This window comes from Mytilus galloprovincialis, chromosome 7, assembly GCF_965363235.1.
Source record: "Mytilus galloprovincialis chromosome 7, xbMytGall1.hap1.1, whole genome shotgun sequence".
Classification (NCBI taxonomy): domain Eukaryota; kingdom Metazoa; phylum Mollusca; class Bivalvia; order Mytilida; family Mytilidae; genus Mytilus; species Mytilus galloprovincialis.
In genome coordinates this window covers 49115312-49187400 of record NC_134844.1, presented here as the reverse complement: position 1 = coordinate 49187400, position 72089 = coordinate 49115312, and the positions used below count along the sequence as shown (strand labels likewise).

Below are 72089 nucleotides of genomic sequence, written 5' to 3'. Positions count from 1 at the left end.
AATCTAGAAGTAAAAGTGAGCCGAAGTGGTATCATAACTTTATCAAATGAAGTTTTATTACTTTTTATCGCGACAAAATTGAAGATAGCGATGAAATGTAAATTCAAGTACTAGTGCGACATATAAATTCAGCTGCAAAAATTTCTTATCATCTTCATCTAATTTCACCTTGATAGATGCACGCTTGATAAAGCTAGTTTGTTTAGCGAAATATTACGTTTATTTTTATCATTCTGTAAAATGACCTGAAAACGTCTGTGTAATAAATAAAATAATAAATTGTGTAAAAACAAAAAAAAAATTGCGAAAGCAAATTTACAGATCTAACATTGTTGGGTTGATGTTTAGACGAGTTGTATACACATTATGTACACAGCCATGTATCACCATCATATATATATCATGTACTGTAGTACACCGCTAGATTAAAACTGACGAAGAAAGGTAACACACGGCCACTGAAAGCTTTATTTTAGTAGACCCCAGGTGGTCGTGTGGTTTAGCGGGACGGCTGCAGTGCAGGCGATTTGGTGTCACGATATCACAGTAGCATGGGTTCGAATCCCGGCGAGGGAAGAACGAAAAAATTTGCAAAAGCAAATTTACAGATCTAACATTGTTGGGTTTATGTTTAGACGAGTTGTATATGTATTATGTACACAGCCATGCATCACCATCATTGATGGTGATCCAATGGATAAATCTGTTGTAGAGTTGTCACTGACTCAGACGTACTTATAAATATAAATATTTTCTGTGACTGTATCTTTCATTAATTTGTAGGATGATCCTTTACTATAGATAATTGAGCTGATCTGTAACAATTACATCTCCATGCCTTATATATCATGTACTGTAGTACGCCGCTAGATTAAAACTGACGAGGAAAGGTAACACACGGCCACTGATAGCTTTATTTTAGTAGAGCCCAGGTGGTCGTGTGGTCTAGCGGGTCGGCCGAAGTGCAGGCGAGTTGGTGTCACGATATCACAGTAGCATGGGTTCGAATCCCGGCGAGGGAAGAACAAAAAATTTGCGAAAGAAAATTTACAGATCTAACATTGTTGGGTTGATTTTTAGACGAGTTGTATATATATATATATATATATATATATATATATATACACGAGTTGTATATACATTATTTACACAGCCATGTATCACCATCATTGATGGCGATCCGATGGATACATCTGTTGTAGAGTTGTCACTGACTCAGACGTACTTATAAATTTAATTATTTTCTGTGACTGTATATTACATTAATTTGTAGGATCCTTTACCATAGATAATTTAGCTGATCTGTAACAATAACATCTTCATGCCTTATATATCATGTACTGTAGTGCGCCGCTAGATTAAAACTGACGAGGAAAGGTAACACACGGCCAGCGAAAGCTCTATTATTATTGTAGAGCCCAGGTGGGCGTGTGGTCTAGCGGGACGGCTGCAGTGCAGGCGATTTGGTGTCACGATATCACAGTAGCATGGGTTCAAATCCCGGCAGGGAAGAACCAAAAATTTGCGAAAGCGAATTTACAGATCTAACATTGTTGGGTTGATGTTTAGACGAGTTGTATATACATTATGTACACAGCCATGTATCACCATCATTGATGGCGATCCAATGGATAAATCAGTTGTAGAGTTGTCACTGACTCAGACGTACTTATAAATATAATTATTTTCTGTGACTGTATCTTACATTAATTTGTAGGATGATCCTTTACTATAGATAATTGAGCTGATCTGTAACAATTACATCTCCATGCCTTATATATCATGTACTGTAGTACGCCGCTAGATTAAAACTGACGAGGAAAGGTAACACACGGCCACTGAAAGCTTTATTTTAGTAGAGCCCAGGTGGTCGTGTGGTCTAGCGGGACGGCTGCAATGCAGGCGATTTGGTGTCACGATTTCACAGTAGTATGGGTTCGAATCCCGGCGAGGGAAGAACAAAAAATTTGCAAAAGCAAATTTACAAATCTAACATTGTTGGGTTTATGTTTAGACGAGTTGTATATACATTATGTACACAGCCATGTATCACTATCATTGATGGCGTTCCGATGGATAAATCTGTTGTAGAGTTGTCACTGACTCAGACGTATTTATAAATATAAATATTTTCTGTGACTGTATCTTTCATTAATTTGTAAGATCCTTTACTATAGATAATTGAGCTGATCTGTAACAATTATATCTCCATGCCTTATATATCATGTACTGTAGTAAGCCGCTAGATTAAAACTGACGAGGAAAGGTAACACACGGCCACTGAAAGCTTTATTTTAGTAGAGCCTAGGTGGTCGTGTGGTCTAACGGGTCGGCCGCAGTGCAGGCGATTTGGTGTCACGATATCACAGTAGCATGGGTTCGAATCCCGATGAGGGAAGAACAAAAAATTTGCGAAAGAAAATTTACAGATCTAACATTGTTGGGTTGATGTTTAGACGAGTTGTATAAATATATATATAAACGAGTTGTATATACATTATGTACACAGCCATGTATCGATCACCATCATTGATGGCGATCCGATGGATACATCTGTTGTAGAGTTGTCACTGACTCAGACGTACTTATAAATATAATTATTTTCTGTGACTGTATATTACATTAATTTGTAGGATACTTTACCATAGATAATTTAGCTGATCTGTAACAATAACATCTTCATGCCTTATATATCATGTACTGTAGTACGCCGCTAGATTAAAACTGACGAGGAAAGGTAACACATGGCCAGCGAAAGCTCTATTATTATTGTAGAGCCCAGGTGGTCGTGTGGTCTAACGGGATGGCTGCAGTGCAGGCGATTTGGTGTCACGATATCACAGTAGCATGGGTTCGAATCCCGGCGAGGGAAGAACCAAAAATTTGCGAAAGCGAATTTACAGATCTGACATTGTTGGGTTGATGTTTAGACGAGTTGTATATACATTATGTACACAGCCATGTATCACCATCATTGATGGCGATCCGATGGATACATCTGTTGTAGAGTTGTCACTGACTCAGACGTACTTATAAATATAATTATTTTCTGTGACTGTATCTTACATTAATTTGAAGGATCCTCTAGTATAGATAATTGAGCTGATCTGTAACAATTACATCTCCATGCCTTATACATCATGTACTGTAGTACGCCGCTAGATTAAAACTGACGAGGAAAGGTAACACACGGCCAGCGAAAGCTTTATTTTAGTAGAGCCCATGTGCTCGTGTGGTCTAGCGGGACGGCTGCAGTGCAGGCGATTTGGTGTCACGTTATCACAGTAGCATGGGTTCGAATCCCGGCGAGGGAAGAACAAAAAATTTGCGAAAGCAAATTTACAAATCTGACATGGTTGGTTTGATGTTTAGACGAGTTGTATATACATTATGTACACAGCCATGTATCACCATCATTGATGGCGATCCAAAAGATAAATCTGTTGTAGAGTTGTCACTGACTCAGACGTACTTATAAATATAATTATTTTCTGTGACTGTATCTTACATTTATTTGTAGGATGATCCTTTACTATAGATAATTTAGCTGATCTGTAACAATTACATCTCCATGCCTTATATATCATATACTGTAGTAAGCCGCTAGATTAAAACTGACGAGGAAAGGTAACACACGGCCACTGAAAGCTTTATTTTAGTAGAGCCCAGGTGGTCGTGTGGTCAAGCGGGTCGGCCGCAATGCAGGCGATTTGGTGTCACAATATCACAGTAGCATGGGTTCGAATCCCGGCGAGGGAAGAACAAAAAATTTGCGAAAGAAAATTTACAGATCTAACATTGTGGGGTTGATGTTTAGACGAGTTGTATATATATATATATATATATATATATATATATATATATATATATATGAGTTGTATATACATTATGTACACAGCCATGTATCACCATCATTGATGGCGATTCGATGGATACATCTGTTGTAGAGTTGTCACTGACTCAGACGTACTTATAAATATAATTATTTTCTGTGACTGTATATTACATTAATTTGTAGGATCCTTTACCATAGATAATTAAGCTGATCTGTAACAATAACATCTTCATGCCTTATATATCATGTACTGTAGTACGCCGCTAGATTAAAACTGACGAGGAAAGGTAACACACGGCCAGCGAAAGCTCTATTATTATTGTAGAGCCCAGGTGGTCGTGTGGTCTAGCGGGACGGCTGCAGTGCAGGCGATTTGGTGTCACGATATCACAGTAGCATGGGTTCGAATCCTGGCGAGGGAAGAACCAAAAATTTGCGAAAGCAAATTTACAGATCTAACATTGTTGGGTTGATGTTGAGACGAGTTGTATATACATTATGTACACAGCCATGTATCACTATCATTGATGGCGATCCGATGGATACATCTGTTGTAGAGTTGTCACTGACTCAGACGTACTTATAAATATAATTATTTTTTGTGACTGTATATTACATTAATTTGTAGGATCCTTTACCATAGATAATTAAGCTGATCTGTAACAATAACATCTTCATGCCTTATATATCATGTACTGTAGTACGCCGCTAGATTAAAACTGACGAGGAAAGGTAACACACGGCCAGCGAAAGCTCTATTATTATTGTAGAGCCCAGGTGGTCGTGTGGTCTAGCGGGTCGGCACAATGCAGGCGAATGGTATCACGATATCACAGTAGCATGGGTTCGAATCCCGGCGAGGGAAGAACAAAAAATTTGCGAAAGAAAATTTACAGATCTAACATTGTGGGGTTGATGTTTAGACGAGTTGTATATATATATATATATATATATATACGAGTTGTATATACATTATGTACACGGCCATGTATCACCATCATTGATGGCGATCCGATGGATACATCTGTTGTAGAGTTGTCACTGACTCAGACGTACTTATAAATTTAATTATTTTCTGTGACTGTATATTACATTAATTTGTAGGATCCTTTACCATAGATAATTAAGCTGATCTGTAACAATAACATCTTCATGCCTTATATATCATGTACTGTAGTACGCCGCTAGATTAAAACTGACGAGGAAAGGTAACACACGGCCAGCGAAAGCTCTATTGTTATTGTAGAGCCCAGGTGGTCGTGTGGTCTAGCGGGACGGCTGCAGTGCAGGCGATTTGGTATCACGATATCACAGTAGCATGGGTTCGAATCCCGGCGAGGGAAGAACCAAAAATTTGCGAAAGCAAATTTACAGATCTAACATTGTTGGGTTGATGTTTAGACGAGTTGTATATACATTATGTACACAGCCATGTATCACCATCATTGATGGCGATCCGATGGATACATCTGTTGTAGAGTTGTCACTGACTCAGACGTACTTATAAATATAATTATTTTTTGTGACTGTATATTACATTAATTTGTAGGATCCTATACCATAGATAATTTAGCTGATCTGTAACAATAACATCTTCATGCCTTATATATCATGTACTGTAGTACGCCGCTAGATTAAAACTGACGAGGAAAGGTAACACACGGCTACTGAAAGCTTTATTTTAGTAAAGCCCAGGTGGTCGTATGGTATAGCGGGACGGCTGCAGTGCAGGCGCTTTGGTGTCACGATATCACAGTAGCATGGGTTCGAATCCCGGCGAGGGAAGAACCAAAAATTTGCGAAAACAAATTTACAGATCTGACATGGTTGGTTTGATGTTTAGACGAGTTGTATATACATTATGTACACAGCCATGTATCACCATCATTGATGGCGATCCGATGGATAAATCTGTTGTAGAGTTGTCACTGACTCAGACGTACTTATAAATATAATTATTTTTTGTGACTGTATATTACATTAATTTGTAGGATCCTATACCATAGATAATTTAGCTGATCTGTAACAATAACATCTTCATGCCTTATATATCATGTACTGTAGTACGCCGCTAGATTAAAACTGACGAGGAAAGGTAACACACGGCCAGCGAAAGCTCTATTATTATTGTAGAGCCCAGGTGGTCGTGTGGTCTAGCGGGACGGCTGCAGTGCAGGCGATTTGGTGTCACGATATCACAGTAGCATGGGTTCGAATCCTGGCGAGGGAAGAACCAAAAATTTGCGAAAGCAAATTTACAGATCTAACATTGTTGGGTTGATGTTGAGACGAGTTGTATATACATTATGTACACAGCCATTTATCACTATCATTGATGGCGATCCGATGGATACATCTGTTGTAGAGTTGTCACTGACTCAGACGTACTTATAAATATAATTATTTTTTGTAACTGTATATTACATTAATTTGTAGGATCCTTTACCATAGATAATTAAGCTGATCTGTAACAATAACATCTTCATGCCTTATATATCATGTACTGTAGTACGCCGCTAGATTAAAACTGACAAGGAAAGGTAACACACGGCCAGCGAAAGCTCTATTATTATTGTAGAGCCCAGGTGGTCGTGTGGTCTAGCGGGTCGGCACAATGCAGGCGAATGGTATCACGATATCACAGTAGCATGGGTTCGAATCCCGGCGAGGGAAGAACAAAAAATTTGCGAAAGAAAATTTACAGATCTAACATTGTGGGGTTGATGTTTAGACGAGTTGTATATATATATATATATATATATATACGAGTTGTATATACATTAGGTACACGGCCATGTATCACCATCATTGATGGCGATCCGATGGATACATCTGTTGTAGAGTTGTCACTGACTCAGACGTACTTATAAATTTAATTATTTTCTGTGACTGTATATTACATTAATTTGTAGGATCCTTTACCATAGATAATTAAGCTGATCTGTAACAATAACATCTTCATGCCTTATATATCATGTACTGTAGTACGCCGCTAGATTAAAACTGACGAGGAAAGGTAACACACGGCCAGCGAAAGCTCTATTATTATTGTAGAGCCCAGGTGGTCGTGTGGTCTAGCGGGACGGCTGCAGTGCAGGCGATTTGGTATCACGATATCACAGTAGCATGGGTTCGAATCCCGGCGAGGGAAGAACCAAAAATTTGCGAAAGCAAATTTACAGATCTAACATTGTTGGGTTGATGTTTAGACGAGTTGTATATACATTATGTACACAGCCATGTATCACCATCATTGATGGCGATCCGATGGATACATCTGTTGTAGAGTTGTCACTGACTCAGACGTACTTATAAATATAATTATTTTTTGTGACTGTATATTACATTAATTTGTAGGATCCTATACCATAGATAATTTAGCTGATCTGTAACAATAACATCTTCATGCCTTATATATCATGTACTGTAGTACGCCGCTAGATTAAAACTGACGAGGAAAGGTAACACACGGCCAGCGAAAGCTCTATTATTATTGTAGAGCCCAGGTGGTCGTGTGGTCTAGCGGGACGGCTGCAGTGCAGGCGATTTGGTATCACGATATCACAGTAGCATGGGTTCGAATCCCGGCGAGGGAAAAACCAAAAATTTGCGAAAGCAAATTTACAGATCTAACATTGTTGGGTTGATGTTTAGACGAGTTGTATATACATTATGTACACAGCCATGTATCACCATCATTGATGGCGATCCGATGGATACATCTGTTGTAGAGTTGTCACTGACTCAGACGTACTTATAAATATAATTATTTTTTGTGACTGTATATTACATTATTTTGTAGGATCCTATACCATAGATAATTTAGCTGATCTGTAACAATAACATCTTCATGCCTTATATATCATGTACTGTAGTACGCCGCTAGATTAAAACTGACGAGGAAAGGTAACACACGGCCAGCAAAAGCTCTATTATTATTGTAGAGCCCAGGTGGTCGTGTGGTCTAGCGGGACGGCTGCAGTGCAGGCGATTTGGTATCACGATATCACAGTAGCATGGGTTCGAATCCCGGCGAGGGAAGAACCAAAAATTTGCGAAAGCAAATTTACAGATCTAACATTGTTGGGTTGATGTTTAGACGAGTTGTATATACATTATGTACACAGCCATGTATCACCATCATTGATGGCGATCCGATGGATACATCTGTTGTAGAGTTGTCACTGACTCAGACGTACTTATAAATATAATTATTTTTTGTGACTGTATATTACATTAATTTGTAGGATCCTATACCATAGATAATTTAGCTGATCTGTAACAATAACATCTTCATGCCTTATATATCATGTACTGTAGTACGCCGCTAGATTAAAACTGACGAGGAAAGGTAACACACGGCTACTGAAAGCTTTATTTTAGTAAAGCCCAGGTGGTCGTATGGTATAGCGGGACGGCTGCAGTGCAGGCGCTTTGGTGTCACGATATCACAGTAGCATGGGTTCGAATCCCGGCGAGGGAAGAACCAAAAATTTGCGAAAACAAATTTACAGATCTGACATGGTTGGTTTGATGTTTAGACGAGTTGTATATACATTATGTACACAGCCATGTATCACCATCATTGATGGCGATCCGATGGATAAATCTGTTGTAGAGTTGTCACTGACTCAGACGTACTGATAAATATAATTATTTTCTGTGACTGTATCTTACATTAATTTGTAGGATGATCCTTTACTATAGATAATTGAGCTGATCTGTAACAATTACATCTCCATGCCTTATATATCATGTACTGTAGTACGCCGCTAGATTAAAACTGACGAGGAAAGGTAACACACGGCCACTGAAAGCTTTATTTTAGTAGAGCCCAGGTGGTCGTCTGGTCTAGCGGGACGGCTGCAATGCAGGCGATTTGGTGTCACGATTTCACAGTAGCATGGGTTCGAATCCCGGCGATGGAAGAACAAAAAATTTGCAAAAGCAAATTTACAGATCTTACATTGTTGGGTTTATGTTTAGACGAGTTGTATATACATTATGTACACAGCCATGTTTCACAATCATTGATGGCGTTCCGATGGATAAATCTGTTGTAGAGTTGTCACTGACTCAGACGTACTTATAAATATAAATATTTTCTGTGACTGTATCTTTCATTAATTTGTAAGATCCTTTACTATAGATAATTAAGCTGATCTGTAACAATTATATCTCCATGCCTTATATATCATGTACTGTAGTAAGCCGCTAGATTAAAACTGACGAGGAAAGGTAACACACGGCCACTGAAAGCTTTATTTTAGTAGAGCCCAGGTGGTCGTGTGGTCTAGCGGGTCGGCACAATGCAGGCGAATGGTATCACGATATCACAGTAGCATGGGTTCGAATCCCGGCGAGGGAAGAACAAAAAATTTGCGAAAGAAAATTTACAGATCTAACATTGTGGGGTTGATGTTTAGACGAGTTGTATATATATAAATATATATATATATGAGTTGTATATACATTATGTACACAGCCATGTATCACCATCATTGATGGCGATTCGATGGATACATCTGTTGTAGAGTTGTCACTGACTCAGACGTACTTATAAATATAATTATTTTCTGTGACTGTATATTACATTAATTTGTAGGATCCTTTACCATAGATAATTAAGCTGATCTGTAACAATAACATCTTCATGCCTTATATATCATGTACTGTAGTACGCCGCTAGATTAAAACTGACGAGGAAAGGTAACACACGGCCAGCGAAAGCTCTATTATTATTGTAGAGCCCAGGTGGTCGTGTGGTCTAGCGGGACGGCTGCAGTGCAGGCGATTTGGTGTCACGATATCACAGTAGCATGGGTTCGAATCCTGGCGAGGGAAGAACCAAAAATTTGCGAAAGCAAATTTACAGATCTAACATTGTTGGGTTGATGTTTAGACGAGTTGTATATACATTATGTACACAGCCATGTATCACTATCATTGATGGCGATCCGATGGATACATCTGTTGTAGAGTTGTCACTGACTCAGACGTACTTATAAATATAATTATTTTTTGTGACTGTATATTACATTAATTTGTAGGATCCTTTACCATAGATAATTAAGCTGATCTGTAACAATAAGATCTTCATGCCTTATATATCATGTACTGTAGTACGCCGCTAGATTAAAACTGACGAGGAAAGGTAACACACGGCCAGCGAAAGCTCTATTATTATTGTAGAGCCCAGGTGGTCGTGTGGTCTAGCGGGTCGGCACAATGCAGGCGAATGGTATCACGATATCACAGTAGCATAGGTTCGAATCCCGGCGAGGGGAGAACAAAAAATTTGCGAAAGAAAATTTACAGATCTAACATTGTGGGGTTGATATTTAGACGAGTTGTATATATATATATATATATATATATATACGAGTTGTATATACATTATGTACACGGCCATGTATCACCATCATTGATGGCGATCCGATGGATACATCTGTTGTAGAGTTGTCACTGACTCAGACGTACTTATAAATTTAATTATTTTCTGTGACTGTATATTACATTAATTTGTAGGATCCTTTACCATAGATAATTAAGCTGATCTGTAACAATAACATTTTCATGCCTTATATATCATGTACTGTAGTACGCCGCTAGATTAAAACTGACGAGGAAAGGTAACACACGGCCAGCGAAAGCTCTATTATTATTGTAGAGCCCAGGTGGTCGTGTGGTCTAGCGGGACGGCTGCAGTGCAGGCGATTTGGTATCACGATATCACAGTAGCATGGGTTCGAATCCCGGCGAGGGAAGAACCAAAAATTTGCGAAAGCAAATTTACAGATCTAACATTGTTGGGTTGATGTTTAGACGAGTTGTATATACATTATGTACACAGCCATGTATCACCATCATTGATGGCGATCCGATGGATACATCTGTTGTAGAGTTGTCACTGACTCAGACGTACTTATAAATATAATTATTTTTTGTGACTGTATATTACATTAATTTGTAGGATCCTATACCATAGATAATTTAGCTGATCTGTAACAATAACATCTTCATGCCTTATATATCATGTACTGTAGTACGCCGCTAGATTAAAACTGACGAGGAAAGGTAACACACGGCCAGCGAAAGCTCTATTATTATTGTAGAGCCCAGGTGGTCGTGTGGTCTAGCGGGACGGCTGCAGTGCAGGCGATTTGGTATCACGATATCACAGTAGCATGGGTTCGAATCCCGGCGAGGGAAGAACCAAAAATTTGCGAAAGCAAATTTACAGATCTAACATTGTTGGGTTGATGTTTAGACGAGTTGTATATACATTATGTACACAGCCATGTATCACCATCATTGATGGCGATCCGATGGATACATCTGTTGTAGAGTTGTCACTGACTCAGACGTACTTATAAATATAATTATTTTTTGTGACTGTATATTACATTATTTTGTAGGATCCTATACCATAGATAATTTAGCTGATCTGTAACAATAACATCTTCATGCCTTATATATCATGTACTGTAGTACGCCGCTAGATTAAAACTGACGAGGAAAGGTAACACACGGCCAGCAAAAGCTCTATTATTATTGTAGAGCCCAGGTGGTCGTGTGGTCTAGCGGGACGGCTGCAGTGCAGGCGATTTGGTATCACGATATCACAGTAGCATGGGTTCGAATCCCGGCGAGGGAAGAACCAAAAATTTGCGAAAGCAAATTTACAGATCTAACATTGTTGGGTTGATGTTTAGACGAGTTGTATATACATTATGTACACAGCCATGTATCACCATCATTGATGGCGATCCGATGGATACATCTGTTGTAGAGTTGTCACTGACTCAGACGTACTTATAAATATAATTATTTTTTGTGACTGTATATTACATTAATTTGTAGGATCCTATACCATAGATAATTTAGCTGATCTGTAACAATAACATCTTCATGCCTTATATATCATGTACTGTAGTACGCCGCTAGATTAAAACTGACGAGGAAAGGTAACACACGGCTACTGAAAGCTTTATTTTAGTAAAGCCCAGGTGGTCGTATGGTATAGCGGGACGGCTGCAGTGCAGGCGCTTTGGTGTCACGATATCACAGTAGCATGGGTTCGAATCCCGGCGAGGGAAGAACCAAAAATTTGCGAAAACAAATTTACAGATCTGACATGGTTGGTTTGATGTTTAGACGAGTTGTATATACATTATGTACACAGCCATGTATCACCATCATTGATGGCGATCCGATGGATAAATCTGTTGTAGAGTTGTCACTGACTCAGACGTACTGATAAATATAATTATTTTCTGTGACTGTATCTTACATTAATTTGTAGGATGATCCTTTACTATAGATAATTGAGCTGATCTGTAACAATTACATCTCCATGCCTTATATATCATGTACTGTAGTACGCCGCTAGATTAAAACTGACGAGGAAAGGTAACACACGGCCACTGAAAGCTTTATTTTAGTAGAGCCCAGGTGGTCGTCTGGTCTAGCGGGACGGCTGCAATGCAGGCGATTTGGTGTCACGATTTCACAGTAGCATGGGTTCGAATCCCGGCGATGGAAGAACAAAAAATTTGCAAAAGCAAATTTACAGATCTTACATTGTTGGGTTTATGTTTAGACGAGTTGTATATACATTATGTACACAGCCATGTTTCACAATCATTGATGGCGTTCCGATGGATAAATCTGTTGTAGAGTTGTCACTGACTCAGACGTACTTATAAATATAAATATTTTCTGTGACTGTATCTTTCATTAATTTGTAAGATCCTTTACTATAGATAATTAAGCTGATCTGTAACAATTATATCTCCATGCCTTATATATCATGTACTGTAGTAAGCCGCTAGATTAAAACTGACGAGGAAAGGTAACACACGGCCACTGAAAGCTTTATTTTAGTAGAGCCCAGGTGGTCGTGTGGTCTAGCGGGTCGGCACAATGCAGGCGAATGGTATCACGATATCACAGTAGCATGGGTTCGAATCCCGGCGAGGGAAGAACAAAAAATTTGCGAAAGAAAATTTACAGATCTAACATTGTGGGGTTGATGTTTAGACGAGTTGTATATATATAAATATATATATATATGAGTTGTATATACATTATGTACACAGCCATGTATCACCATCATTGATGGCGATTCGATGGATACATCTGTTGTAGAGTTGTCACTGACTCAGACGTACTTATAAATATAATTATTTTCTGTGACTGTATATTACATTAATTTGTAGGATCCTTTACCATAGATAATTAAGCTGATCTGTAACAATAACATCTTCATGCCTTATATATCATGTACTGTAGTACGCCGCTAGATTAAAACTGACGAGGAAAGGTAACACACGGCCAGCGAAAGCTCTATTATTATTGTAGAGCCCAGGTGGTCGTGTGGTCTAGCGGGACGGCTGCAGTGCAGGCGATTTGGTGTCACGATATCACAGTAGCATGGGTTCGAATCCTGGCGAGGGAAGAACCAAAAATTTGCGAAAGCAAATTTACAGATCTAACATTGTTGGGTTGATGTTTAGACGAGTTGTATATACATTATGTACACAGCCATGTATCACTATCATTGATGGCGATCCGATGGATACATCTGTTGTAGAGTTGTCACTGACTCAGACGTACTTATAAATATAATTATTTTTTGTGACTGTATATTACATTAATTTGTAGGATCCTTTACCATAGATAATTAAGCTGATCTGTAACAATAAGATCTTCATGCCTTATATATCATGTACTGTAGTACGCCGCTAGATTAAAACTGACGAGGAAAGGTAACACACGGCCAGCGAAAGCTCTATTATTATTGTAGAGCCCAGGTGGTCGTGTGGTCTAGCGGGTCGGCACAATGCAGGCGAATGGTATCACGATATCACAGTAGCATAGGTTCGAATCCCGGCGAGGGGAGAACAAAAAATTTGCGAAAGAAAATTTACAGATCTAACATTGTGGGGTTGATATTTAGACGAGTTGTATATATATATATATATATATATATATACGAGTTGTATATACATTATGTACACGGCCATGTATCACCATCATTGATGGCGATCCGATGGATACATCTGTTGTAGAGTTGTCACTGACTCAGACGTACTTATAAATTTAATTATTTTCTGTGACTGTATATTACATTAATTTGTAGGATCCTTTACCATAGATAATTAAGCTGATCTGTAACAATAACATTTTCATGCCTTATATATCATGTACTGTAGTACGCCGCTAGATTAAAACTGACGAGGAAAGGTAACACACGGCCAGCGAAAGCTCTATTATTATTGTAGAGCCCAGGTGGTCGTGTGGTCTAGCGGGACGGCTGCAGTGCAGGCGATTTGGTATCACGATATCACAGTAGCATGGGTTCGAATCCCGGCGAGGGAAGAACCAAAAATTTGCGAAAGCAAATTTACAGATCTAACATTGTTGGGTTGATGTTTAGACGAGTTGTATATACATTATGTACACAGCCATGTATCACCATCATTGATGGCGATCCGATGGATACATCTGTTGTAGAGTTGTCACTGACTCAGACGTACTTATAAATATAATTATTTTTTGTGACTGTATATTACATTAATTTGTAGGATCCTATACCATAGATAATTTAGCTGATCTGTAACAATAACATCTTCATGCCTTATATATCATGTACTGTAGTACGCCGCTAGATTAAAACTGACGAGGAAAGGTAACACACGGCCAGCGAAAGCTCTATTATTATTGTAGAGCCCAGGTGGTCGTGTGGTCTAGCGGGACGGCTGCAGTGCAGGCGATTTGGTATCACGATATCACAGTAGCATGGGTTCGAATCCCGGCGAGGGAAGAACCAAAAATTTGCGAAAGCAAATTTACAGATCTAACATTGTTGGGTTGATGTTTAGACGAGTTGTATATACATTATGTACACAGCCATGTATCACCATCATTGATGGCGATCCGATGGATACATCTGTTGTAGAGTTGTCACTGACTCAGACGTACTTATAAATATAATTATTTTTTGTGACTGTATATTACATTAATTTGTAGGATCCTATACCATAGATAATTTAGCTGATCTGTAACAATAACATCTTCATGCCTTATATATCATGTACTGTAGTACGCCGCTAGATTAAAACTGACGAGGAAAGGTAACACACGGCCAGCGAAAGCTCTATTATTATTGTAGAGCCCAGGTGGTCGTGTGGTCTAGCGGGACGGCTGCAGTGCAGGCGATTTGGTATCACGATATCACAGTAGCATGGGTTCGAATCCCGGCGAGGGAAGAACCAAAAATTTGCGAAAGCAAATTTACAGATCTAACATTGTTGGGTTGATGTTTAGACGAGTTGTATATACATTATGTACACAGCCATGTATCACCATCATTGATGGCGATCCGATGGATACATCTGTTGTAGAGTTGTCACTGACTCAGACGTACTTATAAATATAATTATTTTTTGTGACTGTATATTACATTAATTTGTAGGATCCTATACCATAGATAATTTAGCTGATCTGTAACAATAACATCTTCATGCCTTATATATCATGTACTGTAGTACGCCGCTAGATTAAAACTGACGAGGAAAGGTAACACACGGCTACTGAAAGCTTTATTTTAGTAAAGCCCAGGTGGTCGTATGGTATAGCGGGACGGCTGCAGTGCAGGCGCTTTGGTGTCACGATATCACAGTAGCATGGGTTCGAATCCCGGCGAGGGAAGAACCAAAAATTTGCGAAAACAAATTTACAGATCTGACATGGTTGGTTTGATGTTTAGACGAGTTGTATATACATTATGTACACAGCCATGTATCAACATCATTGATGGCGATCCGATGGATACATCTGTTGTAGAGTTGTCACTGACTCAGACGTACTTATAAATATAATTATTTTCTGTGACTGTATATTACATTAATTTGTAGGATCCTTTACCATAGATAATTAAGCTGATCTGTAACAATAACATCTTCATGCCTTATATATCATGTACTGTAGTACGCCGCTAGATTAAAACTGACGAGGAAAGGTAACACACGGCCAGCGAAAGCTCTATTATTATTGTAGAGCCCAGGTGGTCGTGTGGTCTAGCGGGTCGGCACAATGCAGGCGAATGGTATCACGATATCACAGTAGCATGGGTTCGAATCCCGGCGAGGGAAGAACAAAAAATTTGCGAAAGAAAATTTACAGATCTAACATTGTGGGGTTGATGTTTAGACGAGTTGTATATATATATATATATATATATATACGAGTTGTATATACATTATGTACACGGCCATGTATCACCATCATTGATGGCGATCCGATGGATACATCTGTTGTAGAGTTGTCACTGACTCAGACGTACTTATAAATTTAATTATTTTCTGTGACTGTATATTACATTAATTTGTAGGATCCTTTACCATAGATAATTAAGCTGATCTGTAACAATAACATCTTCATGCCTTATATATCATGTACTGTAGTACGCCGCTAGATTAAAACTGACGAGGAAAGGTAACACACGGCCAGCGAAAGCTCTATTATTATTGTAGAGCCCAGGTGGTCGTGTGGTCTAGCGGGACGGCTGCAGTGCAGGCGATTTGGTATCACGATATCACAGTAGCATGGGTTCGAATCCCGGCGAGGGAAGAACCAAAAATTTGCGAAAGCAAATTTACAGATCTAACATTGTTGGGTTGATGTTTAGACGAGTTGTATATACATTATGTACACAGCCATGTATCACCATCATTGATGGCGATCCGATGGATACATCTGTTGTAGAGTTGTCACTGACTCAGACGTACTTATAAATATAATTATTTTTTGTGACTGTATATTACATTAATTTGTAGGATCCTATACCATAGATAATTTAGCTGATCTGTAACAATAACATCTTCATGCCTTATATATCATGTACTGTAGTACGCCGCTAGATTAAAACTGACGAGGAAAGGTAACACACGGCCAGCGAAAGGTCTATTATTATCGTAGAGCCCAGGTGGTCGTGTGGTCTAGCGGGACGGCTGCAGTGCAGGCGATTTGGTGTCACGATATCACAGTAGCATGGGTTCGAATCCTGGCGAGGGAAGAACCAAAAATTTGCGAAAGAAAATTTACAGATCTAACATTGTTGGTTTGATGTTTAGACGAGTTGTATATACATTATGTACACAGCCATGTATCACCATCATTGATGGCGATCCGATGGATACATCTGTTGTAGAGTTGTCACTGACTCAGACGTACTTATAAATATAATTATTTTTTGTGACTGTATATTACATTAATTTGTAGGATCCTATACCATAGATAATTTAGCTGATCTGTAACAATAACATCTTCATGCCTTATATATCATGTACTGTAGTACGCCGCTAGATTAAAACTGACGAGGAAAGGTAACACACGGCCAGCGAAAGCTTTATTTTAGTAAAGCCCAGGTGGTCGTATGGTATAGCGGGACGGCTGCAGTGCAGGCGCTTTGGTGTCACGATATCACAGTAGCATGGGTTCGAATCCCGGCGAGGGAAGAACCAAAAATTTGCGAAAACAAATTTACAGATCTGACATGGTTGGTTTGATGTTTAGACGAGTTGTATATACATTATGTACACAGCCATGTATCAACATCATTGATGGCGATCCGATGGATACATCTGTTGTAGAGTTGTCACTGACTCAGACGTACTTATAAATATAATTATTTTCTGTGACTGTATATTACATTAATTTGTAGGATCCTTTACCATAGATAATTAAGCTGATCTGTAACAATAACATCTTCATGCCTTATATATCATGTACTGTAGTACGCCGCTAGATTAAAACTGACGAGGAAAGGTAACACACGGCCAGCGAAAGCTCTATTATTATTGTAGAGCCCAGGTGGTCGTGTGGTCTAGCGGGTCGGCACAATGCAGGCGAATGGTATCACGATATCACAGTAGCATGGGTTCGAATCCCGGCGAGGGAAGAACAAAAAATTTGCGAAAGAAAATTTACAGATCTAACATTGTGGGGTTGATGTTTAGACGAGTTGTATATATATATATATATATATATACGAGTTGTATATACATTATGTACACGGCCATGTATCACCATCATTGATGGCGATCCGATGGATACATCTGTTGTAGAGTTGTCACTGACTCAGACGTACTTATAAATTTAATTATTTTCTGTGACTGTATATTACATTAATTTGTAGGATCCTTTACCATAGATAATTAAGCTGATCTGTAACAATAACATCTTCATGCCTTATATATCATGTACTGTAGTACGCCGCTAGATTAAAACTGACGAGGAAAGGTAACACACGGCCAGCGAAAGCTCTATTATTATTGTAGAGCCCAGGTGGTCGTGTGGTCTAGCGGGACGGCTGCAGTGCAGGCGATTTGGTATCACGATATCACAGTAGCATGGGTTCGAATCCCGGCGAGGGAAGAACCAAAAATTTGCGAAAGCAAATTTACAGATCTAACATTGTTGGGTTGATGTTTAGACGAGTTGTATATACATTATGTACACAGCCATGTATCACCATCATTGATGGCGATCCGATGGATACATCTGTTGTAGAGTTGTCACTGACTCAGACGTACTTATAAATATAATTATTTTTTGTGACTGTATATTACATTAATTTGTAGGATCCTATACCATAGATAGTTTAGCTGATCTGTAACAATAACATCTTCATGCCTTATATATCATGTACTGTAGTACGCCGCTAGATTAAAACTGACGAGGAAAGGTAACACACGGCCAGCGAAAGGTCTATTATTATTGTAGAGCCCAGGTGGTCTTGTGGTCTAGCGGGACGGCTGCAGTGCAGGCGATTTGGTGTCACGATATCACAGTAGCATGGGTTCGAATCCTGGCGAGGGAAGAACCGAAAATTTGCGAAAGAAAATTTACAGATCTAACATTGTTGGTTTGATGTTTAGACGAGTTGTATATACATTATGTACTCAGCCATGTATTACCATCATTGATGGCGATCCGATGGATACATCTGTTGTAGAGTTGTCACTGACTCAGACGTACTTATAAATATAATTATTTTCTGTGACTGTATATTACATTAATTTGTAGGATCCTTTACCATAGATAATTTAGCTGATCTGTAACAATAACATCTTCATGCCTTATATATCATGTACTGTAGTACGCCGCTAGATTAAAACTGACGAGGAAAGGTAACACACGGCCAGCGAAAGGTCTATTATTATTGTAGAGCCCAGGTGGTCGTGTGGTCTAGCGGGACGGCTGCAGTGCAGGCGATTTCGTGTCACGATATCACAGCAGCATTGGTTCGAATCCCGGCGAGGGAAGAACCAAAAATTTGCGAAAGCAAATTTACAGATCTAACATTGTTGGGTTGATGTTTAGACGAGTTGTATATACATTATGTATTTTCTAGGCACTATGTACTTATATATATATATACGAGTCTAAATTGAAAACTACGTTCAAACCTATGATTGCGTTGGATAAAAACCGAAATTTTTATACGTATGCATGTTAAACAAATTTCGTTGTAGAAGGGTCTAAAAACAGCACAAACAACATTTTTCAAAAGACCAAAAAAAGTGAAAAAGTATATTTAAACAAAACGCATTTGACTAACAGGTCGAACAACTGATGTTCTTTAACCCTGCTGACTGCCATTGGCGATTGCCAAATAAAATCGATCACAAGATGTAACTTAATGGATCTTAATATAAATTTAATACTAAACAGATTTTTTTTCTTTTTTTTTATTTTACTTGTGGCCACGATGTTATGCCACAAACATAAGGTGTCAATATTCTTTTAGTACACCAGATCCGGATTTCGACAATAAATGTCTCTTCAGTGATGTTAGGGATCGAAATGGTATTTGGAAGGCCATATAAAAAGTACCCTCATTTTTAAAAGTACCCTCATTTTTAGAAGAAGTACCCTCATTTTTTAGATAGACTCTTGAATTTTAAGAGTCAATATAGGATGAACGGAACATATAAACCGGAGGGTAAATATGATACAAGCCCAAACAAAAAAATTTAAACGAGTCTAAATTGAAAACTACGTTCAAACCTATGATTGCGTTGGATAAAAACCGCAATTTTTATACGTGTGCATGTTAAACAAATTTTGTTGTAGAAGGGTCTAATAACAGCACAAACAACATTAGTCAAAAGACCAAAAAAAGTGAAAAAGTATATTTAAACAAAACGCATTTGACTAACAGGTCGAACAACTGATGTTCTTTAACCCTGCTGACTGCCATTGGCGATTGCCAAATAAAATTGATCACAAGGTGTAACAAAATGGATCTTAATATAAATTTAATACTAAACAGATTTTTTTATTTTTTTTTTTATTTCACTTGTGGCCACGATGTTATGCCACAAACATAAGGTGTCAATATTCTTTTAGTACACCAGATCCGGATTTCGACAATAAATGTCTCTTCAGTGATGTTAGGGATCGAAATGGTATTTGGAAGGCCATATAAAAAGTACCCTCATTTTTAGAAGTACCCTCATTTTTAGAAGAAGTACCCTCATTTTTTAGATAGACTCTTGAATTTTAAGAGTCAATATAGGATGAACGGATCATATAAACCGGAGGGTAAATATGATACAAGCCCAAACAAAAAAATATAGACGAGTCTAAATTGAAAACTACGTTCAAACCTATGATTGCGTTGGATAAAAACCGCAATTTTTATACGTGTGCATGTTAAACAAATTTCGTTGTAGAAGGGTCTAAAAACAGCACAAACAACATTTTTCAAAAGATCAAAAAAAGTGAAAAAGTATATTTAAACAAAACGCATTTGACTAACAGGTCGAACAACTGATGTTCTTTAACCCTGCTGACTGCCATTGGCGATTGCAAAATAAAATTGATCACAAGATATATATAAACGAGTCTAAATTAAAAACTACGCTCAACCCTATGATTGCGTTGGATAAAAACCGCAATTTTTATACGTGTGCATGTAAAACAAATTTCTTTGTAGAAGGGTGTAAGAACAGCACAAACAACATATTCCAAAAGACCAAAAATGTGAAAAAGTATATTTAAACAAAACGCATTTGACTAACAGGTCGAACAACTGATGTTCTTTAACCCTGCTGACTGCCATTGGCGATTGCCAAATAAAATTGATCACAAGATGTAACAAAATGGATCTTAACATAAATTTAATAATAAACAGATTTTTTTTTTAACTTGTGGCCACGATGTTATGCCACAAACATACGGTGTCAATATATATATATATATATATTAAATGACTGAATAAATAGTCAACGATAAATCTTCCGGGGCGAGGGATCATATAAACGTGATGCAGTACACAGTACACTACAAAATATAATATATAACAAGTCTAAAAGGGTACAACATCTCCAAAAACACAATAAAACGAACAATATGTTAGATATTTCGGATAACAGATATCCTTCTTCAATAATAACACGATGTCAAATGAATCATGTCAATATATTTAAACTGAGAAACTTTTTCCAAATCTTGAAATTTATACAATTCATAGACGCTGATACAATTTTAAAATTTTCAAACACGGTGCAAAGATTACAAAGATATGCCAAATGAAAATAGTTATTTGCGATGTGACTTGGCACAACTCTTAATTCCCAAAGGTGGTGACAGTTGAGATGTTAAACAACTGCGTGGAAAAACAGTCCAAATAAACAGTCCTGACCGATCTAAGCTTGTATAGTATTTAAAATATGACAACGGTAGAGAAATTGCAACAGCGACTGCGTATTTAAACATCCCAAAAATATAGTTATTTGATGATAAGAAAAATGAGTACTAAAATTTTACTAAGGTTAAGTAATAGAACGTGGCTGCGTATTTACACATCCCTGCCAACTGTAATCAAAACTAGTATAATTCTTAAATTCCTGAAAAGGGTAAGAGTCCAGTACGGAAGCCGGAGTTACTGGACACAAGTGATGGCAGGAAATGAGTGATGGTAGGGAAAATGAGTGAATCTTCTATGTTTTTTCATTAATGCCCTCTGGGGAAACTGTCCTGAGCTTTCTTATCCGAAAACTTTCCCGAGCAAATCTGTCGCCCTTTGACCAATCCTCGTAATGATCTATGATAGTTATGGTAAGTTTTGTAAGATCAGCTTGGGCGTGCCCATGTGATCTTAAATGACGACTTACGGGGAGGTCGGACTTGCAGGTGTAGTCACTACGATGACCATTCATGCGTTTGTTGAATGGCTGTTCTGTCTCGCCAACATACTGCAAGCCACATCGACACTGAAGAATGTATACAACATTATCGGTTTTGCAAGTTACATTACAAAATATTGTGTACACAGACCCAGTGGAGTAGCAAGTAAATGTTTGAGTATTCAGTATTTGTTGGCAAGTCAGACATCGTTTGTTACCACATGACTTGCACCATCCTGTAGTTGAACAGCTTTTATTAGAGGAGACGGCAGCTTTCACAAATAAATCTTTAAGACTTGCTGGTCTCCGAAAAGCTAAGACAAGAGAATCGGGAAAGATTTTTGGATAATTTTTGGTGATTGGCAATACTTTGCCAATTGGCACGGATCAAGCGTGAAAGGTTAGTAAAGGCGGGATTGTATGTTAAAACAAATGGAACTATTTTGCTGCGCCTCTTCTTTTTGTACTGTAACAGGTCATTGCGGCTGTTATTGTTAGCACGCGCAAACCCCTTATCTATGTCCAATTTCCTATTATCTCGTTTGATTAAAAATCCGCGAAGTTCCTGTAACCACTGAGTGATAGCCTCCTCAAAGGAGCAAATCCACTTTACTCTGAGAACTTGACTGTACGGGATACTTTTTTTACAGTGTTTGGGATGACAGCTTTTGGGAGAAACGTACTGATGTTTATCTGTAGGTTTACAGCAGAGGTCTGTTGATATGACACCGTCTTTTATAGATGTAGTTGTGTCTAAGAAAGATATCTTAGAGTCGGATATTTCATATGTAAGTTTAATTGACTGGTGTACGTTGTTTGCATGTCTGATAAAAGCATCCAATTTTGTTGGGATTCAATCCATTTCATGTCAACATCATCGATGAAACGGAACCAAGACAGAGGTTTGGATAGAGATGTTGAAATAATTTGTTTCTCTAATTTGCCCATGAAAATATTGGCCCAAGACGGTGCCTTTTTCGTCCCCATCGCTGTCCCGTTTATATGGCGGTAATTATCACCATTAAAGGTAAAATTGTTGCATTTGAGGACCAGAGTAACCAGCTGGACTAAACATTCGGTAGGTTGTTCTAAAGTGTTGCGAGAGTCCCATACTTCACTACACGATTGTATTCCGTCATCATGAGGAATGTTGGTATACAATGAGGTAACATCTAAAGTAACAAGGAGGGTTTCCGGAGGAAGAGGGTTCATGAATTCCATTTTGCGAAGGTAATATGTAGTGTCTTGAATGTGAGAGGGAAGATTTTCTACATGAGATCTTAAATGAAAGTCTACAAATTCCGATATTTTCTCAGTCGGGTGGCCGTTAGCGGATACAATGGGTCTAACAGGGTTGTTAACCTTGTGTATTTTAGGAAGAAGATACAATCGACCGGGCTTGTCGTTCTCTGGTTTTAAATATCCAATCGTATCCTCATCTATGTGACCGTCATTGTGCATGGTTTGTAACGCAGTAATAATTTTGGAACTAAACTCGGAAGTAGGGCCATAGTCAAGTTTCTTATAAAATATCTCATCCGAGAGTTGACGCTCTGCTTCCGCGATGTAGTTGGCTTTGTCCATTATCACAACGGCACTTCCCTTGTCTGCTAGCAAAGCCCAGCAAATCTGCTACACTGGAAGATGTTATTGACAAAATCAAATCGGATGTTGTACATCTAGCCAGCAACTTGTACTTGTCGTTTTATAACACCTCTTCTGACGAGAAAAAAGCCATACAATCGCTGAGAAACCGAGATGATATTGTTATAAAACCAGCAGACAAGGGAAGTGCCGTTGTGATAATGAAATGGAATCCATGAACCCTCTTCCTCCGGAAACCCTCCTTGTCACTTTAGATGTCACCTCATTGTAAACCAACATTCCTCATGATGACGGAATACAATCGTGTAGGGAAATATGGGACTCGCGCAACACTTTAGAACCACCTACAGAATGTTTAGTCCAGCTGGTTACTCTGGTCCTCAAATGCAACAATTTTATCTTTAATGGTGAGAATTACCTTCAAATACACGGGACAGCGATGGGGACGAAAATGGCACCGTTTTACGCCAATATTTTCATGGGCAAATTAGAGAAACAAATTATTTCAACATCTTTATCCAAACCTCTGTCTTGGTTCCGTTTCATCGATGATGTTGACATGAAATGGATTGAATCCCAACAAAATTGGATGCTTTTATCAGACATGCAAACAACGCCCACCAGTCAATTAAACTTACATATGAAATATCCGACTCTAAGATATCTTTCTTACACACAACTACATCTATAAAAGACGGTGTCATATCAACAGACCTCTACTGTAAACCTACAGATAAACATCAGTACCTTTCTCCCCAAAGCTGTCACCCCAAACACTGTACAAAAAGTATCCCGTACAGTCAAGCTCTCAGAGTAAAGCGGATTTGCTCCTCTGAGGAGGCTGTCATTCAGCGGTTACAGGAACTTCGCGGATTTTTAATCAAACGAGGTTATAAGAAATGGGACATAGATAAGGGGTTTGCGCGTGCTACCAATAACAGCCGCAATGACCTGTTACTGTACAAAAAGAAGAGGCGCAGCAAAAAAGTTCCATTTGTTTTAACATACAATCCCGCCTTTACTAACCTTTCACGTTTGATCCGTGCCAATTGGCAAAGTATTGCCAATCACCCAAAATTATCCAAAATATTTCCCGATTCTCCTGTCTTAGCTTTTCGGAGACCAGCAAGTCTAAAAGACTTATTTGTGAAAGCTGTCGTCTCCTCTAATATAAGCTGTTCAACTACAGGATGGTGCAAGTCATGTGGTAACAAACGATGTCTGACTTGCCAACAAATACTGAATACTCAAACATTTATTTGCCACTCCACTTGGTCTGTGTACACAATATTTTGTAATGTAACTTGCAAAACCGATAATGTTGTATACATACTTCAGTGTCGATGTGGCATGCAGTATGTTGGCGAGACAGAACAGCCATTCAACAAACGCATGAACGGTCATCGTAGTGACTACACCTGCAAGCCCGACCTCCCCGTAAGTCGTCATTTAAGATCACATGGGCACGCCCAAGCTGATCTTACAAAACTTACCATTACTATCATAGATCATAACGAGGATTGATCAAAGGAAGAAAGACCTGCTCGGGAAAGTTTTTGGATAAGAAAGCTCAGGACAGTTTCCCCAGAGGGCATTAATGAAAAAACATAGAAGATTCACTCATTTTTCCTACCATCACTCATTTCCTGCCATCACTTGTGTCCAGTAACTCCGGCTTTCATACTGGACTCTTACACTTTTCAGGAATTTTTGAATTATACTAGTTTTAAATACAGTTGGCAGGGATGTGTAAATACGCAGCCACGTTCTATTACGTAACCTTAGTAAAAATTATTACTCATTTTTCTTATCATCAAATTACTATATTTTTGGGATGTTTAAATACGCAGTCGCTGTTGCAATTTCTCTACCGTTGTCATATTTTAAATATTATACCAGCTTAGATCGGCCAGGACTGTTTATTGGGACTGTTTTTCCACGCAGTTGTTTAACATCTCAACAGTCACCACCTTTGGGAATTTAGAGTTGTGCCAGTTCACATCGCAAATAACTATTTTCATTTGTCATATCTTTTGTAATCTTTGCGCCGTGTTTGGAAATTTTAAAATTGTATCAGAGTCTGTGAAATGTATAAATATCAAGATTTGGAAAAAGTTTCTCAGTTTGAATATATTGACATGATTCATTTGACATCGTGCTATTATTGAAAAAGGATATCTGTTATCCGAAATATGTAACATATTGTTCGTTTTATTGTGTTTTTGGTGATGTTGTACCCTTTTAGACTTGTTTTATATATATATATATATATATACATGTAATATTGTGTATTGTTACACAATCTTTCAGACTCATATATATATTATATGAGTCTGAAAGATTGTGTAACAATACCGATAAATAGATGGAAAACAAAACACTAAAAAGTGTTGAATATCATCGCACAAAGATGGAAAACTGAACAGATGATATAAATTATACAATAATTGCAAATATTTCGGCTCAACAAATGGCCTTCTTCGGTGACAAACGTTTTAACAATAATGATATATAATGTATATGGTGTAAACATAGATCAGTAATAATACAGGTAAGTTTTGGTCGATTGATTTTAATCCAAAATCCTGAATATAATAATATAAACACTAGACTGTAAATTTAACTATTTCTTTCTATTGATTCAATCTGGATGGAGGACACCCAGTGTTTTTATCCAAAACCTCTCCCGATTCTCTCTTTGCCTATTTTGCCATGTACAATCCTGTTCGATCACAAGGATCTTCATATGATCAAAATCTTTTAGATTTTGATCTGGTAACCTGAAGAATTGGCTGACAGGAATATACGTTTTTTTTGTGATGTCACTCCTGTGGCCATTAAGGCGTTTGTGAAATGGCTGCATAGATTCACCAACATATTGGAGACCACATCTAGGACACTCAAGAACGTAAATCACGTTTGAGCTTTTGCAGTTGACATTGCAGAAGATCTTGTATGTCTTTTCTGTGGTCTTACTGTGAAATGTTGATGAATGCTGCAATTGGTTGCAACATTTGCAGCGCTTATCCCCACAAGGCTGGCAATTACCTACAGTATGGTTAGGTTTGGAAAGGTCAGCACGGACAAGTATATTTCTCAGGCTATTAGGTTGTTTGAAGGCAATCATGGGAGGCTCAGGAAAGATTTTGGATAACTTCGAATGTTTCTCGATTGGTCTTGAAACTATTTCTCAGGCATGGATGGTAAGTGAGCACACATGGGATTCTTTTACTTTTCTGTTTATCTTTGTAAGTTAGCAGACTGCTTCTGGGGATGGATTCCGCTTTTCGAAAACTATTTTTGATGTTTTTGTGTTTATATCCCCTTCTTTTCAAATGTCCTTTTAGCTGCCCCAGACGTTGTTTTGCAGTGTCTTCAGAGGAGCAGATTCGCCTTATTCTGAGAGCTTGGCTGTATGGAATGCTCTTCGTGCAGTGTGGAGGATGGCAACTTTCAGGCGACAAGTATTGATGAGTATCTGTAGGTTTAGAGTATATATCTGTGATTATTATACCTACAGAGAGGGTGCTAGATGTATCAAGAAAGTTTATGGTGGAATTAGATGTTTCATGGGTGAATTTGATGGTAGGGTGTTGATTGTTAGCTTTTGTTATAAAAGTTTGTAATTCTTGGTCTCCGTTGTCCCATTTCATGTCAACGTCATCAATGAATCGATACCAGGAAAGCGGTTATTCGATGGAGCACTCCATCAGTTGCTTTTCAACTTTACCCATGAATATATTGGCATAAGATGGAGCCATTTTTGTACCCATAGTAGTGCCATTTGTCTGTAAATAGTGTTCTCCTTGGAATGTGAAGTTGTTCTTTTTCAAGACCATAGTAAGCAGTATATATACCTACGAGTCTAAATTGAAAACTACGTTCAAACCTATGATTGCGTTGGATATAAACCGCAATTTTTATACGTGTGCATGTAAAACAAATTTCGTTGTAGAAGGGTCTAAATACAGCACAAACAACATTTTCCAAAAGACCAAAAAAGTGAAAAAGTATATTTAAACCAAACGCATTTGACTAACAGGTCGAACAACTGATGTTCTTTAACCCTGCTGACTGCCATTGGCGATTGCCAAATAAAATTGATCACAAGATGTAACAAAATGGATCTTAATGCTAGTTTAATACTAAACAGAAAATAATTAACTTGAAGTCACAATGTTATGCCACAAACATAAGGTGTCAATATTTTTTTGGTACACCAGATCCGGATTTCGACAATAAATGTCTCTTCAGTGATATTAGGGATCGATACGGTATTTGGAAGGCCATATAAAATGTACCCTCATTTTTAGATAGACTCTTGAATTTTAAGAGTCAATATAGGATGAACGGATCATATAAACCGGAGGGAAAATATGATACAAGCCCAAACGAAAAAATATAAACGAGTCTTAATTGAAAACTACGTTCAAACATATAATTGCGTTGGATAAAAACCGCAATTTTTATACGTGTGAATGTAAACAAATTTCGTAATAGAAGGGTCTAAATACAGCACAAACAACGTTTTCAAAAAGATCAAAAAAGTGAAAAAGTATATTTAAATATACTATATAAACAAGTCTTAATTGAAAAATACGTTCAAACTTATGATTACATTGGAGAAAAACCGCAATTATTTTTACATATGAATGTAAAACTAATTTCGTTGTAGAAAGGTCTCAATGCAGCACAAACAACATTTTCCAAAAAGACCAAAAAATATATTTGAACAAAACGCATTTCACTAACAGCTCGAACAACTGATGTTCTTAAACCCTGCTGACTGCCATTGGCGATTGCCAAATAAATTGTTCACAAGATGTAACAAAATGGATCTTAATACTAAACAGAAAACAATAAACGTGCAGTAAAGATGTTATACCACAAACATGAGGTGAAAAAATTTGAACACCAGATCCGACTTTCGACAATAAATGTCTCTTCAGTGATGTTAGGAATCGAAACGGTATTTGGAAGGGTATAACATTTTACCTCAAATTAGGATAGACTGGAATTTAAAGAGTCAAAATAGGATGAACGGATCATATTAACCGGAGGGAAAATATGATACAAGCCCAAACGAAAATATATAAACAAGTGTAAATTGAAAAATACGTTCAAACCTATGATTGCGTTAAATACAAACCGCAATTTTTATACGTGTGCATGTACAACAAATTTTGTTGTAGAAGTGTCTAAATACAGCACAAACAACATTTTCCAAAAAGACCAAAAAGTTAAAAAGCATATTGTAACAAAACGCATTTGACTAACAGCTCGAATAACTGATGTTCTTAAACTATGCTGACTGTCATATTTGGCGATTGCCAAATAAATTGATCGTAAGCTTAAGATGTAAAAAACGGACCATAATATTAATCTATACTATTAAACGTTTAGTGTGTCGCTTCTCTTCTTTCCACAATAGATTATTCATCATGCCTCTATGTACTATAGATAAATGGCATAGTCGCATTTGTCATCCATTCATATGATTATTTAGATTGAGATATTTTGGGAGAAAAACGAGAAAAAAGCGTCCGAATATTATTTCCGTCATAGGACGAAATTTCAAGTCAGATTAGACGTCCGGTTTGCGTTTTTCTTTATACTTTTAACATATATACTATGAATAAAGTGTATTTTCTATCTGATATCATTTTCAAGTTTATACTTTTAAACGAGATGACCTCATTTTGTGTGTCGCTTCTCTTCTTTTCACAATAAATTAATCATCATGCCTCTATGTCATATAGGTACATTGCATATATATATGATTATTCAGATTGAGTTATTTTGTGAGAAATTGATCACAATAAAATAAGATGTGGTATGTTTGCCAAAGAGACAGCTCTCAACCAGAGACATAAATGACACATAAACTAACAACTGTAGGTCACTGTACGGCCTTCAACAATGAGCAACGTCCATACCGCATAGTCAGCTATAAAAGGCCCCGAAATGACAATGTAAAACAATTCAAACGAGAAAACTAACGGCTTTATTTATGTACAAAGTATGAACGAACAACAAATATGTAACACATAAACAAACGACAACCACTATTTATGCATATGGCAAAATCAGAGCTTCTTAATTCAAATGATTTGCACCACGTGACTTTGTCCCTTTTGATCAATTTACTTTTTTTAATAGCTTAAGATTGAAAATATAATATATTTCAGATTTGACTATAATCCAGTCCTTTTCCATAATGTATATAAAACTAATGTAACTTTTAAAACTTCCTTTGGCGGAAATTTACAAAAAATGTTGAGTAATTCTTAGGGAAAATGCTTAAAATTTGACTTTTTACAAAATGGGAAGGTTGAAATCATCATGTTTTTGAAAGAATTTGGCCAAAAACTTAATAAAGCAGGTAAGTTAAAGTTATTTAACTTTAAAATTCAACCTACAAGGTGTTTCCCTATTTGCGAACAAATCATGAACAATATCTTCTTGCATATGTATTTCTATTTTGAATCTTGCTATTTGACGATTTTCCGTCATTTTATATGATCTTATATAGCAATTATACTATGGATACGCTTCCGAGTTTTAAATTAAAAAGGCCGAAAGATTTCAGAGTAGACAATGTCCATTTGTACATCAACAGAAGCATAAAAATATGTACAATTCACCTATATGCGAAGAAATTGTCCATTCGACATAGGTATTGTCATATTTTCATTTCTATTTAAGGGTCTTATATAATGCTATTGTAATGGCTGTCGTCATGATCAGGCAAAATGGCAGCTATGCAAATAATCAAATTACCCGAAACTTTGCCATATGAGGCTCCTGACTTGCATGTTCATAGTATACTAAATATATGTTCATACTGTAATTAATAGAAAACCCAAAAATGAGAATTTTTTAAATAAAGAAGAAGGGATAAAGAAAAACATTTTCCTGCCCCCAAGTACTTATGACATTTGATATTTTTCCTAAAATTCTCAAGTCATTAAATCTTTTACAAAATTCTTCCGACAAAACTTTACATTCTTTCAACCATGCTCTAAATCCCCGCGATTTCGCGGGTGTGTTCTAGCTTAATACTAATCAGAAAACAATAAACTTTTAAACATGGATATCAATTATATGGTCATTTTTATAAATTTCCTGTTTACAAACTATTTATTTTACAAAAAACTAAGGATTTTCTTATTCCAGGAATAGATTACCTTAGCTGTATTTGGCACAACTGTTTGGGAATTTTGGATCATCAATGCTCTTCAACTTTGTACTTGTTTCGGCTTTATATCTATTTTGATCTGAGCGTCACTGATGAGTCTTATGTAGACGAAACGCGCGTCTGGCGTATTAATTTATAATCCTGGTACCTTTGATAACTATTGTAATATTGTACTATGAAGACTACATGCTGTTTTTCAGCACTATAATAACATGGTGAAAATTTAACATTCTCTTTTCAGCAAGAAATTTTCTGCGGGCATTTGTTGTAGAAAAGATTCTTCCTGTTATAAAAAAGGACTGGGTAGCATTTTGTGTCAACATTGGATATAACAAAAATACATTAAAATTAGCAAAAAACAAAGAAGTGATTAATCCATTTTGGCAAGTCATGGTGTATTGGACAGAAACAGTGGAACAATCGTTAGATTATGCAGAGCCTTTAAAGATACTTTACAAAGGTCTTAGTAAAGTCAATAAAAGTCTAAAGAGAGACCTGTTGACATGGATTGAACGAGATTCAGAAAAAATCAGCATGGAAGGTATAATGAATTACTTGCATAAATATACCAAAAATATTACCAATTATAATTATTTTCTTATATAAATGTGATTAAATTGGTTCCTACAAAGCTTTCACGTTATCCTGTTTGTGTAAACATATGAAATCATTTTATGCAGGTGGTACTTATTTGAAAAATATTCACCTGAACATTTTGAAATTTCTCAGCAAAGTATCACAACGACCTTGGATTCTTTGCCATATACATGTAGTGCGAACATTTCGTAATAGAGATTTACGGAAAGTCTCGGTTCCGACTGTTGACTCCGACTCTGACAGGAAAAAATATAGGGGTTGTCTCAAAAATTAATTAAGAGGTACACTAGATTCAGAAGTTGTCCATAAGCGGCGCATACTATTGCTCCACCGAAAATAAGAATCAAAATTTGAATCAAGAGTTTCGTAACAGCACATTTCAATCGGTTAAGTCTTCTAGCTCCTACACATTTACCCTGGCACGTTATGCTGGTTGATTTTTTCCTTCATCTATGCCATAGGTATATATAAAGGCAACAGTAGTATACCGCTGTTCAAAACTCATAAATCCATGGACAAAAAACAAAATCGGGGTAACAAATTAAAACCGAGGGAAACGCATTAAATAAGAGGAGAACAACGACACAACACCGAAACGCAACACACACAGAAACGGACCAAGCAACAGACAAAACACCACGAGAATAACAAATATAACAGCAAAACCAAATACGTGAATTTGGAATGTATTTAAACTTATCTTTGATATAAAAAAAAATCTTTCAAATCTCAATCTTTCAATCAAAACGATTTACTCAATTAAAATATCAATTTGTTTTTTAAATTCTGAGATAAAATAATTGTTGCAAAGATATTTCAAAATGTTTGCTTTGGTTGATTTACCCCAAAATCACTTTTTATCAGTCTTCCGTGTTGACAATTTGTATGCCGATTTTAATTTAAATTTTAATTTAACGGAAAAGGGTTGTCGTCCCCCTCTCCAAAAAAAACATCAGCTCGCATGTTCAATATTTAAAAGGTTAGGTACTTATAGACATGTTTTGTAAATCATAACATAAATCATAAATCAAAAGAAGCTCAATTTGATTTACAATTACAAATTTACAGAAAAAAGTGGCAAAAGCAGATTAAAAAGTATACCAGTGACCGGTAACGGAAATTTCAAAAGAATGTGGTCCGGTCCCTTTTACAAGAAAAAAATGTAGCGGCCTTTTTTAAATGTATGGATCCGCATCGGGGGAAAAAGTGGGGGTCAGAACTTCGTTTCAAATGACATGTATATGAACATGCTCACTTAGCTATTTGAAAGTAAATTTCTAAAATTAAGATGAAGATAACAATTAATGGATCCTGTTATAAAACAAAAATTTCTTCAGATTTTTCCTGTTTTAAATCCTGATTTAACGGAGTTTCTAAAAAAATGATTCAGATCATTCTTCAATGGATAACATTTATCCAAATCAGCATTCATTCTCAATTTTGTTCTGAAATTACACCATTTCGCGACAGCAAATCAACAGAAAACATGATCACCAGCAATGCCAGGGTCAAAGTTAAAATGAATCGTTGCCGAATATTGAATTATTGTCGAATATTCAGTAACATTTTGTGGAAGGCACCCAAGAGAAAAACTGAGACAAATTGTGGAGACTGTTCCAGGATTTGTAAACAGAAGAAAAAACAAATCGTAATGTAAATTCTCGTTTAACTAAATTTTACATCGAAATGTTAATTTACTAGTACCTTTTATTATATTTTTGAGACGACCCCTTCATTTTACCTGTGAGAGTCAGTGTCAACAGTCGGTACCGAGACTTTCCGTAAATGTCTAATTGTATGGGCAACTTTTGAATGATGAAGTTTCCTGTTGTCGTTTTTCATGAATATGTAAATTTTTTATTCTTTTAGTTCACATTTGCGTAAGGGCACATTCTTTTATTTAGTACACAAGACACACACGTCCAGACAATGTGTTTTTCACAAAAAAAAATGTAATTATATAAACGTGTGCAAAACATTTTTTTTTTTTTTGGGGGGGGGGGGGTAAAGATCTTTCACATATCTTATTTTGTTCATAAACAATGCTTGAAATAGTACTTTGATGTCAAATACATAAACGTCGATATGTTAATGACTTCATAGAGACATCGTAAGAGATCATACCGTTTTCAATTGAAAGGTAATAGGTATGAAAATAAGGTATACAAATTGCCCCAACTATGATGTTTTTCGGTATGTGCGTCCGTTCGTTCGTCTGTCCGTCAGTTTGTCGTAAGTCAATCCGACAATGTGTCTGTCCCGCTTCAGGTTAAAGTTTTGGTCATGGTAGTTTTTGATGAAGTGGAAGTCCAATCAATTTGAAACTTAGTACACATGCTCCATATCTTATGATTTTTCATGGAATTTTAGTGCCAAATTAGAGTTTTGACTGAACAAAAAAAAATGATGGTGGAAGTGGGGCATCCGTTTGCTATGAACACATTATGTTTGTAATGCATTACAATTGGAATGACAGTACTTTAATTGAGGAGTTGCCACTGTCAATTTTGATTAAGACGATCACAAATATCATAGTTATATCAGCAACACTGCATTAACGACCGCCCAATCACCAATTGCAGGCGACAACTCTTCAACTACAGTACTGTTATTCCTAAAATAATCAAAGACGAATGGACAGAATGGACGTATGCAGTAATATTTCAATACTGAGATAGCCAAAAAAGCACAAACATAGATCATTCACGAAAACTTAATTAAAAAAACAACGTGAATGATTCGAATGAAAAACCTTTGTTGAGAACAAATATAGATTTCAATAGTACCGCTGGATAATTACAAATACATGTATATACCATTAGCTCAGTCTGTGATTCGTCATGGTATATATGGGTAAAGATAATTCATCAATCATTAAATCGTTTATTCGTCTTTTATAACTTAAACACAACGCATTATATCTTAAACAATCAAAGATTGGTATTGAAACCAGAATAAAAGATTGATTCGACGAGGACCAAGTCTTCTAGAGCTGGAAATAGACCGACATTAAAAATATTTTTCAAGAAACCTGATGAGTTGTCACTTTATTTGTACATCGGCATTGATATCGCAGGTTCAATATTTGACTCTTTAGCAGAAAAAAACAACCAAAGTGGAATTCTTAAATTGGATGAACAGATCTTGGTTAATACATCGGACAGATACATCGAAGTTGAAATCACAGATGCAGTATAGATAAGAAATCTATTTCTTTTTACATCCATATAAAAATGTTAACAAATGTGAGAGATAATGAGTTAGCAATATCGTTTAACTTTACTTCCGCTATACAGATGATGTTCTCTCGCTAAATAATTCAAAATTTGATGACAATGTTGAACGCATCTATCCAATCGAACTAAAGATAAAGGATAAAACAGATACAGCTAAGTCTGCCACATATCTTGACTTACATCTAGAAATTGATAATGAGGGTCGGTTGAAAACAAAACTTTACGACAAAAGAGATGATTTCAGCTTCCCAATTGTGAAATTTCCGTTTCTTTGTAGCAACATTCCAGCAGCGCTTGCATACGGAGTATATATCTCCAAATTGATATTCCTTGGGTTGTATTTCCTTGCATGATTTCCTTGATAGAGGGTTGTTGCTCACAAGGAATCTATTAAACCAAGACTTCCAAATGATGAAGTTGAAATCATGCCTTCGTAAATTTTACATACGCCATCACGAGTTAAATGACCCGTATGGCATAACCGATCCATATTTGTTATCGGATATGTTCCTTATTTCGTAACTACAATTCCCTTCCTATTCACGAATGTGAACTACTGAATTAGTTTGTTTACCGCTTTTGTAATAACATTGGAAACTCGACGGGTGCCAAATATGGAGCAGGATCTGCTTACCCTTCAGGAACATCTGAGATCACCCCAAATTTTTAGTGGGGTTCGTGTCACTTAGTCTGTAGTTTTCTATGTTGTGTCTTTTGTACTATTATTTGTCTGTTTGTCTTTTTTACTTTTAGCCACGGCGTTGTCAGTTTATTTTCGATCTATGAGTTTGACTGTCCCTTTGGTATCTTTCGCCCCTCTTTAACAGACATCACACAAGAGAGTACCGTGACATTGATGGGTTTGGGAAATTAAAAATTATTATTGTGTATGATTGCAGTTGTAATTAACTGTTTTCACTCATATCCACAAATTATAAATTGTATAACCGATATACTAAATAGATTTCTAATTTGTATGTTTCCAGTGACAACAGATATTTTCCAAATTTTGGCCAGTTGCAGTTTATAAATCATACTGTAAAGTTTCTTGCCTTTTTATACGACCGCAAAAGAAAATTTGCATTGTATAATCCTACCATGTTGTCGTCGTCGTCTGCGTCCTCAGCGTCGTCTGCGTTGTCAGCGTCGTCAGTGTCGTCTGCGTAGTCGTTCGGACGCGTTTAGTTTCCGGACCATTTCTTTAGTTGAAGTAAATGGATATCTATAAATTTTTACCAGAAGGTTCAATACCACATAAGGAAGGTTGAGATTAATTTTGGGGGATATGGTCTTAACAGTTTAGGAATAAGGGTCGAAAAGGGGCAATATGAAAGCAATGTAAGGGAGGTAATCCAATTACATTTAAAATCCAATGTTGTCTATGTTACTTCCCGTATCCTACTTGTAAAATATGTAAAAAAAAATGTCCAGTTTTGGACTTTTTGCAAAATAAAAGGTGGGGGGGGGGAGGGAGTAAAATGATTTTTTGGGGTGTGTTTGTGTGTGGGGGGGGGGGGGGTTGAGGTCAATAGGCAACAGCATAGTGTATTGCACAAAAGCGAAATAGGAGGTGAACAGTTTTTTATGACCCATTTATGGGCATTATATTTTCTGGTCTGTGCGTCTGTCCGTCCATCCGTTCGTCTTGTTTCAGGTTAAAGTTTTTGGTCGAGGTAGTTTTTGATGAAGTTGAAGCCCAATCAACTTTAAACTTAGTTAACATGTTCTCTATGATATGATCTTTCAAATTCTAATGCCAAATTAGAGATATTCCCCCATTTTCACGGTCCACTGAACATAGAAATGAAAGTGCAATGTGCAGGTTAAAGTTTTTGGTCAAGGAAGTTTTTGATGAAGTTGAAATCCAATCAACTTTAAACGTAGTAAATATGTTCCCTACGATATGATCTTTCTTATTTTAATGCCAAATAAGAAATTTCCCCAATTTTAACGGTTTATTGAACATAGAAAATGATAATGCGGATGCGGTATCCGTGTACTTGGGACACATTCTTGTTAAGGGTGGATTGGGGATGGTGGTAAATGTGCAACAGTATAGTAAATTTCACAAAAGCAAAATAGGGGGGCTTAGACTTTTAGTTGTTATTGGGGACGGGGGGTCAATTCGCAACAGCATAGTGTATTGGACAAAAGCAAATAATATATAAATTCAAACCATATAACAAATTCTAAGTTCATTGACTACAGTTACATTGTCTTCTGTGTGAGAAACCTAGTGTGTGTAAAATATTTAATTACAATCTAAATTCAGATCTGTATCAAGCGCGATAATTGTCACCATTTTTGCCCCAATTGTTCAGGGCTGGACCTCTGCGGTCGTATCCAGCTGCACTTAGCGAAGCAATTTATTAGTATGTTTTAAATAATTATATTTATAAGTACGTCTGAGTCAGTGACAACTCTTCAACAGATTTATCCATCGGATCACCAGCAGTGATGGTGATACATGGCTGTGTACATTATTTATACAACTCGTCTTAACCTCAACCCAACAATGTTAGATCGATAGAGGAGTAGGTCCGGTAAGGACCGATTTTGGCCTCAAATTTCAGGTTCATCTGACGAAAGATTTTGACCACTTTTTGACCACTTAAGTGTCTATTTCATTTGAATCAATTAGTTTATGTGAAAGATTTTAACTGATTTAGGCATTAAAAACGATCCGATTCAAGCTCAAATATAAAAAATCTACCAAATATGCCGAAAAATGTCACTTTTCAGATGGTTTTTGTCAAAAATGAAAGTGGCCGCATCCGTGTTCATCCTCAACCTTTATATATGTTATGTTTTATCATAAAATACAACTTACATTTCAATATTAAGGATGAACACGAATGCGGCCACTTTCGTTTTACATGAAAACCGTCTAAAATTTAACTAAAATGCTAGAATTGTGAAGATTTCAGTAATTTAGCATGACTTCATGGTGCTAGTACCCGATATATGTGCATTGTATTGTCAAAAACAGCCCATATTTATGTAGCAGAATCATTCTTCTGTCCAATAAATAACTAAAAGGTAACATTTTAACAATTTTGTAAAACTGCTTGTTTTAGGGCCAAAAAGGGGTCTTACTGGACCTACTCCTTTACTTTCGCAAATATTTTGCTGTATTCGAACCTATGTTACTGAGATATCGTGAAATCAGATCGCCTGCACTGTAGCCATCCCGCTAGACCACACGACATATATGTATGCCTCTTAATAGCAATACATTAAATACAAATTTGTTTGGGTCTGGATTAATCAGTTCAATGATTAATACAAAAAAATCACAATGAAATTTTAAATCGCTTCATTTTAACACATATTTTTATATTTATATATAAGCTATAGCGTTAAACAAATTTGTCTAAATTCTATTATTACTGACTTCACCTTTGTCTTGTCGATGAGGTCAATGCATCTTAGTTGAGGAACAATTTCACATTTATTTTCAGGTTACATTTCCAAATATTATAAATGGCTTTTTGGTGCTAAAGACGTTATTGTAATTTTATAGAATTCCTTATTTTCCATACAGTCAATTTAAAATGTATGATAATTTGTTAAGAAAATTTACATAGTATTATTATTCGAATATTACTGTGTTTATTCCAAATGGCATACCCTTTACAACAATAGGATTTTGTTATTGCCTATGTTTGATAGGATATGTATTGGTTTGACCTTATTTAGAATAAAGCAAGTTTCAGTAATATTATTTCTTTCAAATTTCACAGACAATTACTGGATTTTTAAACATTCTTCTTTTAGATTTCACATGCACTAACTCGCGCCCCCTATTACTTTGAATATAAATAGAGGCTATTATAGTACTGCATACTATATGCATGTTTTTATACGCGTAATCGCTGTCCGTGTAACGTCATTATATCTATGTGTTAACGTCACCTATCAATCATTTACTCGTTCAATTCTACAGACGTCTTCTACTACTTACAAGTCTGTCAATAAGAAAACCATGCAAATCAGTTCAGAAGCAACGTTTGCCAATCTTTATGATGATGAAAATTATATTGTTTGTTAAAATGATAGTATATGATTATCTGTAATATATAAAAATAAAGCATGTGAATAATTTCAGAATATATAGTTTGTCCATTTCGTCTATTTCATTATAAGCGAGCAGCGTCACAGAAACTGATATGTTTAACATGAAGATAACTGAACTGTTTTTATCTTTCTCTTGTCTGAAAGGATTATTAAACATTACATATTTTGTTTTATTTTTTTGTAGAAATAAAGGAGTATTTAGAGGAAAAGGAAACGTTCGATTTAAAACATTTTAAATCGCAGCTTACATTGTTTCAATTTTCCGAAGATGGTAAGGATTGAATATTACAAACGTTCTATAATAAACTTTCAACTGTATTCCAATACTGCATAAATGTGTAAGCTCAGGTCTATAAATAAAAGCAACCAACTTATAATGGCTATTTTAACAATTGGAATCATAGTTTTAAATGATTAAGAAGTAAGTTGACTATAATATAACATCCTGTCAGCAATTCTATTATTGCAAAACAGTAAACTTTTCGAAATCTGGTTATAATGTCTTAACGCTTAATTAATTATAAACGTTATATTGTATTGAGAGAAAACTTAACTAAATGGTACCACGAGTTTCCACAATGAATGTCTCTTTGAAGATATCCATTCATTAATACTTTTATCGTAAAGCAATGCTAGAAAAAATCCTCACATGATAGCGTATTTTGTTCACTGATTACGGCAATAATTTGACGTTATATTTGCACTAATGCAATATGAATATGCCTTTCTAACTCTTGGTATTGTTCTACGGGAAATACTATGTTGCTATGCAATGTCTTTTGCACGATTTATAACTGCTTTCTGGACTCAAAATTAAGGATTATATTCCTCGGTTGGTAAAAGTTTCTAGATAATTTGTTCAGGTTAATATGTTTCATGAATTCGATCTTACCATAAATACTTTAACTCTTTGTTTTCGTTTTTTTTTTCACTCGGCTCACTGCGAAAAAAGATAAATGAACTGTTGTGTTTTAAAAAGGGACATGTTTCTAAAATTTATATAGCATAGTAATTGAAGGAGTTTTTTCAAAGAAAAACTTCTAGTCCGAGGGCACAGTTAATTTAAAAAAATAAAGACGCCAAGTGAATACGATATCAGTAGGTGTTTAATCCTTGATTTTGCCATTTGATTAGGAACTTTCCGTTTTGGATTTTCCTCGAAGTTCAGTTTTTTTTTGTGATTTTACTTTTTACTAGAGAGACGTCTAGTAATTGACTTCTTGTTATATGTATAGCTCTATGGATAATTGATCAGAGGCAAATTATATCTTTGCTATTAAGTTATCGAAATTAAAAGTAACTAGAAGATATAAAGACTACAATATAATTCATGACTAAAATCTCATTTTTGTTGATCATTTTTCTTTTTTCAATTTCTCTCTATCTTCCATATTTTGCCATACACTTGCAAAAGTATAAACATTGCCATTTAAAGGCAATAACTTTCATAAATAACAACTGACAACGCCATCTACACTGAACTATTTGCAGATCTGTATTTGATTAATTTGCTATTCAAAATTTCTATCAATCAAGGGCAGTGACTACAATAACAAGTCGACTGATGATTTAGGATTGCTGATCACTTTTGCTTTTGAAATTAATCTCTGTTTATTTAAGATATCAAGATAATAAGCCGTACTTTGAATTATAATGGTTTACTTCTACAAATTGAGACTTCGATGGAGAGTTGTCTCATTGGCACTCATACCATATACTCATATCTCCTTATATCTATATGGAACAGAAGTTGTTCTATGTTACGGGGACTATATTATATCTGTACATGTCATATCACAAGTTGATTTATTTCATACTTATACACTATTCACTCTTGTATTCCTAAAATTAACAATTCAGAATGAAAATATAACCATAACACTTTTTTTTATCTATTACCTTAACATTCAGATTTGTTTTACTGAAAAGCAAACATAATTTTGGCATTCAATTTATTTTATCGTTATGTTTTTGTTGTTGAGGTCAATATTACTTTATTAAAATAAATTTTATTTGTTTATGTTTTCTAAAAACCTACCAAAATATACAAAACTTAAACATTTTACATTGATTTAAAGTTATTACGAACAAAATATATATAATGAGTAAAAATTGTTTTGTAATTTGGCTTCTTTTTGTCTATGAAGTTTTAGGGGGAAATAACTCTTAATTATAAACCTTTCGTACCAACGATTACTTGCAACGGTTGCTTGAAAGTATAATCGAGTGCACAGAATATTGTTTACTATAAATACAAGAAGTAATCACATGAAATTAGTACCAAATTACAGCTAAAAATTCTCAAAATAGTTCTATATATGATTTACAAAGCATACGTTAATATTACGTGTAAATATCAATTATTTCCAAAAATAAAATGACGGCTCCCAGTTCGTATTACGATTGGTACGGTAGCTAATCGGGAAACATCTACTAAGTTTGCAAGATGTGGAGCAGGATCTGCTTATACTTTCTGAACACATGACACCACCAACAGTTTTTAATGGGGTTTGTGTTGATCAGTCTTTAATTTTCTTTGTTGTGTTTCGTGAACTGTTGTTTGTTCGTCCTTTTCTTTCTTAATCATGGCATTGTCAGTTAATTTTTTACCTTTACATAGACGATGTTAATCTGATCATCATATTGAGAAATATTTCTGGTTGTCTTCTAAGATTTATCTATTTTTTGTGAGGCACTACTTATTTTTTTTTTAAATTATATATAATTATTCAATTTAGAATGATTGAGCATGGCCACATAGTGTGGAAATGTGGTTGTGGTGTCACTATAATGTAAACGAAAAACAAACATTTCAACGTTTGCTTTGGAAAGGAGAAGGTTCAGTTAGACACCTTCTTGTCCCCAAAATATAGCAGTTTTGCAAAATTGTTTAAATGTAATCTTTTAGGTTTTTTTTTGAAGGTATAATGCCTCTGCTACATGATTAAAGGCTGTTTTTTGCATTACAATGCACATATATTGGGTGCTTGCATCATTAAGTCGTGCTTAATTACTGAAATCTTCAGAATTTCAGCATTTAGTTAAATTTTAGACGGTTTCCGTCTTAAATGAAACATGCGAAAGGTGTTCATTCTTGATATTGAAACGTAAGTTGTGTTTAATGATAATAAATAACATATATAAAGGTCGAGGATAAACACGGATGTGGCCACTTTCATTTTTGACAAAAACCATATGAAAAGTGACAGTTTTTGGCATATTTGATAGATTTTTCACATTTAAGCTCGAATCGGAGCATTTTTAATGAGTGAATCAGTTAAAATCTTTCACAAAAAATAATTGAATCAACTGAAACAAACATTTGAGTGTTTAAAAAATATCCAAAATCTTTCGTCAGATGAAGTTGAAAATTGAGGCCAAAATCGGCCCTTACCGGATACTGCTTTACTAAATTGATAGACTTTTTTTAATAGTTTTTAGATATGTGGTTTTGGAAAATGAGGTGATTATTCCCAAAACGTGTTCAGTTTTAATTTGGGCGTTTATTAAAATTTTGGAATTGGAGTCCTGTTATGAAATTGGTTTAAATTGAGGACCAAAGTATCCCACAGTAGTAAAAGAAAAAAGAAAAGTATCCAACTGAAACTTTTTTGGGTTCTTTGATATGCTGATTCCAACCATATATACATAATTTGAATATTGGACCATTATTTGTCATGTTTGTAAATGTCCAATTTTTATACGCCTGTCAAAATTTTGACGGGACGTATTATGGTATACAAATGTCCGGTGTCCGTCCATCCGTCCGTCCGTCCGTCCGTCCGTCCATCCGTCCGTCCGTCCGTCCGTCCGTCTGTCTGTCTGTCCTTCCGTCTGTCTGTCCGGCGTAAACATGTCGCACCGTAACTTGAGAACGACTTATCTAAATTTCATGAAACTTAATATAGTTGTTTTTTATGATGGTCAAATGATCTGTATACTTTTTGGTGAAAATAAGATTTAAACTTTTTGAGTTACGGCACTTTGTAACTAAAACAGGGGTGTGTTTTTTTTTCACATGTCGCACCGTATCTCAAAAACAATTCTTGATTATTGCTTAAAACTTTACACACTTCTTAGTTATATTAATCTTAATATCTGTATACTTTTTGGTGATGATTCAAAATTTCATTTTTGAGTTATTGAGTATTTTGTAAAAAAGGGGGAGGGTTTTTTACATGTCGCGCCGTATCTCAAAAACGATTTATGATTATTGCTTAAAACTTTACACACTTCTTTGTTATATTAATCTAAAGATCTGTATACTTTTTGGTGATGATTCAAAATTTCATTTTTGAGTTATTGAGTATTTTGTAAAAAAGGGGGAGGTGGTTTTTACATGTCGTGCCGTATCTCAAAAACGATTTATGATTATTGCTTAAAACTTTACACACTTCTTTGTTATATTAATCTAAAGATCTGTATACTTTTTGGTGATGACTCAAAATTTTATTTTTGAGTTATTGAGTATTTTGTAAAAAAGGGGAGTTTTTTTTTTACATGTCGCGCCGTATCTCAAAAACAATTTATGATTATTGCTTGAAACTGTACACACTTCTTTGTTATATTAATCTAAAGATCTGTATACTTTTTGGTTTGATTCAAAATTTTATTGTAGTGATATTTGTAAAAAGAAAACAGGGTGGGGGGGGGGGGGGTTTCACATGTCCCGACGTGTCTCAAAAGCAATAAATGGTAATTGCTTAAAACTTTCTCAGAAACTATTTATGATCATTGCATAAAACTTCCACACAAGACGTCGGGCGTATCATGCGCTCATGGCGCAGCTGTTTATTAATTGTTTTAGAACTTAGACCACATTTATTTTTTGACAGAAAACTATGCTACATTAAATATTTAATCAAAATCTAAATCAATTGAAAGTTTAGGTTGAGTCATAGTAAAAAATTAAATAGATACATCATCATGATCAAGATAACAATACATGTGGTAATTATCAATCACAAATTTAGTAGCGCCAGATTAATTTAGAACTTTTGTGTTTCCTAATTGTTGTTAAAGATAAGCTCTGTAGGACTATAAATATACATGTAGTTTGAAATTTACTTTTCAGTATTATATATTTTGGTCTTTTTATGCCTTCGCCATAGCGGAGGAGCATTATTAGTTATCTTCTTTTTTTAGTGTAATCAGGGGTGTACAGAATTTAACACGGTTGATGAAAATTCATACCAACTAAGGCGAAGCTGAATGGTTGTATGAATTTTCAACAATGGTGTTAAATTACGTATACCCCTGATAACACCACGAATGTATTTCTGAGGAACAATTCCTTTACTTATTTTAAAACCAGGATGTAAAATTGAAAAAACGGTAAGGAAAAATGACCAGTGAAACTTTTTTCAACGTTTAATGTTAAATTTTGGCAACATTTTATTTATTCTGCGGTGAACAAGGAAGGGGTGTTATTTTCACCGGGGTAATTTAATAATCAGATTGCAGTATTTTTAATAAATACAATATAATATAATATATAATATATAAGATATAATACCCTTGTCCGTCCGTACGTTCCAAAATTGGTGATCGTTGTCAAACTTTAGTTTGCCTCAATTAAATGTTATGAAACTTGCAATGCTTATTTTACATACACAATTTATTTTGGGCCAAATGTTTGAAACATTTGGTTTGTTAATCTGTATAAACCAATTTTCTGAATGCTATATATAAATATATTTTTTGATGTAGGGAACTCGTTTAAAAACTAAGCGTATATTGTCTTTTGATAAACATGTATTTAGATTTTTGATTTTGGGTTCAGTTTTTGGGTTGGTCCAAATCGGGATCCAAAATTGATCTTTGTTTGATTTCAAAACAAAATGTTATATATGGGGTTCTTTGAAATGCTAAAATGCTGATATGCTAATCTAAATATATATTCAGATTTTTGATTTTCCACAATGAGGTCCAAAGAGCTTTTTGTACGACCGCAAAAATTGATTTTGGGAGTTTTGGTCCCAAAAGTTTAGGAATTAGGGACCAAAAAGGGCCCAAATAAGCATTTTCTTGGTTTTCGCACTATAACTTTAGTTTAAGTAAATAGAAATCTATGAAATTTTGACACAAGGTTTATGACCACCAAGGGAAGGTTGGGATTGATTTTTGGAGTTTTGGTTCTAACAGTTTAGGAATTAGGGGCCCAAATAATCATTATTCTTGGTTTTCGCACAATGACTTTAGTATAAGTAAATAGAAATCAATGAAATTTAAACACAAGGTGTATGACTACAAAAAGAAGGTTGGGATCGATTTTGGGAGTTAAGGTCCTAACAGTTTATGAATTAGGGACCAAAAAGGGGTCCAACTAAGCATTTTTTTGGGTTTTTGCACCATAACTTTAGTATAAGTAAATAGACATCTATGAAATTGAAACACAAGTTTTATGACCATAATAGGAAGGTTGGGTGTTTTGGTTATTATTAATCCAATACCTAAGTCGTCGACGTCGAATCCAAAAGACCCAATGTGTTACCGCGGTTTAACACTTGTTCCTGTTTGCTACAAGCTGTACTGTCACATATTGAATAATCGATTGCTCGAATGGGAGGAGGAAAATAATATTTTAGATGATTGTCAAAATGGTTTCCGGAAGGGACGTAGTACTATTGATCATATAAAGTCATTATCGTCAATTATTGAAACAAGAAAGCTAAAACGTTTGTCGACTTTCACAGCTTTTATAGACTTCCGAAAGGCGTATGATGGGATAGACCGTAATTTGTTATGTCAGAAATTGCTTGATATTGGAATATGCGGGAATATGTATAATGCTATCGTGTCGTTATATAAGTCAGTAGAGTGCTGTGTTCGGATAAATGGACAATTAACGGACTGGTTCAATGTTCAATGTGGTCTAAAACAAGGTTGTTTGCTCTCACCATTACTTTTTAATGTGTATGTGAACGGTCTTGTTACGTATATATGTTCATTAAATGCTGGAATAAATATTGACGAGGAAAATGTGTCGATTCACTTTACGCTGACGACCTTGTTTTGTTAGCTGGCTCGGAATCAGACTTACAAGTTTTGCTAGATGGGCTTCAGCTCTGGTGTGCAGAGAATAAGATGACAATAAATCATAACAAGTCAAACGTTGTTCATTTCCGACCAAATTCGACCCCAAGGACAACAAACAGTTTTAAATGTGGCGAACTTGACATAAATGTGGTGGAAAAATATACATACCTAGGTTTAGTGTTAACGGAGCATTTGGACTATCAAATTATGGCGAAACACGTAGCAGCATCCGCCAACCGTGCCTTGGGACTAGTGATATCTAAATATAAATCCTTTGGAGGACTATCGTTTGATTCTTTCACAAAATTGTATGACTCGATTGTTTGGAGTACAATCAGCTACGGAGCGGCAGTGTGGGGTGATAGAACATTTTCATGTATAAATTCGATACACAATAAGGCAATTCGTTTTTATATGGGAGTCGGACGGTATACACCTAATGTAGCAGTGAATGGAGATTCAGCCTGGAAACCACCTTGTGTAAGGCAGTGGCGAACTGTTATAAATCAATGGAATCGTTTAAGGTATATGAACACTGATCGACTTAATAAAAGAATTCATAACTGGGCGGAACATAGTTTTAGGCGTTATAAAGCATGTAAAAATTCAAATTATAGACTTTATCAGCAGTTTGAATCGTGTAATATTAGTGACTGGTATAGTGACACGAACATTCACAAAACTACGGTGTTAGCGAAAATAGAAGATAAACTTTTAACCGATTTTAGAAATAAGTGGACGAAAGATTTACATAGAGTTTCTGCAAGACGTTTGGATGGTGGTAGTAACAAATTAAGAACATATAGAACATTTAAAACCGAAATTAGTTGTGAACTTTATTTAAAAACACTATTATCTCCTGCTCAACGTAGAGCTTATTCGCAATTCAGATGTGGGGTTGCACCCATACGAATCGAAACCGGGCGCTTCGAACGTTTACCAATGCATGAACGGACTTGCTTTATGTGTGAAAATAAAACTGAAACTGATGAATATGTACTAATTGAATGTCCGCTTTATGACGATTTAAGGAACGAACTTTATGAATATATAAACAGTGTAGATGAGAACTTTAACATGTTGACGAACCGTGAGAAACTGTCTTTTGTGTTAGGATGCCAAAACGTTAATGTTATTTACAAATGTGCCAAAACCTGCAAATCTATTTTAGACAGAAGGAGACGTTTTTTATATCGATACATTTTTTTAGACTGTTAAATTTTTGTAATTTGTTTTAGAAATTTTAATAAGTGCATGTACATAGTTTTTTTTTTAAGTCCTTTTATTGTTTGATGAAATTTTACTTTTTGTCTCTCATAATTCTTTTAAGAATGGCATTAATATATATTTATGTTTTATGATATATGTAAATATTGTATTGTGTATATTAATGGTGAGACGTTAATAAACTATCTATCTATCTTTGGTACCAACAGTTTAGGAATAAGGGGCCAAAGGGGCCAAAATTAAACTTTTTTTGATTTCATCAAAAAATTAATAATTGGGGTTCTTTGATACGCCGAATCTAACTGTGTATGTAGATTCTTAATTTTTGGTCCCGTTTTCAAATTGGTCTACATTAAGGTCAAAAGGGTCCAAAATTAAACTAAGTTTGATTTTAACAAAAATTGAATTCTTGGGGTTCTTTGATATGCTGAATCTTAAAATGTACTTAGATTTTTTATTATTGGCCCAGTTTTCAAGTTGGTCCAAATCGGGGTCCAAAATTAAACTTTGTTTGATTTCATCAAAAATTGAATAATTGGGGTTCTTTGATATGCCAAATCTAACTGTGTATGTAGATTCTTAATTGTTGGTCCCGTTTTCATTTTTATTTTTATTTTAACGAAAAATGAATTCTTGGGCTTCTTATATGCTGAATCTAAACATGTACTTATATTTTTGATTATGGGCCCAGTTTTCAAGTTGGTCAAAAACAGGATCCTAAATTATTATATTAAGTATTGTGCAATAGCAAGAAATTTTCAATTGTACAGTATTCAGCAATAACAAGAAATCTTCAATTGCACAGTATTGTGCAATAGCAAGAAATTTTCCATTGCACAGTACTGTGCAATAGCAAGAAATCTTCAATTGCACAGTATTGTGCAATAGCAAGTATTTTCAATTGCACAGTATTGCGCAATAGCAAGAAATTTTTAATTGGAGTTATCTTTCTTTGTCCAGAATAGTAGTTGAATCAACTTAAATCATTGTTTTATACAATATACAATGTATATTCACTTTTATTACCAACTGATAAATTAAAACAATCTGTACCATTCAGTAATAACAAGCACTTTTTTTTACATTTTAATATTTAGTGATGTATTTAAATGAGTAGTTATTGTTGCAAATTCCATTAGAATTTAGATCAGTTTTGGAATTAGGGAAAGGGGTATGTGAAAAAAAATTGGGGGGGGGGGGGGCAATATTTCTCATTTCAGATTTCATATAAAAAGAAAATTTCTTCAATAAAATTGAGAATGGAAATGGGGAATGTGTCAAAGAGACAACAACCCGACCAAATAAAAAAACAACAGCAGAAGGTCACCTCCAGGTCTTCAATGTAGCGAGAAATTCCCGTACCAGGAGGCGTCCTTCAGCTGGCCCCTAAACAAATATATACTAGTTCAGTGATAATGAACGCCATACTAATTTCCAAATTGTACACAAGAAACTAAAATTAAAATAATACAAGACTAACAAAGGCCAGAGGCCAAACATTTTTTAGGAGGATTAATATTCAAAAGCATAGTGAATTGCTCAAAGGCAAAAAAAAATTTAAGTTCATTAGACCACATTCATTCTGTGTCAGAAACCTATGCTGTGTCAACTATTTAATCACAATCCAAATTTAGAGCTGAATCCAGCTTGAATGTTTGAATGTTGTATGTGTCCATACTTGCCCAAACCGTTCAGGGTTCAACCTCTGCGGTCGTATAAAGCTGCGCCCTGCGGAGCATCTGGTTATTTTTATTTTTATTTTTGGGGTTCCTCGATATGCTGATTCTAACCATGTATTTATATATTTGATATCAGACCATAATAGGAAAGTGTCCAATTTCATTTTTTTCACTTTGATTAACACATTGATTTCGAATCACAAACCTATGCTGTGTCAAATATTCAATTTCAATCCAAATACAGCTCTGTCTAAATGTTGTATCCATACTTACCACAATTGTTCAGGGTTCAACCTCTGTGGTCGTTTCAAGCTGCGCCCAGCGAAGCATTTTATTCTCAATAGTTATGTCGTTACTATATCCTTTTTGTTGTTGACATTTACCAAAAATTTGAAATACGTCCACTTATTCAACTGCTTATTCGTTGTATACATCACAGATCAAATACCATTGACTATTTGGAGGATGGGAAAAGCAGCTGAAAAACAGTACAGAGACGTTCTACAAAGCGGTGTTGAAAATAGATATATGATACGTTTACCCGTCGTTGGTCCATTTGGTGTGGGAAAAACGTGCCTAACCAGAAAGTTGTTAAGAAAACAAATATCAGATGTAACAAGCACAAATGGTATAGAAATCATGACACAAACATGTAAAGTTTCATTGACAGATGATACTTGGGTTTTGTCAAAAGGTAAGTATTTAGGTGACTTAATTATACACATCACACTTCACAGTATGTTATACCGGCTATATTCTTAACTCGAAATTTCTATATCTCACAATGAATATAGGGATATCCGAATTGGTCTAGGGATTGTTTTGGTCGGAAAATGTTTTTTTTAATTTCTATTCTAGTCAACAAAAGAAACGATACACGACTTTGAAATAAAATTTATCAAAAAGTATTAAAAATAAAACAAAATGAGATACACTATTTTAAAAAGCTTTCATTTGAAATGTATGCACATGTGATAATGAAAATAAAAAACACTCGGAAAGTATCTAAATTCCGTGTAAACGATCATAGGATGCACATTAGTTTTGCGGAAAGTTGAATAAAAAATCGACACATAATTTTATTACGAAATAAAATTTCAAATTTGTTTAAAAATGATAATCAAGTTATGTTCATGTTTTAACTAATGGGTTGAAATATTGTTTTTTTTCAAGTTTTTGGGAAAAAAAAGTATTTTTTAAAATCTAAAAAAACGCAAAAGATTTTTTTTATTTTCGTCTCAAATCAATGCTTTAGATACGAAAACAACACACAGTAAATTTGGAACCTTTCTGATTAGTTTTAAGATTGGTACCGCTTTTTGAATATCACTTTACACATACTGTCTATTTTCTATGGTAAATCATTTGATAATGTATACATTTTAAAGATTTCTCGTGGGGCCGAACTTTGCTTAACAAATAAACGAAGAAACTGTATGCTTTTTAAAAACAAATTGATGGCAAACATTGTCTTTACCTTTAAATGAGAGGTTAACATCATTAGTTGGAACTTCTGTTTTTAAAATTGTCGTTTTATGTAAATTTTTGTAAAAAAAAAATCGCGAAAAAAAGTCACGAAAGCAAAAAAAAATTTTTTTTAAACGGATTATATTACTACCTTCAATATTAGTCCAATGAATGGAAAACTTTATCTTTAATTTGAAAAAAGTCTTGTATCGTTTCTTTTGTTAACTAGTTTATATTCTGTTTGTTTTAAATTGTGATAATATACACATGGAAAAAAGTATTGCAACACCTTGATTTTTTAAAACTTGAAAAATCAACCTCTTTTTTTGGATGAAATATAGTAAAATATTTGTATAATATTATTGAAACATAGTTTATGGTAACATTGGCATTTACACGAACAAAAAAATGATTTAAAAAAAATTGATTTATATAATCACAATTTTGATAACAAAATGAAGTGTTTTTTGTACAAAAAAATGCATTTTACAACTATTACTATAGTCGAACATTACAATGTCAGACATTTCAAAATTAATCTTCCGATGACTGTTCACATCATGAGTGATCGTAATACGCCAAAGAATTAGTACTTTGTGCGCAGCCTCCATTCAAACGGATAACCGCATCATAACGTCTTCTGATTCCTGCTATAAATCGACTAATTTGTTTCTAAGGTAGCAGCAACCATTTCTGATGAAGGGTATTGTTTATTTCATGATGTGTTTGAACTCTGGTGTCCTTTTGCACACTTTACGCCCAATAATGTCCCATATATGCTCGATATGGTTCAAATCTGTGCTACGATCGGGCTAAGGAAGATGAACCGAATTCTATAGAACAATGGATCTTCCTCCACGATGCTAATTTTCAACTTTGGCGAGCTCTGCACTACATTGGATACGGAAAACTGTGTGTCTGTTCGTAAGCAAAGGTATCCGAAGTGGTCTTATCGCACGATAACCAGATGCGATGAGTCGATCTCAAACAGTTCTTGTTAAAAGGCTCCTGTATACCCATCACTCTCGTTTTAGGATTGTATTGTATGCAATGGATTTCCTTCTGACCAACCTTCATTATGCCTAATTTTCCCTAGCAAATGGTATAGGGGGTCTTCTTTATCTCCGAAGGTCTTTAACATCGTTTATTGCCTGATTTTTATTCTCAAAACGACTTATAGTGGAATGGTGATGACCAACAATACATGCAGTTATTACAGCGACATCCCTGCTTCGCTCATGCTGATAATCTGCCATCTTGCTGCAGTTAAGAGTTGTCGAGGACCCATTACAAGGTGTCAATCACATAACTTCAAAAACTTGGTTATTTAAAGTGTTGAAAACAATGAGGATTAAAACACTTGTTTTGCTGTTTACGGGTACGGTAGCTGCATGTGCAGATAAGAACTGATCAAGTCGATATTTATTGATTAAACTCAGGTGATACTTAAATAATGTTTAACTAATTCTATTTTACCAAATTATATCACAAAAAAATAAAAAGTGTTTTTTTAATTAGAATTTCAATTTGGTGTTGCAATACTTTTTTCCAGGTGTATATATGTTGGTCACAAACTGTAAAGTTTATATGACAATACAATATTTACTCTGATTTGATTTGTTAATACTTTTACATTAATTTTAACATTGCTATCAATATATTCAATTTCAAAGTCTGATTTACAAGTGCAATGATTGTAGACGACAGACGCCACTGTAATATGACATTGTAAGCCTGATATCTTCGAAGGGCAAAACCGCTACTGCTGGAAACTGCGTCTATCTGAAGATTATTAGACTAGTAGTTAGTGCTCATGCGCTTGCAATAAAATATAATAAGTAAGAAATTTTCGGTAAATTGACTGCTGGCCTGGTCTATGATTGAAATAAGACAGTTTTTTTTCCATTCGTTTGATGTGTTTTGAGCTTTTACTTTTATCATTTGACAAGGGTCTTTCCGATTTGAATTTTCCTGGAAGCTTTTTTTTTGTTTATTATATTTTTTCCAATAAGTGTTCGAAAACTAATAAACTGAATAACATTTGTAATTCAACATTCTTTTCCTAACTCTCAAATACGCTAAATAAAGTAGTTCACCTTTTATAGATATTCGTTTTGATGCAAACCAAGGAAGAAAATCGAGACTGATAAAGAACCTGTTGTTTCCTCCTCCGAAAGGAAAGAAACACTCAAATACAACATCAGAGCTGCAACATATACCTGACCGTTATGTAACAGTAGAAGACGATAATGCTGCCATCACCAATTCCAATTATCAAAGAGATCAGGTTACTAAAATATCTCTAGACGTAGAGATGACTGGTAATCAAGAACAAAATACACACCTTCCGACTATGACTGCTGTTAAAGAAAATTATGAAGACACAGAAAAGAAGGACCATGAACCGCAAGATAATGTTCTATACCCTGCTGAAGTAAAAGAGGCGGATTTATTCGCTGACCTGAAAGGTTGGTCGGAATCTAAAGCGTCTTTAGACGACTTTGCTGAAGTGGCACTTTTAGATTTTGCTGGTCAATACGAATTCTACGCAACTCACCAAACCTTTTTAAATAAACATGCAATTTATTTGTTGGTTATTGATGCCAGTAAAAACATAAAAGGATTGATCACATCTGAAGATGTAGACGAGAACTTCCTCGATCTGTCGGAGATTCCATTTAAAGACATTGGAGGTAAATGTTTATCAGCATTTAATAAAAATCCCTGTAAATCTATGACAATGACTGTCTCTGTATACGGGCTTTACATGAAGTTGATATAATGCTTTACTTATGCCCGTCGGTGTGTCTGACTATACCTAAAATCGTGTTTTACTTCTCCTTTGTCTAAAACATTAACAACACAATTAGACATTTATTTCAAATATTGGCTTGTTACAATATCCTTCAGGAGTCCAAGCTCCTCCTGATGTTCCCTGTTACATTCCACTTATCACTAAGGGTAGTAATAAGTTGTAAAATTATTCATCAAATATATATATCAAATAATATCACTTAAAATGACTTTTCATATGTTTCTAATTGTTGCTAAAACATTACTTTGTATTGTCAAACATACTCTTTAATTGAACGAATTAAGAAAAATTAAGGAAAGTTTCTAATGGTTGCTAAACCATTACTCTGAATTGTTAAACATACTCTTCTATTGAACGCATTAAGAAAAATTGGCCTCCTAAGCATTAATCTAACTATTTGTGCCTTAAATGAGCATATGTATGTAATTAGTATCTTCCATAGATTTGAATTAATTTTATAATTAGTATCTTCCATAGATTTGAATTAATTTTATAATTAGTATCTTCCATAGATTTGAATTAATTTTAAAGTTGAATAGTGAAACATAATTTCTTTTTTGTGTATCCATGGCAACATTGTGCATTTATTTACCATGAAATAGTGTAAATAAAGTGGTGAAAATGTGACATATTCCCCACACATTAGGTTCCATTTTTTCTTAAAAGGAGTATGTCCGGTAAGGGCCGATTTTGGCCACAAATTTCAGGTTCATCCGATGAAAGATTTTATACACTTTTTAAACACGTAAGTGTCTACTTTAGTCGATTCTATTATTTAATGTGAAAAGTTTCATCAGATTTAGTAATTTAAGACGCTCATATTCAAGCTTAAATAGTATATATCTATCAAATAAGCCATAATATGTCAATATTCAGATGATTTTTTGTCAAAAATAAAAGTGACCACAACCGTGTTCACTCTCATCCTTTATATATGTTATGTTTTATCATCAAATACAACTTACAATTAAATATTAAGAATGAACACAAATGCGGCCACGTCCGTCTAATATTTATCTCAAATGGTAAAACTATAAAGATTTCAGTAATTTAGCATGACTTGAGCATGCTAGTACCCGATATATGGGTACTGTTTTGTCAAAAACAGCCAATATTTATGTAGTAGAAGTATTATACTTTCCAAAAGATAGCTAAAAGTTTACATTTGAACAATTTTGTAAAAATGCTATACTACCTTGGGGCCAAAAAAGGGTTTACTGAACCTACTCCTTTATCCCAAAGTTGGTGCGGCAAAAGGTTGGAAAAACATTGAAATAATTGCCGGACCAATTTATTGTATGGTTATGAAAATACGGACTTTAATACAGACAACAGACCATATTACGTACATAACATAATCTTGATGTTCAAATAACCCTACTATGGAGGCTATTTTAATCATAAGATATCCATAAATTCAGTTAATTGCACAACAGATCTCATATTTTGAAAATCCACAGTGGTCAAAATGCGAAGCGAAACACCTAACTGTGGAGTGCTATCTTGATTTGATGTTTCCCCCTGCCTCAGTTGTAAGTACGTGTTCTGTGTTCTACTAGCTGTAACGATTGAAATTGTACCTCAGTTTTTAAAATTGGTTCAGTAATAAAGATTTTATGAACGTTAGCAGTTGATGATGAAACGCGAAAAACAGTGATTTAAAAAAAATGTAAAACCTCAAGTCTGTCTGATTTGTTTTGGTAAATTTTTAAAATGTTTTTCTTTCTTCTGTTTAAAATCATAACATTCAAAGAGAAAAAAAAGAGAACAATTTGTAGGTATTTGAAAGCCCTTATAAGTCAATTTTGCTGTAAATAGCATACCCAACCATGGTTTAGAAACTAGGGTATACATTTCTAACAGTACTGCCATCTTTAAATTCCAATTTATGCCAAATTATTATTTAAAATTTTGTTAAAAAAAATAATTTGACTTATTCGCATGCAAAAATATTAAGCGATACATTCTGAGGCTATCATAAAAAGTGCAATCTTTGGTTACAAGGGCGAAGCTAATAAGATACAAATTTAGGTCTGAAATGTGTCTAAGTGTCAAAATGTGTCTATTTGGCTGATAAGGACAGTAAACAATAATATTAATATGTATTGCCATACTAGCAGATTTCCCCCCTTCAGAACTTAAATAAAAACCTAACAGACAAAAGATTTGTGGTATTATTTATACAAATATTAAAGAAAATGTCATTTCCTTCCTAGATTGAATTCAGATAAGTGTTTACTTTGAACTTTCAAAAAATGGTAATGTGTAAATCATTTTTGTATCGTAAGCTTGTTTTTTTCAAATTATAATTATCTTCTTTGGTGCTTTACAGAATACATAATTTTTTGGATGGATGCTATCCATTGTTATGGTGATGACGTACAGGAAATCGACAACACAAAAGAAGCGTTTCCCTCTATTATTGTCGTTGGGACATGTTGTGACAAATTACAGGTATATATATTCCTTGCACTATTATATTTTAGTTGGAATAAAGGCAACAGTAGTATACCGCTGTTCTAAACTCATAAATCCATGGACAAAAAACAAAATCGGGGTAACAAACCAAAACCGAGCGAAACGCATTAAATATAAGAGGAGAACAACGACACAACATCGAAACGCAACACACACAGAAACAGACCAATCATCAGACAAAACACCACGAGAATAACAAATGTAACATGAAAACCAAATACATGAATTTGGGATAGACAAGTACCGTGCCACGTCTTATCTCAATATCTCAAAAATAAGAGAAAACACAAACGACTCAACGTTAAAATGCAACACAAAGAGAAACGAACAATATATAACAATGACCATCTTCCTGACTTGGTACAGGACACTTTTAAAGGGGAATAAAAGTGGTGGGTTGAACCTGGTTTTAAGGCATGCCAAACCTCGCACTTTAATGGCAAAGTTAAATATAACATTGAAATGACAACATAATATTACAGGACTACAATACAAATAAATAGGAGAACATATAAGACACAGAAAAACATGATTAATAGATAACAAAAAGCATCAGGTTTAAAATTCAATACGCCAAAAACGCGCCTTGCCCACACAAGACTCACCAGTGACGCCCAGATATAAAAGATCGAAAGTGAAAAAAGTACAAAGTTGTACAGCACTGAAGATCAAAAGTTGAAAAGGTTTCGCAAAATACGGCATTGTTTTTATGCCCGGGATAAGAACATTCTTATTATATAGAACAATTCATGCTATTGCAAACAGTAAATTTTATCAAATGAATATGAAAGAGATATACACAAAGAAACTAAAGTATTAACTAATTACAGAAAACTAAACCTGAATACATAAACAAATAAAATAAAATATGACATTGTTTGACCATTTTGATATAAAAGGAGGTTGTTAGCTATTTAAAGTGACATAAAATGATAAGACGAGGATATTTATTTTTATAAACAAAGTTTATTTAAATGTGTATTATCATAGTACGTCATATCCAGTTGCATACGAAAAATGGTAAAAAAAATGTATACATTTGTACCCTTGAATTTGACAGCTGCATGTAATGAATCTTTCATTTCATTGCAAAAAAAATCTAGGACATAAACATATGTCTTATGTGTTTCAATGCACCATTATCTTTTTATGTGGTGTTTCTATAGAATATTTTGGAAACTTGAGGTTACATGGTTACTAAATCTTTTACACAGGTTAAAAAGAGGTGAAAATTTGATTGGTTATTTTCTGATATGCAATGAATTGTTATGTAAAATTTTCTCTATAGTAATGCACATGATAAAACTGTACTCATGCTATGTATTTTTTCATTTGAAACAAAGATATTCATAAATACTGCACAGTTTTTTTAACGTTGCATATTTAACATAGACTAATAGGGGAAAATCAATCGTGGTATTACACCTTAAGGGGAACCACAATAATAAGTCAATGGTATACGTTAGGGAGTTGTACAAAATTTTATATCTCATTTACACGTATAGTGTGTGGTCTTGCACCTTCAGTCATGGTTCATTGATTTTGAATGTTATAACATATTGAAGAATTGTCATTTAAGGTAGCACAATACAAAGATTTTTTCACTCCCAATCAGATAACTTTAAACTGATGTAATTCATTTCATCCTTCTTTATATGTTATAAATGAGGTACAAAACGAAAGAAGAAAGATTAATCTTTCAAATTGTGATAATTTCATTATGACATAATTATTACATAATCAATTGTTATGTAATTGGTTGCTATATTGTGATGTCCACACTCAGATTTCCAAAAACATCAATAAAACAAATTATGCCCAATTGAATTTAGTGATCTCTTATGAATTGAAGTTGCAAACTTCATTGAAGATTAATGAGAGAATGAAATACAATAGGAAAAATCTGAGACAAAGTTTTGGAGGTCAAACTGTGTTGTGCAAGAATCTATAAAATATTTTGGGATGCTATGAATAACAAAGAAGCTAAATTTATTCAAGTATGGACATCACAATATAGCAAATTATTGCATAACAATTAATTATGTTATAATTATGTCATAATGAAATTATCACAATTTGAAAAATTAATCATTCTTCTTTCTTTTGGTACCTCATTTATAAAATTTAAAGAAAGATGAGTGGAATTACATCAGTTTAAAGATGTCTGATTGGGGATGAAAAATCTTTGTATTGTGCTACCTTAAATACCAAAAACTACATTTTACTATCAACATAAGGCGAGATACTACATGTTTATTTTTAAAAGACTTAAGGGGGGTCGCGGGTCTAAATCATTTTTTTAAATTTAGTATAGGATTTCTCTATATTTTTATATAAATGAACTTAATCTTATACTTAAAAGAAAAATGAAATAAAAATGGGGTCACCGTTCATTAACGCTCACAATCTGCCTCCGAAAGAAGCATACATTTTTGTTAATGTCCTTTTTTTCTGTTGAACTAATAGGAGAAATGGCGGAAATATCGAAATAAAAAAAGAACTAAATTACAGAAATCCCTTAAATTTTACATATATTTAGTGTATGTACCGCTTTTTCAAAAACAACAATAAAAAATAGAGGTCACCGATGAGGTAAAAAGGGATATTTCAATTTTAATGCCAAAAAATGGCATTTTTGCACCAAAGGGAGATAATTTGAGGCTTTTTCAATGATATCTACATTTTAAAAGTCACCTGGGGCCAACACAAATTGATTTTTTGGAATGATTTTTGTACTATATGATAAAGTAACAATTACTCAAGGTAATAAATAAAATGTGTAATGAAAAATTAATATTTTTTTGTCTTCTGAAAATCTTATACCCGCGAGCCTCCTTAATGAGTTATCTATCGATTTTCGCTGGTTAGATGTTATAAAGTACAAAAGATTTGAAATACATAAGCAAAAGAACGGAACGATTATCATTTCATGGTATATCATGTGTTTTATACAGTGATTATTCTAGAAAAGGTTAAGTCTAACTTTTGCCTCTCAATTGCATGCAAACGAAATTATACGACTTTTATTAATCTGGTGATAAATATGAGCAAAATAATTCATATGCCTTTTTGTTGTTTACTATTTTCATATTTACTCTTATTTATTAGTTTATCAATTGTAAGGAAACTATTCATTGTGATTGCTATTCTTTAATTTTGTTATGTCTTTGTCAATTTATTTGTAGATTGATAAGGAAATAAGGAAATTGGAAATTCAGGATCAGTTTGATCAAATACTAGGAGACCATCCGAAACGAAAACACATTAAAGATTTTATTATGTTGTCAAACACCACTTCCACTGAATCCGATTTTGACGTCCTGCGACATCGCATTGTACAGCTGGCTGCAAAAGTTGAAACATGGGGACAACAACTTCCTACTCGTTGGATTAAGTATGAACAAGCTTTAGATCAACACAGAGAAAATCACGATAGAGTCATGACATATGAGGACATGAAAACATTAGGGAAATCAGTTGGACTTGACATCAAAGACAGAAATGAAATTAATTTGTTCCTAAGATATCAACATGATATAGGAAATCTCATTTACTTTGATGACATTCCAGATTTAGTGATCTTGCAACCACAGTGGTTAGTTGATGTGTTGAAATGTCTTGTGTCAGCCAGAAAATTCCAGCTTCAAAGAAATATTGTTTACAACTCTGACTGGAAAGAGTTAGAAACAACGGGTAGACTGACAGAAGATTTGATCACAGAGGCATTTACAGGAGAAGAAGAGGGGACAGGTTTTTTAAAATACCGACGTCACATTCTCCAAATAATGGAAAAGTTTGATATAATTGTCAAACCTAACATGGCTGATGATGAATCAGTAGTAGGAGAAGATGGCGAAATTAACAAATCAAAAATACCAACAGTTAATTATTATGTGCCATGTTTGATTAAATCAAAGCCCATTAGAAATATAATTGACAGTTTCAAGGTAGATGGGCAGGATTTTCAAAGGACATCTTGGATATGTATGAATTTCGATTTTCTGCCTCCTGCTTTCTTTAACCATGTCCTTGTTAATTACATACGCCGTTATCAGATTAGTCGGGAACCATCAAAACATGGATGTAAATTAGCTCTTTACCGCGGAATGGGAGTCTTTAATCTCGATTCATCAACAAAGCTGGCAGTTTGTGTAAACAAACAAATGATCCTATTTCAGATCTGGAAATGGGGCAAACATTCCCAGGTGTCCTTCAAATGTATCTGGGAACATGCAGAAGCCACCATTACTGGAATAAAAGGGAGGTACAAGATGAATGTATCGTACACTGTGAAAATGAAGTGCTGTAATGGAAGCTACGACAATCCAGATGGAATGGTGGACATGACAAAGTTGGAGTCTGAAGAAGAATATGTTTGTGATGAGCACGCAGTACTACATAAGTCAAAAGACTTGTTAGACTCCTGGTTTAAGGTATATATTTTGGCGGCAACTATTGAAATTATGCATAAAGGTTAAATTCTAGGCAATAGGCTAACGCCTAGGCATTAAGTTATTGACTAAACCAAGCATGAAGCTTATTTTCTGAAATTTGATGATGATTATTCAACCTATTGCAAAACATCATTTCAGGCAAAAGTTAATTTTGTTCATTTTTATCTTCCAAGTACATGTTAATTCGGTGAAATATTCGTGATGGATAATATTTTTAAAATTATATCAAAAAATTAATATTAACAAATTTTTAGTATTTTTTCGTATTGAAAACGAAATTTACTCATAATTCTTTGTTGTCTCGCTCATCATTGTTCGAGCCGATTTGAGCTAGTAAAAAATGTACAATCTGAAATGTGCAATCATGCCACATCATCTTTCCATCTGTATTATTGGATTTATATATTTTATCAAATACCCATCTTTTCTTTTCAATCCTGAATTTGGAATATTGGCATTTAAGCGGTATACTACTGTTACCTTTATGTATTTCTTAAAACTGCTACAAGTTAAAACATTGTTATCCTCAGTACGTCTGCAGTCAAAATCTTAAGCGATTTTAGTGTAGTAAAATGGACAACACAAAATTCGTACTTAATAGGCACGAGGTATGGGACGCCGAATGGGTCTCCTGTGGTTTTGTACAAAATTCAATTATGTCAAAACAAAATCATTTTTGTCTCATAAAACTATGTGGTCAAGACTTGTTTTATGAGACCTTCAATTTTGTGATGACAAAATTCATTTTTGTCATAGACAAAATTCATTTTTGTCATGACAAAAGCCATTTTGTCATATAGTTATGCAAATATAAACTTATTTGCATACAAAATTGACTTTTGTTACCTGACATGGAAATTAAAACACAAAAGTCAATTGTGTGAGACAAGATTCAATTTTGTGAGACAAAATTCAATTATGTGACGACAAAATTCAATTATGTGACGACAAAATTGACTTTTGTGAGACAAAATTCAATTTTGTCAATTTTGTCTAACTAAAGTCAATTCTGTCTCACAAAAGTCAATTTTTGTCTCACAAAAGTCAATTTTGTCTCACAAAAGTCAATTTTGTCTCACAAAAGTCAATTTTGTCGCCCAATTTTCAAAATAACAAAAGTAAAGTCTGTGTTACAAAAATGAATTTTGTCATGACAAAAGTAACATTTTTTCCACTGAAAGATAATTTTGTATGACAAACTTTTAAATGTGTTGTATAATGCTACAATTTTTTTTAAACTGAACTCATTTTTGTTGAACAAAACTCACTTTTGTTGTAAAAAATTGAATTTCGAGTACAAAACCACAAGAGTCCCATTCGGCGGCCCGTACGAGGGTACAAACATTTCAGAATTGTTTTCATTATAAATTTTATTTATTTCACTATTTATTGTCATGGTATCATAAGGTACAAAAAAAAACCAAAACAATTGATTCGTCTTGGTCCTAGATGACTTTTAAAATGTTTATATCATTGAAAAATTCCCAAATTATCTCCCTGTGGTGCCAAAAAAAATAATTATTTTCTAATAAGCTGTACATAAACTAAACAAAAGTAAAATTGAGGTGATTTCTGTAATTTAGTTCTTCTTTTATTTCGATATTCCTATATTTCTCCTATTAGTTCAACAGAAAAAAAGTATCTTAACAAAAATGCATACTTCTTTTGAAAGCAGATTGTGAGCTTAAATGAACGGAGACCCCATTTTTTATTTTTATTTTTCTATTAAGTATATGATAATTAAAGTTCATTTATAGAAAAAAAATAGCGAAATCCTATAATTAAAAAAAATCGATTAATACCTGCGAGCCTCAGTTAAAAGAGTATTATACAATCGCACTTAATTATCTCATGCCATCGTACTAAACGTGACCATTGTTCATGCGAGTCATAAATATGTACTTTAGTTTTCCTAAAAAAACACTAAATCATTCAAGCACTGAAGCACTGACTGCTGATTGAACGATACTTTTGGCACCGTCATGCTATAAGTAGCTGCACTGACCAAGATCTAGTTTTGAAATGATGAATATCAAGACGTCTATTCATATATATAGGAGTTCGAAAATAAAGCTTGAATAACTAGCATTTGTTTTCATTTAAGTTAATGTATTGTGCTTTAATTTTCTTCTTTTGTGTTTTGTAGGAGGAATTGAATGCTGAAATGTTGAACTATGTACGACTAGCAAAAACAGTTACTGACCTAATACCAAAAGTAATGGCAGAACAATTAAAATCTGAGGAATTCGAACTCACAGGAAATACTACCATGACATTTCAATCTCTGTTCACTTCTTTCCAACTACAAAACAAACATAAACCAACTAACGGAGAATGGGCAAATCCTATGTGCCCGAATGAAGACACTGAGATAGCTGTAGGCGATGATGTTAAACGTTGGCGTTTCATTCTCAATGAACTTAAGAATCATTCCAAAATATGTGAAGAATCTTTCGTAGCTCTTGAAAAGGTGTTGGCAAATGTATTCGTCAGATTTGAGGAACTTTTCGAAAATTACTCGTTTCTTACCAAATATCAGAGGATAATGACTGAAATGTTTGAGGCAAACGATTATGATTACTATCAGCAGAAGATAAAACATGGTTAGTATATACCAAACGTTAGCTTTAGATCTACTACTTAAATTGAGTTGTTAACTTTAACTCCTTCTATGTTCCATAACAAAAATATAACTTTTTTGAATGTAAGAAACAGATTGTTGCAAAAAGTTTCACATTCATGAAATAAGGGGAATTCAGAACCCTATCAATTGCATCCAGCAGGTTGAAAATATTTTGACGTTCTTCATGCCAAACAAATTAGATTGTTTTGCTAAATCTGAAATATTCATTAGAAATCATGAAGTTGTCTAGTCGTTTTATTTCTCGACCTATAATTCTTTATTATTCAATTTTGAGTCTTGTAATTTATCAGGAGAACACAATGTAATGTATTATATATACGGCTCGACATACTTTTTTATATTAATTCTTAGACAAACTTAAACATATGTGCATTTATAAGACGTTAATATGTTGGAATGTTATTACAGAAATTATACCCGATACCTTCGAAATCAACATCAGACGTCATTACCAGATGATTATACAGGAAATATCTGTAAGCAAAATATTGGACCAAATGATGACCCATTGCATGTTATCCATTGAAGACAGACGCCATATCGAACAACATGTCAAACAGACCGAACAAAATAAAGAGTTGCTAGATATAATTATTGAGAGGAATCGTTCTACTTTTAATGTATTCATTGATGCTTTGCGGGAAAGCGGATATGATGATATAGCCGAACTACTCAGATGCGATCTAGAAGATACCACAGTAGATACAAGAACAACACAAATGGAAGGTAATGAAATTGTTTGTGATTTGTGTTGTTTCTAAATTGATACAGTCCATATAGGTACATGCATCTACAGTCTTACAAATATACATGACAAGGCTAGGTGCATGTAAGTAGTGTAACATATAATGGATTCGACAAGTTTTAAGTATTTTATTTGAAAATTGATTATTTTTTCTATCAACTGATAATGCGTCGGAAATAAAGACTAAACGAGACTTTGTTTTCATAACTGCATTATTATGAAGCGTATTTGTTTAACAATTCAAGTTTTAATGTTGGGCATTTTTTTAAGCCCGGGATTTCGGGATCAGTAACCCTTACCCCCCCCCCCCCCACCCCCCACCCCCTTTCCCCCTTAGTTAAGATTTGTTTTACAAATATCAACAAAACTTCGAGCCTTGTTATGGATATAGCTTAAAACTTTCATCCATTTAATCACAGTTTCTTAAACGATAAGAATTTAAAACATTATGCACTTGATCTCTATCATTGATAAATCTTTCTATGTGATTACACTCCTTCTACTACGACGAAATTTTGTCAAACTGGATATGTTTGCTTGATTATCATAACTGCTTCTGTCTATTTAACTGTTAATTAAGCTAATTGTGGTATTATTATTATATATATGCATATGTTAAAATTGCTTCGAACAACTACCTTAATTTCTATGTAAATTGATATAAGCCGTATGAAGACGGTCCTTCTCTTATATATATACTAGAACACACCCGCGAAATCGCGGGCATATGCAGCTTGAAGACTGTTGTAGGATGATTTTTTGTAAAAAATATTATGTATGGAGAATTTCATAAAAGGTATCAAAAGCCCTAGATCCCTTTTTCCAAAGTCCGATATTTGTTTCCTTTCTGTTAAATTCAATAATTTTCGTGTGTCTGGCCTCCAACCACAATTATTCTTCTCCTTTGCTACAATGCTTCTTTTGGTAAAAGTCAAATCAAATTAACAATTTGCACCGTTTCAAACATGAAATAAATGTAACTGCTTATATATAGACCATTATTAGTCTAATAAAATATGCTTCTAGGATAATCCATCAGTGTTTTCTTTTTCTTTTGAGAGCCTTATCAACATGCCAATGGTAGGATATGAATCATGTATAAATGACTAAGGCTAATTTGAGGTGTAGTCGGACGGGTCCTGATCCCGAAATCCCGGGCTTAAAACCATGAAATCCCGAGATGCAGAATTTAAAGAAATGCATATCCCGATATCGAAAAATATATTCCCGGATCCCGTAAGGATCAATCCCCAAATCCCGAGCTTAAAAACACCCGATCCCGACGCCCCGAAAAAGGTTCTGCCTACTTCTAATCTCTACCTTACTTTCATTTTTGCCAAATCACTATTTTCCCTTTCAACAATAAATTGTTATGCCCCATTTATGGGCATTATGTTTTCTAGTCTGTACATCCGTTCGTTCGTTCGTTCGTCCGTGTCTGTCCCGCTTCAGGTTAAAGTTTTTGGTCGAGGTAGTTTTAGATGAAGTTGAGCATGTTTTACTTATTTGAATATATATGCAAGTGGTATGACCCCTTAAATAGTAAAAATTTCAAAGAAAACAGTAGACAGAATCAGGGCAGACTTTCTATACTAACATACTAACATACTAACATAGAAAGTCCCTGACAGAATACAGACAGTCTCTATATATTAAAGTAGTATAATCGTAGTTTACATGTAGATAAATGCGAAAAATAAAATTGTCTTCTCTAAGGAGGTATAATAGTTGTGGTTCTTGCGATCTAAACACCATGATATGAAACGCGAAAAATAATAGTCCTCTCTAAGGAGATATAATAGTTGTGATTCTTGCGATCTAAACACCATGATATTGAGAACGCTCTGAATGGCTTATTTTTTTCCCCATTTTTGTTATCCATCATACGATTGGTTGTACTTGTGTCAAATGTTTTACTTATTTTAATATATATACAACTGGTATGACCCCTTAAATAGTAAATATTTAAAAAAAAAAAAAAACAGTAGACAGAATACAGAGTCTCTATATATTAAAGTAGTATAATCGTAGTTTACATGTAGATAAACGCGAAAAATAATTGTCCTCTATAAGGAGGTATAATAGTGATCTAAACACCATAATATGGAGAACGCTCTGATTGGCTAATTTATTTTTCATTTTTGTTATCTATCATACGATTGGTTGTATTTGTGCATCTTTAAAACCGGAAGTCTTATCTATGACTAAAAGTCAGTCCGATGACGGAATCATATCCGGACTCCTTTTTTGTCGTTTTTCTCCCAAAATAACTCAATCTGAATAATCATAAGAATGGATGACAAATGCGACTATGCATGTAACCTATAAGACACAGAGGCATGATGATTGATTTATTGTGGAAGGAAGAGAAGCGACACCCAAAATGAGGTCTTCTCGTTTAATAGTATAGATATATATAAGAGTCTATCTTAAATTGAGGGTAAATTATATGGCCTTCCAAATACCGTTTCGATCCCTAACACCACTGAAGAGGCATTTATTGTCGAAATCCGGATCTGGTGTACAGAACAAATATTGACACCTTATGTTTGTGGCATAACATCTTGGCCACAAATTTATTGTTTTCTGTTTAAATAATTAAATTCATATTAAGATCCATTTTGTTACATCTTGTGATCAGTTTTGTTTGGCAATCGCCAATGGCAGTCAGCAGGGTTAAAGAACATCAGTTGTTCGACCTGTTAGTCAAATGCGTTTTGTTTTAAAAATATACTTTTTTTTATCTTTTTGGTCTTTTGGAAAATGTTGTTTGTGCTGTATTTAGATCCTTCTACAACCAAAATTGTTTACATGCACACGTATAAAAATTGCGGTTTTTATCCAGCGCAATCATAGGTTTGAACGTAGTTTTCAATTTAGACTTGTTTATATATATATATATTTATGTATATATTAAAACTTTGTTTAAAAAATTATCAGATGCCACCTATTTACATAATGGCTACCAAAATACATGGTGCTTAAATTGACCAAAACTTGAATTCAAGTCGGAACTTATCTTGAATATTTAATTCTTGTTTCAAAATTGGACCAATCAAAAATGAATGATTTGCTACACTTCTAACTATTGTATAAGTGTCCCACACCAAAATGTGCAAACAGGCCCTTGCTGCAATGTCAGTTTTCTTGTTCATTTATGTACATTTTCAAATTTTTAAAGCTGTGAAAATATTTTTCTTTTTATCTTTTTCAGGATTATTAGCATGGACTGTTCCATTACATAAGGTACGTCTACAGAAAAACTACGTAGATATCATATCTACCATCAAACATGAGGCCATAGTAGATCATTTGATATCGGGTGAATTATTAAGCATAGATGACAAGCAAACCATATGGGCTTGTCCAGCACAGACTGAAAAGAACAGGAAATTGATGGACCAATTATTGCATTGTGGAGAGAATGTCTTTATCGAATTTATAAATGCTTTACGATCTGATGACGCTTATGAAGATCTTGCAAATCAGATAGAACAAACAGTTGTCACCAGTATTGATATTGCAAGTCTGCAGAGTTGTTATACAAATATGTAGACAAACAATTATTTTACCATGTAACATGTATTTTTAAACATGTATTAAGCTTTTAATGATGAAACACACATGCACAGCGATGACTAAAATATGAACTGTTTCTTCCCTGTAACTAACCGAACTCAAAGGCCCAAGTGAACTCACTTATCATTTGGCGTCCGTCGTCCTTCGTCCGTCGTCTATTGTCGTCCGTTCATTTTTCCAAAAATCTATTGCCTCAATAACAACTTGGCGAACCAAACCTAGCCACGTCCATCATAGGAGTTAAAAGTATAGACAATGTTTCCGATGACACCCACCATTAGACAAAATGACCGACATGGCGAAAATAGAAAATAGTGTTTTCTTATATCTTGAAACCCGCTTTAAAGGGACAGAATCTGATAGATCACCTATAGAAATGTTCAAGTCTTGAGATCACATTGTACCTACGGTCCACGAAGTCAAAAATGTCCGACGACTACTTATACATGTTACAAGTGTCAATGATTTAAAAATATGACCATTTTGGGTTTTTTTCTGGTATTTCATCTTGAAAACAATTATAGATACAGAAAAACTTTAAAATGCGAGACGGATCAGCAAGACAAGATATTCAAATAAGTTAAACATGACTGAAATCGTCAGACGACTCCTCATTGGAGATTTGCCCTTTAATGATGAATTTTACCATTTTTGGCATATTTCACGAACCATTCTGTTTGTTTAAATGTTTTCACTCTTTTAATTTTCATTGGTGCACGCTTGTCAATAACTTGTTGAAAAAAAATCATACAATTTGTCGACAGCAAGATCAATATCGTATTCCTTTTCAACAATATGAAATTGGGTTTGAAGTAAGTCTGCAAAAAAGGCATCTTCTCTACATTTTTAGCTCACCCGAACCAATTGGCCAAGTGAGATTTTCTCAACACCTGGCGTCAGTCGTCTGTCTTTTTAAATACGATACCTAAAAAATTTGAGAGACATGTATATATGTACACAGTTATGTAAATTCTTTTATAATAAGAAAATGTTACATATAGCTCAATCGGGTTTCAGGCGAGGTCTTTCATGTCAAACTACTCTTACTAAACTAATTGATGAATGGTTAACATATTTAAGAAATGCAGAAATAGTTGGTACTATGGTTTTGGATTTCAGTAACACTTTTGACCTTATAAATCACGCCATAAGGACCAACAAAAGCTTAAATTTAATCATATCGGAGAACATATGATAAATGGAATAGGATCATCTTTGTCTGAAAGAGAACAAGAAGTTCAATACGCAAATCTGATAAAACATTTGTAAAATATTGAGTGCCTCGTGGTTCTTTTTTTAGGTCCTCTGTTATTTTCAATTTACATCAATGATTTATCACTTCATGTTAAGCAACCCAACATTGATTTATATGTTGATGATTCAACATTGCACTTACATAATAAGAAAATTGAAAAAAAATAATAAGCATATTGCGAAATGATTTAAATGCTAGACAATCTTGGTTTTACAATAACTGGAATTGACATTGATGAAAATTTAAGGTTGATCGTATATGTAAGATTATCTCATCTAAAATATGACATTTGTATTAATGAATATTTACCTATACACATAGACAATTATTGTATAATGCATACATTCTACCATATATAGACTAGTGTAGTTCAGTTTGAGGAAATTTATTACAAAAAGGTTCAGATATAATCCTAGAACTTCAAAAAAGAGTTTGGAAAATTATACTTGTATGTGATATTTATGTTCCATCTAATTTTATCTTTCCTTCTTGAGAATGGCTTCATTTTACAAAAAGAATAAATACCAACAGACTATATGTATCTATATATTTTTTAAATGAGAAGACCTCATTTTGTGAGTCGCAAAACACAAAACAAAATAAAAATGCCTTCCTGGGAGCATAGTATTTATTGAACAGGACATTGCATTAATCTTTTTGACAATTTCATCTCAACTATTTTTCTTCATTATGGATTACTTATTTTTAGTTCACCTGGCCGGAAGGGCCAAATGAACTTTTCTCATCACTTGGCGTCCGTCGTCCGTCGTCGTTAAGTTTTACAAAAATCTTCTCCTCTGAAATTCTGGACCAAACTTAACCAAACTTGGCCACAATCATTATTGGGGTATCTAGTTTTAAAATTATGTCCGGTGACCCGGTCAACCAACCAAGATGGCCACCATGGATAAAAATAGAACAAAGAGGTAGAATGTAGGTTTTGGCCTCTTTCTCTGAAACCAAAGCATTTAGAGCAAATCTGACATGAAAAAATTGTTTATCAGGTCAAGATCTATCTGCCCCTAAATTTTCAGATGAATCGGACAACCTATTGTTGGGTTGCTGCCCCTGAATTTGGTAATTTTAAGGAAATTTTGCTGTTTCTGGTTATTATCTTCAATATTATTGTAGATAGAGATATACTGTAAATAACAATAATGTTAAGCAAATTCAGATCTGCAAATCAATCAACATGACCAAATGATCCGTTGACCACTAAAGGAGTTATAAAATGATTGCTCTTTATAGTCAATTTGTAACAAGTTTTCGTAATTTTTTGTAACCTTTTACAAAATTCTTCTCCTCTGAAACTATGAAGACAAATTTAACCAAACTTGTCCACAATCATCATTAAGGCATTTAGTTTTAAAAATGTGTCCGATGACCCCTCCCGTGAACCAATATGGCCGACATGGCTAAAAATAGAACAAAGGGTAAAATGCAGTTTTTAGCTCGTATCTCTGAGACCAAAGCAATTATAGCTAATCTTTTGAGGATTTTTTTTCCTTAGGTCAAGATCTATCTGCCCTGAAATGTTTATACCAATCAGGCAACCCGTTGTTGGGTTGCTGCCCATGAATTGGTAATTTAAAAAAACAAATTGCAGCTTTTGGTTATTATTATCTTGAATATTATTATAGATAGAGATAAACTGTAAACAGCAATAATGTACAGCAAAGTAAGACCTACAAATAAGTCAACATAATCAAAATGGTCAATTGACCCCTTAAGGAGTTATTGCCCTTTATAGTCAATTTGTAACAATTTTGTAAATTTGTGTTATTTTTTACAAAATATTTTCCAATGATACAAGTGTGGACACAGATGAGTGTGGATAGAATGTTTGGATGTTTGAGTGTTTTATGATAAATGTAGTTCTATGATTTTCCTATATGTGTTGTTAACTGTGTTGCACGATGACAACCAACCGGAGCATTAGGAGTATTGTTTATTTTATATTTAGTTTAGTTTTTATGTTCAAGACAGGCATGGAAGAGACACTAATTGCATTAGTTACCAAATGATTATGATAGAATATGTTCCACATCTTTGATTTTGGATACATTTTATAGTTAGGAGAGCAACACATAATAGGTTCAATTTTTCGTGATTTTTTTAAATTGGGAGATGCCATCAGAGATATGATATCAGAGAACATGATATAAAGAGCCTGTAATTCAGTGGTTGTCGTTTGTTTATGTGTTACATATTCGTTTTTTCTTTATTTTTTGTACACAAATAAGCCTGTTATTTTTCTACTTTGAATTGTTTCACATTGTCATTTCGAGACCTTTTATAGCCGACTATGCTGCATTAGCTTTGCTCATTGTTGAAGGTTGTGCGGCGACCTGTAATTGTTAATTTCTATGTCATTTTGGTCTGTTGTGGAGAATTGTCTCATTGCCAATCATATCACATCTTTTTTAATATGTATTTGATAACTATTTGTATGGTTCTATTTATATATACTGAGTGCCAATGAAAACGCAACACTTGGTTTTTCAAAAATAAAATTTATATTAGAAATCATAATCTTTCAAACTGAATTGTTCTTGAAAATTAACAATTCTAACAATAGATCGATATCAAACAAAAATGTTTCATTGTCATCTTTCGGGCGCAATAGATAAACGAAACATCCAATGTCGAATCATCAAATCACAGTCCTAACTAAAAATGTTACAACCCCGTTGTGCAGCGCAATCTCGACAGCGCCGTGGAATTGATCATCCCGGACGTTTAATGTGATCTCGGGGAATGTAATTCCACTTGTCCTGTAAAGCAAACTCAAGCTGACTTTATGATATTGGTGGTGGTTTTCATCGTCTAAACCATGTCAAATCTGATGCAAAATTTGCTCTATCGGACCTAAATCTGGCGAAACGCATGACTTTTGGCCAAGGCTGGTGCCAAACGTCTATGTAACCACCACTGATGATTTTTGGTACATAATAAATGATTTTTGGTCTAAAGAATTCGATGTTTACACCAGACAGCCGTTTAGATGTCGACTGTGGTCCTCTTTAACCGTTGAATTTCTGCGCAAATAGTGCTTTACTGAAATTGCTCCATAGGATCTACCGTGCCCACCATTGAACTCATGTGACCTTTGGACATCCATCAGAGTCGATATCGGATATGTTAAAGACCAAATGTATCGGTTTTACTGAGCGTTTCTTGCTTTTTGAACCCCGGGATGTGGCTTATCATTAACTGATCCATTTTTGTTGAATTTGTGGATGATTTGGGTTATTGTATGCTGTGAAAGGCTTCATTGGATCATGCCCGAAACTGCATGTCGCTGGTTGTCAGAAAGTCCTGGCATTTACTCAGATGTTTATTGCAGTTTCCTTACAATAAGGGCGGGAAAATTCATGACATTAGCCAAGCTTTAAATGACAAAATCGTGAAAATGGTGCGTATGTTGAAAAGCGGTGAACTCGGTTTATGTCCGTTCAAAATAACCCTTACTTTGCATTTGTTCCAAAAAGCACCCAACCCTAAAGTTGTAGACAATTGTCTTTAAAGTCATTTTCAACCAACTTTACAAAGTTCTAATATAGTATGAAATTCAAAACAGTGTAGCTGTGGCCATTGATTGACACATTAAAATCATTCATTGACTGGGACAATTTAGGTGAACGTTTGTATGTAACGACCAATGCTCACTATGTACTTTTTAAAGACACTTAAACTATGGGGTCACCAAAGGTTCTCAACACCTAAATAAAGTAATTCGAAAAATTAATCAGAAATAACACGATATTTTGATTTATATCAATTATATAAATCAAAACACAAAGGTTATTCCTGATTAATTTTTCGAATTATTTTATAATTAAAGGCGTTAAGAAACCTTTGTTGACCCCACAGTTTAAATGTCTATCGTAGGTACGTCATGAACAGTGGTTGTTACAGACAAACGTTCACGTAAATTGTCCCAGTCAATGGATGATTTTG

The 72089-nt window shown here is 34.6% G+C and overlaps 1 protein-coding gene across 1 annotated transcript; it reads left to right on the top strand.

Moving 5' to 3' along the window:
* The first annotated feature begins 31085 nt into the window (after positions 1–31085).
* Positions 31086–68666, top strand: LOC143083177 (uncharacterized). The gene is made up of 9 exons (XM_076259413.1): positions 31086–31379; positions 38933–39019; positions 49132–49386; positions 52265–52852; positions 55307–55428; positions 58638–59885; positions 62053–62509; positions 62959–63276; positions 66510–68666. The coding sequence occupies exons 1-9, from the start codon at positions 31229–31231 to the stop codon at positions 66848–66850; spliced, it is 3567 nt and encodes a 1188-aa protein (XP_076115528.1). The 5' UTR covers positions 31086–31228; the 3' UTR covers positions 66851–68666.
* The last annotated feature ends 3423 nt before the right edge of the window (positions 68667–72089 follow it).

Coding starts and splice junctions, on each gene's coding strand:
- LOC143083177 (XM_076259413.1), top strand. CDS start 31,229: ATGGTGTATTGGACAGAAACAGTGGAACAATCGTTAGATTATGCAGAG. Junction 31,380..38,932: donor AGAAAAAATCAGCATGGAAG/GTATAATGAATT, acceptor ATTTTTTTGTAG/AAATAAAGGAGTATTTAGAG. Junction 59,886..62,052: donor TGTTAGACTCCTGGTTTAAG/GTATATATTTTG, acceptor TGTGTTTTGTAG/GAGGAATTGAATGCTGAAAT.